At 47.1% G+C, this 71,142-nt stretch overlaps 2 protein-coding genes and 1 pseudogene across 3 annotated transcripts in view; 1 reads left to right on the top strand and 2 right to left on the bottom strand.

Moving 5' to 3' along the window:
* CD84 (CD84 molecule) overlaps positions 1-16,718 on the bottom strand; it is a 24,708-nt gene extending 7,990 nt beyond the window's left edge. Inside the window, exons 1-2 of the mRNA XM_030301862.1 lie at positions 16,554-16,718; positions 4,648-4,995 (exon numbers count right to left, since the gene is read on the bottom strand). Of these exons, the coding sequence (XP_030157722.1) occupies positions 4,648-4,995; positions 16,554-16,620 (415 nt within the window). The 5' untranslated portion in view covers positions 16,621-16,718. The remainder of the gene's footprint in view (positions 1-4,647; positions 4,996-16,553) is intronic.
* A 7,847-nt stretch (positions 16,719-24,565) lies between these two features.
* Positions 24,566-60,077, bottom strand: SLAMF1 (signaling lymphocytic activation molecule family member 1). 2 transcript variants are annotated; one of them, XM_030301863.1, is made up of 7 exons: positions 59,514-60,077; positions 51,453-51,791; positions 49,479-49,760; positions 39,726-39,824; positions 35,741-35,814; positions 28,435-28,527; positions 24,566-27,022 (listed from the first exon to the last, which is right to left on the bottom strand). In XM_030301863.1, exons 1-7 carry the CDS (start codon positions 59,587-59,589, stop codon positions 26,972-26,974), a joined length of 1,014 nt encoding a protein of 337 aa, XP_030157723.1. In that variant the 5' UTR covers positions 59,590-60,077; the 3' UTR covers positions 24,566-26,971. The 2 variants fall into 2 exon arrangements, with proteins under 2 accessions (XP_030157723.1, XP_030157724.1); XM_030301864.1 differs by lacking the exon at positions 39,726-39,824.
* A 2,533-nt stretch (positions 60,078-62,610) lies between these two features.
* On the top strand, positions 62,611-62,795 carry LOC115504721 (annotated as a pseudogene).
* Positions 62,796-71,142: the final 8,347 nt, after the last annotated feature.

The following is a 71,142-nucleotide window of genomic DNA, read 5'->3' as shown; positions in this document are numbered from 1 at the left end:
AACTGAAGAACAATTTATATTTAGTTTGAAGTAAGAACTATCTGGGGCCAGCAGAAGGAAGGGGGAAGATCTTCTCTCTTTTACCAGCAGATAAGAAAACGCCCACATTCAGAGTTGGTAAATTTAGTTCATGCTTGGCCAAGCTGCGGTGCTGGGTTTTTTCCTTCCACCATAGTCACGTGGGAAGGGCTCAGAAGGAACCGGCATGTAGCTTTCTAATTCATGTGGTGTTTCTAAAGTTGTCTGTGCATGTGAGGGAGAATATGGGAAGGCTGTAAAGGCTTCTTACTCCAACCTCACCAGACACCCTGGTCCTAAGCAGAGGGGTCCTCTCAGAGGGGTCTATTCCAGAGCAGAATTAGTGGTGACTTATGAAAAAACTCCCAACAAGTTTGAAGTAACCTTGATGAGCTATAAAGGTGACAGATACAGATGTATACAGCAAAAAAATAAGTGTGTGTGTGTGTGTGTGTGTGTGTGTGTGTGTCTTTAGAAACTTGATTTACAAGAATGTTGAAGTCTCTGCTTGGTATTTACTTATTTTTAGAAAGACCATTTTTTTGGTGGGTGTTGAAGTGGGGAGGACTGGTAATGAATAAGAGCCTATCTCGTTTTTTTCAGCAGGAACAGAGAGGTTACCAGAACCAAGCTGCTGGGCAGAGGTCAGAGCTGTGGTCGCGAGTGGGAAAGCCACTGGAGACCCGTGTCTAACCAGGCTCTACTGCTTTCTAGAGTGAGGACACATGCAGCTTCACTGAACCTTCACTCTGTCATTTACAACACGAGGATGCTTTGTTCCTGCCAGCGTTGTTTGTTGTGAGGACTGAATGAGCTATTGTATATAAAGAACACTCTACTTTTGGGATGAGCACTGGGTGTTGTATGGAAACCAATTTGACAATAAATTTCATATATTGAAAAAAATTAAAAAATTAAAAAATAAAGAAAGAACACTCTAACACCCAAATGTCTGTCTATCTACCTATCTATCATCTATCTATCCATCTACATTAATTATCTATGGGAAAATCAAAATCAACTAGCAACAATGACTGCCTTGGAGAAGGAAGAGTTGCAATGCACTGTATTGTCTTTCTCTCTGTGCATATATTGCCTAAGTATGTGTGATTTCTCTATATTTTTAAAAATTAGGTGGTAGAATGCCAGACACAGAGAGTTCAATAAATGTCAGTTCCCGTCTCTTCATCTGCTCAGCTACCTCCCTAAAAGGTACAGATTTTGGTATGTGGGCAATCTGACTTTCTCCGAGACTTTCCCGTGGTCTGTCCTAACCGCAGGTGGCATAATACCTTCCAAAGATCGAGTGGGTAAAACTAAACAAAGAAAGATGAAAACAAACGTCTTGAAATTGAACACCCTCTTTATTTTCCCAACCAAAGTTCTTGAATGAACCAGATATTTTCTAAAGTGTCCACGGCAGGGTGCGGTTCTTTGACTGTGTTACGCGTGCCCAATCCAGAGCCTCCTCCGTCTAGGAAGCCCTTCGTAATTAGAATTTAAAATAAGGACTAAGGGTTAAAAAGTTAGTAATGACTAGTCATTAGGCATCAACTGGAAGGCATGGGCTATACTATGAGCTCTCTCATTTAATCACACCTGTTATAAGCTACATTCTACAGATGAGCACATGGAAGCCCAGAGAGGGTAAACAACTTGGCTGAAGTCACACAACTGGCAAGAGAGCCAATGTCAGCATTGATGCCCTTTCCACTATGCCTTCCATCCGGATACAACCTGAGTCAATCATGCTGTATGAATTGAGCACTTACAATTGTCCGCCATTGTGTTGGGACCTGGGATTTATTATGCGTCATTCATTCTTTCATTGAACACATATTTCTGAAGCACCCACCATGTGCCTGACAGGGTAGGTGCTAGGGATACAGGGATGGACTTCATATACAAAGTCCCCGCCTTTATGGAACTTGAATTTGGTGGCTTAACTATATACCTGAATGGTATCTATCTATCACAGTGTGGCTTAGCCACATGTCTGTGTTCTTCTGCCGTGAGCAGGTGGATGGTGAAATCCTTGAGACATGGCTCAAGGATGATGCAGGCTAGAAATTACGGCTGCTCAATAGAAACAAAACTATTGTAATTCACTGTAAAAGGGAATCACTTTTGGGGCGCCTGGGTGGCGCAGTCGGTTAAGCATCCGACTTCAGCCAGGTCACGATCTCGCGGTCCGTGAGTTCGAGCCCCGCGTCGGGCTCTGGGCTGATGGCTCGGAGCCTGGAGCCTGTTTCCGATTCTGTGTCTCCCTCTCTCTCTGCCCCTCCCCCGTTCATGCTCTGTCTCTCTCTGTCCCAAAAATAAAATAAACGTTAAAAAAATAAATAAATAAAAAAAGGGAATCACTTTTGTAATTAAAATGTTTCTAACAGTCACATTAATAGTGAAAATGAATTATATTAATTTTAGTAACGTATTTTCCTTAACCTAATATAGCCGAAATGTTGTCTTAACCGCTAACCAACATAAAAATTATTAATGGGGTATCTTAGCTTCTTTTTTTGGTGCTGAGACTTGGAAATCTGGCGTGCATTTTACACTTATAGTACATCTCACTTTGGCTCACCACATTTCAAATACTCAAGAGTCACATGTACCACAAGAGTGAACCCTGATGTAAACTTTGGACTTTGGGTGGCGATGGCGACTTTATGTACGTTTTCACTGTAACAAATGCTGGTGGGGATGCTGATCATGGGGGAGGTCATGTGTGTGTGCCAGGGGTGGGGGGTGGGGAGGTCATGTGTGTGTGCTGGGGGTGGGGGGTGGGGAGGTCGTGTGTGTGTGCCGGGAGGGCAAGGTGCGTATGGGAGCTCCCTGTACTTCCTACTCAGTTCTTCTCTGAACCTTAAACTTCTCTAAAAATAGAGCTATTTAAAAGAGAGAAGAAAGTTCTGGAGACGCTAATGGCGGTGGTTGTACAGCACTGTGAATGTAGGTAATGTTACTGAACAGTACACTTAAAAATGGTTAAAATATTAAATGTTACGTACATTTTATCAGAATAAATTTTTTTAATGTTTATTTATTTTTGAGAACGAGTGAGAGCCAGAGCCAGCGGGGGAAGGGCAGAGAGAGAGGGAGACAGAATCCGAAGCAGGGAGACAGAATCCAAAACGTGAACTCGGGAGCCCTGAGATCACGACCTGAGCCGAAGTCGGACGCTTAACCGACTGAGCCACCCAGGCGCCCCGTGTCACAATAAACATTTTTTAAAGAAAAAAAAAAAAAGAGAAATGGATTTACCATATGTTTTCATTCTTGGGCATTTATCCCGGAGAAACACAAACTTGTTTCATGCAGAAACTTGTACGTGAATGTGCATGGCCGCTGTGTTCGTAATCGCTCCAAAGTGGAATCAACTAAAATGTCCCTTGATCGATGGAATGGTGAACCAACCTAGTACATCCATACAAGGGAATACTATCCGGCAATAAACAGATATAAATTATTGAGGCCTGCAATAATTAGGATGACTCAGAAGTACATTATGCTGAGCGAAAAAACAACCAATCTCAAAAGCACACATGCCACACGAGGTCCATCTCTGTAACATTCGTGAAATAACAGAAGGATAGATGGGAGGAAGGGATGGGCATCTCCCAGGAGTTGGGGAGGGATGACCAGGAAGGACTGAGGGAGTCTTGTCGCCATGGTACAGTTAAGTACCTTCACCGTGATAGTGGTTGCCCGGCGCAAGCTACGCGTACACTCACACGTGAACAGGCTCCATAGATGTACATTGTCAGCTTCCTGGTTTTGATATCGTATCACAATTGCGTCAGATGTTACCACTGGGAGAGGCTGGGTGAAGGGCACACAGAACCTTCTGGTACAGTTCCTTACACCTCGCAATGCATCTACACTTATTTTAAAATAAAAAGTGTGTGTTGTTTTTTTTTTAAAGTACTTTCCAGCATTTGACTTCGGTTCAGGTCACGATCTCACGGCTCATGAGTTCGAGCCTCACATCAGGCTTGCTACCGTCAGCACAGAGCCTACTTAGGATTCTCTGTCCCCCTCTCTCTCTGCCCCTCCCCCACCTCAAAAATAAGCGTTAAAAAGAAGTTACAATGACCTATGAAGACCAAAAGGTGGGGCGCCTGGGTGGCTCAGTCGGTTGAGCGTCCGGCTTCGGCTGAGGTCATGATCTTGCGGTCTGTGAGTTTGAGCGCCGCGTCGGGGTCTGTGCTGATGGCTCGGAGCCTGGAGCCTCCTTCGGATTCTGTGTCTCCTTCTCTCTCTGCACCCACCCCTCCACTCTCTGTCTCTGTCTTTATCTCTCTCAAAAATAAACACTTTTAAAAACGAAAAAAAAGAGTACTTTCCATTCCCTATCTCCCTTGATCCTCTCAGTGACTGTGGGAAGTGAATAGTATGATTAGTCACATTTTATAGGAAAGAAAAATCAGGCCCATGGGACAAACCACTGATTGAAGATTCCGTGGCTAGAAACAAGAAAAGGCACCTCCTCTTTGTTAGCATTGATGTGTTTATACAAGCATGTACAAGGGCAAAAAGATTTAGGGAAGCCAATTGTCAGAAATGAAGGCCTTCTATAGACAGCAAATTTGCAAAACAAAACAAGCCCCCTGGGCTCCCGCAACTTACGATAGACTTGCAGGTTGTAGCGCCTGGTGGTTGTGACCGTCGTTTCAGCCATCTTCAGATTTATGTCAGCCCTGTAGATGCCCGAATCTTCCACCCCCAGATTACTGATCTCCAGGTTGTAGTTCTGGCGGGAGACATTTATTCGGTCATTGTAATGTTGGTGGGTCACAGTGACTTTGGGTGCTGTTCCTGGGTCTCCTGGCGTGACAAAAGCAACAGACGTCTCAGAATTCCAAGCGATGTTGATAACTTGCTGCGATTGTTGGATGTTTAGGGGGAAAGTGACCGACTCCCCCAGGATCCCAGTCACCGGCAGGATGTCTGTGTCACTCCCAGCTGCTTCCGGACCTGGGGACATACAAAGAAAACCATAGCCATCTGACTGTACCTTTGGGAATTCCCTATCTCCCCAGACTTGAGCCTCCCTGAGGATCCGCCCCAGATACAGCTCATCCAGCTTCTGGAAGTTTTTCTTCCTTTTTTTTTTTTTTTTTTAGATATTCTACTCTGCATATAATGTTATGATGGCTAAATTGGCTGAAGGGTTCTCATTCAAAAACTAAGTTTCCAGTGAGTTTCAAGGGATCTATTTCATCAGAAACGTTTGTCTAGACTTACAGACCCACATCTCTAAGAGATCTGAGGGATGACGACCATAAACCTCCAGAAGGTTCGAGAATTAAATGTCTTTCTTTCCCCAGATCATATTGCCAAGGACGGAAGAGGTGACACAAGAGCCTGGCTGCTGTGGTCTCTGCAAAAAGAAAGTTACATTTATGCCTTTATTCTGGGAAGATACTGGCAGAGAGCGCTTTAGAGGCTCTGGAGTAAATATTCCCCAGGCTGGTGATAGGGGGAGGTCTTTTTTGTTCACTTCTAAATCTCCAGTCTCTGGAAGAGTCCATGACATGTAGTGGGTGCTTAGAAAATATTCGTGGAATGAATTAATAAATGGAATTCACCTCTGTGCTGCCTGGAATCTCTGGGAACCACTTCTGAAGTAAGCAAAATTCATTTATTCATTCATACATTTGTGAACGAATGCATGTATTTATTCAAAGTCAGCTTTATTCTAGATATTACAGCAGGTATTCATTAATTACATTTACAATACCCATGTTTGCTGAGCATAATGTAGGGAGCTGGGGGATAGAGTGGCGAGTAAAAATTGATAAAGTTCCTGTTCTTTTTTACAGTTAAAGGAAGAGATCAGTGTTGATCAGAGACCCACAGATGCTCTCATATTTAGTGGGCTCTCGAACAATACAGATTTGAGCTGTGAGGCTCTGCTTATACATCCATTCTTTCCATAAATGCAGTCCAGTCCTGTCGATGTATTTTCTCTTCGTTATGATTTTCCTTGTTGTCTTTTTATTTTAGAGAAAGAGATCATGAGCTGGGGAGAGAGGCAGAGGGAGAGAGAGAGAGAGAATCGGGACTCGATCCCACGACACTGGGATCATGACTTGAGCCGGAATCAAGAGTTGGACGCTCAACCAGTGGGGCTGCCCAGGCGCCCCAACCTTGAAATTCTTAATATGATTTGGACAAGGGCACGGATGTCTCCAGGTTGCACTGGGTTCTGCACTTGGGGCCAGATATCCCATGGCTTTTTTTTTTTTTTTCAACGTTTATTTATTTTTGGGACAGAGAGAGACAGAGCATGAACGGGCGAAGGGCAGAGAGAGAGGGAGACACAGAATCGGAAACAGGCTCCAGGCTCTGAGCCATCAGCCCAGAGCCCGACGCGGGGCTCGAACTCACGGACCGCGAGATCGTGACCTGGCTGAAGTCGGACGCTTAACCGACTGCGCCACCCAGGCGTCCCCCCATGGCTTTTTTAAAGTCAAGCCCTCGCACCCAAGTGCTCGTCTGGTCTGTAGATTCCAGTTACATGTGAGAACAGGATGTGGTTTCTCTCTTCCAACCCCAGGAGTGTGGAGGCAGTTTGTGAAGACGAGCCAGGGCTAGAGTTCATGGTAATTGTGCCACCACAGAGTGGAGGGTGTGTGATGTTGTTTTTCAAACACGATTTCGCCCCCAGAGCAAGTTGCTCCGGAAGTGATGCCGGTGTATCATACGGTGATGAGGCAGGCGCACGGGTAGGTAGGTGGAGCTGGTGAGGATCCCAGGCTCGCTAAGGAAAGGCCCAGGGCTCACACATGCACCCGACGTGGCCTCTGCCACCTTCAGACCCTCCAGCTGTGGTCTCAGAGAGGTGGCCACCGCGCACCGCATGGAGTGGAAAGATAAGGAGGCTGAAGATGTAGGCGCTGGCACTGCAGCTTATCAGCCGGACAACCTTCACAAAGTCACAAAACCTTTCTGGGTCTCGGTTGCTTCATCCGTAAAATGGAAATAATAACCTGTGCTACCTAATTAGCGATCAGCAAACCGGATCACAGACACACAGATACACATAACTCTCCTTTGAAAAATGAGGTAGTAAATGGTAAATTCAAGTGAATGTAGAGACAGTAATTACAGTAGGAATCTAAAGAAGGGAGAGATCACTGAGCTACAGAGGTTAGGGAAAACCTTTTAGAGAAAGCAGAATTTGAGGAGGACCTTGAAAGAGGGAATAGAATTTTACTGCATAAAAAGGGGAAGGGTGGGTGTCTCAGGTCTTTGGGCCCTGAATAAAAGTTCTGAAGCAGAAAAACATGCGTGTGGGTTGCATGAATATGGATTTGCATAACGGAGTAGAAAGAGATAAGGTGGAGATATATATCTGGTTTAGATATGAGGCAGCTTATACCACAGAGGGGAACTATTAAAGTTTTTGAGAATGAAGATTAAAATGATATTTTTGCGTCCTAGTACTACAGTAATGATGTGTAGGAAGAATAAGGGGAAAGAGAAGCTGGGCTTGAGAGACCATCTTGGAGGCCATTGTAGCCATCTGCACATGAACCTGAGAATGAAAATGCGAATGGAAAGGAAGTGCGGAATTTGAGAGATAACGCAAAGAAAGGCAAGGAATAAGGAGGAATCTGAGAGAATTCAACCGCTCAACAATATGTTTGTGGGCATCTACTTTGTGTCAGTGAAAAGTGATAGATACTGGAACGCTAAGTTTATGCTGGAAAAAAGTCCAAAGGAGAAAACAGATTTAGTGTTAGAAGTATTGAATTTGAGATGATGGTGGACCATCTCAGTAAGTAGTTGGAAGGATGGAAGGTAAGGAAGGAGAATGGGCTCAAAGTATTGCCTGGGGACTATGGCAGAATCTGCCCGTCATTTCCAATATGTGTTCTCTCCCTCATTCTTAGCAAGAGAATGCCTAATTTTTAGCAGGGGATATGGTCACTCAGGATAAAGATTACATTGCCCGGTGCTCTGCTAGCTAACTTTGGTCATATGACTAAGTTCAGGTCAAGGGGATGAGAGTGGAAGTGTCGTATATGACTTCTGTGTCTTTAAGAAGAGGGTGTTTTGCTCTCTCCATCTCTTCCTTGCTTCTTACAGGCTGGGATGCTATGACAGCCGGATCTTAGACACACATTTTGTATCAAGAAGAGGAAGCCAAGTGCTGAGGAGAGTGGATCAGGAAGGCTGAAAAAGTACCCCTCACAACTTTGTCAACTATTCAGTCAATGGAACTGCCAGCTCCAGGCTTTTTCAGATGAGCAAGAAATAAACTTCTTTCTTTAAGCCGCCCTTCTTTTTTTTTTTTTTTAATTTTTTTTTCCAAGGTTTATTTATTTTTGGGACAGAGAGAGACAGAGCATGAACGGGGGAGGGGCAGAGAGAGAGGGAGACACAGAATCGGAAACAGGCTCCAGGCTCTGAGCCATCAGCCCAGAGCCCGACGCAGGGCTCGAACTCACGGACCGCGAGATCGTGACCTGGCTGAAGTCGGACGCTTAACCGACTGCGCCACCCAGGCGCCTCATAAGCCGCCCTTCTTTTTGAGAACTGTCACTTGCCATTAAACTGAAATCTATGTGGTTTGGGAATCATCTGCAAAGAGGAAGGGATGGAAGGAGAGGTGAGCCACTCAGGAAGAGTAAGGCTGAAGTCCAAGGTTGCTTTGTGAACAGTGCTCACAGCCATAGAGGAGGCACTACCAAAAAAACCTAAATAGACCAAGTGGCAAGAGAGGCACCAATACTGGACAGTATCATGGAACCCGAGAGGAGAAAGAGTCTCAAGAGCAGATGTTTAGTGATTCAGAGTGTTCAAGTGGAATAAAGACTGAAAATAGACCTTGGCTTTGTCCATTAACAGGTTGTTGATGGCCTTTAAGAATGTAGTGCAAGTAAGATGATTCAACTGGAGGCCAGAGTCTAGAGGACTGAGAATAGAATAAGTGGTAAAAAGTGGAAAACCCTGATCATGAAAGAAAGGGGATAAAATAGAATGGTAGCTACAGAATTAGGTAAAACTAATTTATTTGATTTTGTCTTAAAATAGAAGAGGTGTCTACATGTATATGGTCAATTAATTTCGGACAAAGAAACCAAGGACATATAATGGAGACAGGACAATCTCCTCAATAAATGATGCTGGGAAAACTGAACAGCCACACACAAAAGAATGAAACTGGACCACTATTTTATACCATAAAGATGAACTCAAAATGGATCGAAGACTTGGATGTAAGACCTGAAACCATAAAACCTAGAAGGAAACATACGTGGCAAGTTCCTTGAAATCAGCCTGAGTGATGTATTTGTGAATGCGACACCAAAGGCAAAGGAAACAAAAGGAAAAATAAACAAATGGAACTACCTAGAATTAAAAAGCTGCTGCACAGTGAAGGAAACCATCATCAAAACACAAAGGAAACCCACTAATGCAAGAAGATATTTACAAATCATATATCTCATAGGGGGTTAATATCTAGTATATATAAAGAACTCATACAACTCAACAATGAAAAAAACAAACAACCTGACTAAAAAATGGTCAGAGAATCTGAATAGACACTTTTCCAAAGAAGACATAGATGGCCATAGGTACATGAAAAGATGTTCAACATCACCAATCATCAGGGAAGAGCAAATCAAAACCACATCTATTAGAATGGCTATTATCAAAAAGACAAGAAATAACACGTGCTGAAGAAGAAGAGGAGAGAAGGGAACCCTCATACACTGTTGGTGGGAATGTAGACTGGTGCAGCCTCTATGGAAAACAGTATGGGGATTCCTCAAGAAATTAAGAATGGGAACTACCATACGGTCCAGCTATTCCACTTCTGGGTACTTAGCTGAAGAATACGAAAACACTAATTCAAACAAGATATATGCACCCCTCTGTTCACTGCAGCATTATTTACAATAGCCAAGATAGGGGAATAATCTAATTGTCCATCAATGGATATGAATGGTGATGGATTACTACCCAGCCATAAACAAGAATGAAATCTTGCCGTCTGCAATGGATGGACCTTGAGGGTATTATGCTAAGTGAAGTAAGTCAGAGAATGACCAATACCGTATGGCTGCACTCGTATATTAAATCTAAAAAAAAAAAACCAACAACAACTAAACAAATATTACAAAAACAAACTCATTGATATAGAGAACAGATTGATGGTTCCCATAAAGGGTTGGAGGGTGGGCAAAATGGGTGAAGGTCAACGACACGGTGATGGACAGTAACTAGAGTTCTGGTGGTGATCACTTTGTAGTGTATACGGATGTCAAATCATAGTGTTGTACCCTTGGAACTTATATAATGTTATACACCAATTTTACCTAAAAAAAAAAAAAAGACAGAAGAGAAGAGATTAGTTGGGGTAGGTGGTAGAGAAGAAGATGACAAAGAGTCTTCACATAAAGAAGAAGATTTCCCCGATCGGCCCCACTCTAGGTTGGGTGTTCCTTCCTACTCATGGGCTCTCTGAAGCTCTGTGTTTTCCCTTCACGGTATGTGCCCTGTTATGTGGCAGTCGTGAACCTGTGTGTGTTTCTGGATGCTGTGAATGGCCTGAGTGCAGGGACTTTACCCTCAAATCCCCAGACCCGGGACAGTGCAGAGACACAGACCACTAACACTTGCCGTTGAACAAAAGGTGGAATGGAAATGGTGGGCAGTGGAAACGCAGAGGTTTTCAATCAGAGGAGGGTCATGTCTTAGTGTGGAAAAAGGAGATGATACCTGAAAGGGCGGGGCATTTCGTATATTGTAGGTGTGGGGGTGGAAGAGAGGCCGCTTGGTGGGGTGGAGGGAACACAGGTTTGAGCCAGATGGGGCTGTATTCAAGTTCAATCCCTGACATTTACTGAGACCCTTATCGTTTGCTACAAGATGGGATGTAAAAACACCCACCTCACAGAATTGTTTGGGGGCACCCACAGGTGCTTAATACATAGCAGACATTTTGGAGTAGAAAGGATAAAAGAGAAGATAGCCACGCTCGATAGCCTGCATCTCTTTAGAAATGTAGAAGGTATGGTCACCTGCTAAGAGGAAAGAGGGGAGGGCGGGTCTAGCTAAATGTAAAGATTGGGAGCACGGGTGTTGAATCCAGGTCTATCTGAACCTAGCTGTGCTATGTTGAGAAAATTATTGAAATTCTCTTAGTTTCCTTACCTCTAAAATGTGGATAATTATTTTGAAAAATTTTTTAATGTTTATTTATTTTTGAGAGAGAGAGAGAGACAGAGTGCGAGCAGGGGAGGGGCAGAGAGAGTGGGGGACACAGAATCCAAAGCAGGCTCCGGGCTCCGGGCTGTCAGCACAGAGCCCGGTGCGGGGCTTGAACTCACGAACCGTAAGAGCATGAACTGAGTTGAAGTCGGACCACCCAGGCACCCCTAAAATGTGGATAATTACTAAATGAAATTGCGAAGATGTGTACTCTGCTTAATGCCTGGGACACATAAATGGTAGTTGCCATTATTATTTCGATGAATGTAAAAATGTTGAGGAAGTGTTACTATAAGGAACATCCTAGAGAGTCGGTAACACATTGATTAAAAGGATAAAGGGGTTGCTGACCAGCCTTGGGAGGCCAGTGAAGAAGGGGTGACCTGTATTTACAACATCTCTCGATGAGGGTGACTTCCTGACTTCATACACCAGACCACAGAAGGGAGGGGAGAGCATAGCAATACTACAGGAGAAGCAAAGGCAAGAAAAGGCTGGAACCCTGGGGTGTGGGCTTGGGGGTCCCCTTAGCGAAGAAAAACCAGACTACCTGAGCCTAGAGTCCTGGACAGCCATGAGACCCTGGGAAAGTTAGCAACCTCTCTGTGCCCCAGTTTTATCAGCTTTAAAATGAAGCGACTAGTGGCACTTACCCCGTAGATGTGTCACAAGGGTTAAACGAGTTAATGTTTGGAAATTTCTTAGAACAATGCCTGGCATATAGTAGGCGCTTGTATGCGTTTGTTATATCAAACAAAGAGCTGTGGTTACAGGGATGAAAATAACACCCCAGGCAACTCCAAAGGGACAAGGAGACACGTTGGAGAAGGCCAGCACAGAGCTGCCACCGAGAGCAGCGACGAGGAAGGGTGTGCTGTTGCCTCACGCCCATCTGCGTGCCCTGGCGTCTCCAGGATCCTTCAAATAAGCATTTCTTGGGCTTTTTTGGGCTCTAACTAACCATCCCCTCCTCTCTTCCCACCCACTGCCTCTCCTAGATCAATAAGTCGGGGGAGAACCCCCCCCCGATTTTGCAGCCCCGGGATGGGGGCTGGAGGTGGCTGCGCCCTACAGCCCCCGGAAGAGAGTGCGCTCCAGCAGATTACACTGAGTGAAGGGAAGCAGAGACCAGAGAGGAAGCAAAGGGTTGAGCGGCCAGTTTTGTGTCACTCTCCATGAGGGTGGCAGGTCCTCGGTCACGGGGCTTTAAGAAAAGGAACCGACACCCCCACACGATACTCTACTATTGTCGGCTGGATTCTTTTTACTTTCTGTCATCTTCTTTGAGGTCTGGGTTGACTTGATCCGTTTCTTCGAAACAAGCGACAACAAACACGGACACAAGTTCTCAAACCCGGGTTGGGATCCTGGCCAACCACTGTTCTATCGCCACTTGCCTCTGTGGCGTACAATCAAACGTTGAGTATAATGAAGAAAATATGGGTGCCTCGTGCCACCAACATCTGTCCCCCAACTGATTGCTCATACCTCTTTCTTTTCCAGCTTCCGCATAGATAAGCCTAGTAACCCCAGATTTGCAGGTTCATTTGTCTCCAAGGTTCAGGACAGGAAAGATTTGATTCAGGAAACACCTGAATAGCCTGGGCGGCCTAGCACTGAAGCTTGGAGCTCCCATTGTGAAGGCACGTTGGCTGCTTGGTCAGTCACCATGCTGATCTCCAGGCCTGCCTCAGCGCATCGGGCCGCCTCCTCTTAGTTTCGTGTTGGCACACAGATGCAGCTTCCCAGCCTCTATTTGGAAACTGGATTTTTGAGCTGATATCTTGATATCCAGTTTCCCCCGTACATATTTTTTTCTTTTCTATAACTGGGCTTCTGCTTTGGAAGCCTTTCTGATTGTGGCAACAACCTGCCCAAACCCCTTTCTAGAACAGAGGCTTTATCTTTATCTCAAAAGTCGCTCTCTACAAGGACTCTGGACTAGTGACCAGTGGGATCTCGCCAGAATTCTCCAGCCATGAAGTCCTGTGTCTAACCCCAGGATGATGGTTGGGGCTTATCTGTGGACAGATAGATACCCAGTGGGTCCACTCACCTCTTAGACTTCTAACCATCGACTTCTGGAATGCTCCCACTCACTGTGTTATACGTTCGACAGGACATCAAGACCTTGTTGATATGGGACAGCCATGAGACTTTGGGAAAGTTAGCAGCCTCTCTCTTTATTTACTTTGAAGAAGCTAATTTGAGTCAACTCACATCATATGGATATGACTGGTACTTGAACCATGTCTGGATATGGTCATTTCCTTGGATATTCTGCCTCAGTGGCCTGCCTACACTTCTGTTTGTTGTCAAAGACTTGCCCACCAGCCCCATTCTCTGCCTGAATATTCCTGTCTTTGCGGGAATAAATCACCACTCCCCACTGACAAGTACCAAAACGCAATCACGATCAACAGTGGGGGCAGTATTTTCTTCCGTGTCAGCATCAAAGTGGGCAAAAGCAATCTTGTTCAGTGGTTCAGTCTAAAGACTTCGGCGTTCAAATCCTACTTCCTCCACTCTTTGGCTAAACGATCTCTAGTTTTCTGGGTTTCATCTGCAAAGTTGGGGTATGGATAATACTCGTCTCATATGCTATTGTGGGGATTAAGCTAAATAATACCTATAGACAATGTAGAGCAATGATCCATAAGTGATTAGTTATTACTATTATCGCTGGAGGGCAGGAAAGGCAAGGTGGGTGAGGGGTTGAAGAAACTGAAGCAAGTGTAGAGAAAAGGAAGAATTAAAAGAGCACAAGAAAGAACACAGAGAAGGAAACGGGCACGGAGCAGAAGTGGGGGACTTTTCCGCCTTCTACCCAAGAGGGTGGGTGGCTAGACACGTGCAGAGTCAGTCAGGATCATAGTCACAAGTCATGATGAGAGAGTGGCATTTGAAGCATAAGACTGTGAGTCTTGGTTCTTTGAGAAAAGTTTTCCAACATGGAAGAGTCATGAGTTTGCCTGCCCAGACTTCTTTTATTTCAGTGATTTCAGAGGAATCTTTTGCATATGTCATTTGCGAGCACCTTCTTCCATTCAGTAGGTTGTCTTTTAGTTTTCTCGACGGTTTCCTTCGCTGTGCAAAAGGCTTTTCTTTTCACGCAGTCCACATAGTTTATGTTTGGTTTTTGTTGCCTGTGCCTCAGAAGAGATATCTAGAAAAATGTTGCTATGGCCCATGTTGCAGAATTACAGCCTGTGCTCTCTTCTAGGATTTTTATGGTTTCTTATCACACATTTAGGACTTTAATCCATTTTGAGTTTATTTTTGTATATGATGCTAGAAAGTGGTCCAGTTTCGTTCTTTTGCATGTGGCTGTCCGGTTCCCCCGGTACCATTCGTTGAAGAACATTCTTTTTTTTTAATTGCATATTCTTGCCTTCTTTGTTGAAAATTAATTGACCATATAATCATTGGTTTATTTCTGGGCTCTCTGTCCTGCGCCATTGATCTATGTGTCTATTTTTGTGCCAGTATCATACTGTCTTGATTACTACAGCTTTGTAGGATAACTCAGGGATTGTGATGCCTCCAGTTCTCTTTCTTTTTCAAGATTGCTCTGTCTATTGGGGGTCTTTTGTGGTTCCGTCTGAATTTTCGGATCGTTTATCCCAGTTCTGTGAAACATGCTCTTGGTATTTTGATAGGGATCACAGTAAATCTGCGAGCACTTCAGAGAGCATCAAGAAATTGAAAACTTGAGGCTCCTGGGCAGCTCGGTCGGTTAAGTGTCCGACTTTGGCTCAGGTCGTGATCTCACAGTTTGTGGGTTCAAACCCCACGTCAGACTCTGGGCTGCCAGCTCGGAGCCTGGAGCCCTGCTTAGGAGGCTGTGTCTCCCTCTCTCTCTGCCCTTCCCCGGCTTGCACTCTGTCTCTCTCAAAAATAAATAAACGTTAAAAAAAAATTTTTTTTAAGACGTTGAAAACTTAATGAGAGGAGGCCAGAAAGAGGGTAGCAGAAAGATCTCTGGCTCTGGGATTGGAGGAACCAATGTCCCTTTCAAGCCTTATAAATTTCAGGCTGTGAAACTTTAGGTGCATTGTTTAATCTGATCTTAGCTTTTACTTTTTTTGTATGCAACGGGATTAACAATATCTATTCCTGGTAGTGGCGATCTCCATGGAGCTCAAATGAAAGGAGCCACAGTTTTAAACGGTCAAAGGAACCAGAGAGAGCAAAGTGTATTGATTTCTACCTTTTTAGGAAATCCCAACCCACCAGATTCTCTGTGTTCTAACACATGCCAGGAATTTGCTCGTCCATTTTCCCAAGGGGGTAAGAGAGACTATATGTAGATTTAGAAATGTCATCAGGGGCACCTGGATAGTTCAGTCGGTTAAGTGTCTGACTCTTGATTTTGGCTCAGGTCGTGATCTCAGGGTCGTGACATCGAGTCCCGCATTGGGCTCTGCCTTGGAATTCTCTCTCCCCCTACGCCTGCCCTTCCCCTGCTCACACAGGTACACATGTGCACGTGAGCTCTCTTTCTCTCTCTCTCTCAAAAAAAAAATAGAATAATAGAAATGTCGAACATAGTCAATTTTTATATACAGAAGGCTATTGTTTGAAGTTAATGAGAAAATACAGGCAATGACAAGACACTCCCAGAGCTGTGTTAATGTTACATAGTTTTCTTTGTACTAACAACAACAAATATTCATGTGTCCTTGTAGGTTACTGTTAAGCCGGAGGTAAGAAAAACAGTATTTCGAGTTCTCCATTTCTTTTTTGAGATCTAACTTACTTGCAAAATGGAAATACCAGTCTCTTCCTCATTTATTTTAGAGAGTTTTGGAGGACAGAAGCAGAGTAATAATAGCTCTGAATGTGCTTTGGAAACAAAGGGAGCTAAGAGAGATAAAGTGTCCACGATGATAATTACGAGCAGGCATTACTCTAACCTGGGGGAGCAAGGACGCATCCCCGGGAAGGGCACACCTCTGTCAAAAACCATGCACCAGAATCTAAGGCCAAAAAGAAATGCTTTTAAGTTATTCCAGGTTTTAGATGGCTTCCTGGGTGGGCTTACCAAGTGCTGTCGCTCTGGAGCAGAGGGGTTTGTCTCAAACCGTTGGACACTGGGCACAGATAAAATTCAGAAATATAAACTCTAAAGCTGAAGGACAGTTACGTTTGGATCCTAGGTCTCTCCCCAGCCAGTTGGATACCTTTTGAGACCCAGGGTGTGCGCACTAACATAGACCAAGAGGGCAAGTCAAAGTCTTCCTCAAGGGCGATTTCTCAAACTTAACGGAAGTCTAGGAAGGGCACCAACAAAGGTCAGAACTCACAGGTTTGCAGGCAAAGGAGCAAGGTCCACAGGTAGTGCTGACCCATCTTCTTCCAGCGTGTAATCATATGTGGACAGGAAGGCGTCCCTCCGGCAAAGAGACAGTTTCACGTGAAGTTCCCTTGCTCGGTTTATAGCCCCGACTAAGAAAGGAAGTGTGAGCTAGCGGATTGGGGAAACACTGGCCCATGTATTACGATGATAATTTTTTTCCCATCGTATAACACAAAATGCCTAGCATTAATTAACTACTTATTCAACAAATGCTTATTGGATGCTTGTTACGTGCCAGGCACTCTTCTGGGCGCGGGCAATATAAGGAGCGACAAAGCAGCGGATGTCTCTCCCTTCGTGGAGCTCGAGGTTCTTGCTGGGGAGATCAACCATTAAACACGCAATTCCCACAGAGGATGGTAAGTGTTGCAATAGAGAAAATCCGGGGGACTGGGAGAGCAGCAGGGGTCTCTAACCCAGGCAAGGTGAGTGTGGAGAAGGCTTTCTAGAGGAGCTGAGAGTCCAGCTGGGGCAGACCTGAAAAGCAAGTTCGCATTATTGGGCGAAAGGCGGTAGGGGAAGACGGAATAGGAAGAATGTGTTGACACGATAGGAGTCTAAAAATGGTAACAACTCACATTATGTAATTACAGTTATATGTAATCATATATAATAGGATTATATATAATTCTACTATATATGATTGTTTTGCATATAGTTATGTTGATTATATACATTATATATTATGTACACAATGCATCTACTATATAATATAATGAATATAATTATATTATGATCGAGCCAGATGTAACACAGGACTGACTGTTCTCTGGTAGAGACCTCCCACTCCCTGTTAGAAGAATATCAGGGGCCTCGTAGGGGTGTGGGGTGTCAGGGAGCGGTGGTGGGAATAAATATTGGGGCCCAGAGGCCAAGGAGTTTAAACCCGAACCCAGCAGTTCTGGAGAGTGCTGGGGAAACAGAGGACATGGCCCCTGAGACCTCAGTAAAGCTTTTCCCACGGAGAGGAGTCCTTAGCCCCTTCCTGGGCCTTCAGGGTCATTCATCGACCTATCCTTCTCCTCATTCTTCATACATACTTGGCCAAAATCGAGCAGTCGGTTTCCTTTATCTACATAAAGGTAGCACGTGCTGAGCTAGGCAGCTGTCTGGCACCGAAGAAACATTGACAATAAAAATGAAACTTCCCAAATTGAGTATTTCATTTCACAAGATTGAACCATATTACTTTCATATTTTTCGCAAGAGGTCTTCCTGAAATATGTAATTGCTACACGTGCAAAAACACACATCAATCACATATTCGTGGCACAGAGAAGGAAGAAAGAAGAAAGGGTATGAAGTTGCCAAGAGCTGCTGAAAAGCCGACTTTGTATTCTCTTTCTTCCGCCTTCATTCTCTGTAAGATGCTCAATCTTCCCTTACAGTGCACAGCCCTTGCTTGGTCTCATGTCTATGTCTTCAAAAACCCTAGATTGGTACATTACTCAGGGATTTATCTCCTGTTGGGCGTAGGCCGGTGTCTTATCTCTGTGTTTCAGCCTTATTGCCTGACAACTAGGCTATTTTTATCAAGACGATACTAACTTCTGAGACTTCGTCTCTTGATATGATGCAGAAAGATACACAAGTCCTTCCATCCCATAACAACAACAACAACAACAACAACAACCACAAAATAAAAATCACGATTTTCTACGGGACGTGCAAGGTATGCAAAAAAACCTTGATGGACTGAATTCCGGTGAAAAAATATGCCCTTTGTAGTTGAGCAGAGAGCCAAACAGCTCAAGACTTGGGGCAGGATCTGGTCTGGGGTACAGACCAGCAGAAGAGAGAGTCTGCCAAAAACAGAGACTTTGAGAAGAAGGACAAATGAGATGAAATTTATGTGATGGTGTGGGCTGGCAAGACAGGCTGGAATTTGGAAGCCCCCAGTGCAAGACCAAATTGTCTTGCCCAACAAGTCCCATCCCCTCCGGAATTTTGCTGAGAAAGTGGCACTGAGGAGGGGCTGGAAATCAGAGGCAAGTTGTATGGTATCGCGTATTTCATAATAGTTGGATTCCAGAGTTTTAATACAAAAGAAAACAAAAAAGTATGGAAACTGCAACCCAACATTGTCCCACCTCAAATATCAGCAAGATCTAAAAGGCACGGGTGGCGAAGGAGGTGAGGGGTTAGGTTAATTACAGATGAATCCTATTCCAGCTTAATTTTTGTAAGGTTTATTTATTTTTGAGAGAAAGAGAGAGAGAGAGCACGAGTGGGGAAGGGTCAGAGAGAGAGGCAGACGCAGAATTTGAAGCAGGCTCCAGGCTCTGAGCTGTCAGCACAGAGCCCAATGCGGGGCTCGAACCCACCAACCACGAGATCATGACCTGAGCTGAAGTCAGACGCTTAGTCGATGGGGTCACCCAAGCGCCCCCTATTCCAGCTTAATTTGATTCTAAGTGAAATATTAATGAGCAGCTTCTCCCTCACACTGCCATGCAGAGGGAAGGGGCTACATTCCCAGGAAAAATAAAGAAAGCAAAGCAGAGGGGCGCCTGGGTGGCGCAGTCGGTTAAGCGTCCGACTTCAGCCAGGTCACGATCTCGCGGTCCGTGAGTTCGAGCCCCGCGTCAGGCTCCGGGCTGATGGCTCGGAGCCTGGAGCCTGTTTCCGATTCTGTGTCTCCCTCTCACTCTGCCCCTCCCCCGTTCATGCTCTGTCTCTCTCTGTCCCAAAAATAAATAAACATTGAAAAAAAAAAATTAAAAAAAAAAAAAAAAAAAAAAAAAAAAAAAAAGCAAAGCAGAATAGAGTAAAAAATATTACACCTGAATATACACTATCTTTTGTTTTTAGAGTCCGTTTTGTCCGGGGTGCCTGGGTGGCTCAGTGGGTTGAGCGTCTGATCATTGATTGACTCAGGTCATGATCTCGCGGTCCATGGGTTCGAGTGTTGGACTGTTTGCTGTTAGCGCTGAACCCACATTGGATCCTTCATCGCCCTCTCTCTCTGCACCTCCCCCACTCGTGCTCTCTCTCTCTCTCTCAAAAATGAGTAAACTTTAAAAAAATAAAAACTATTTTGTCTGATATAGGTATAGCTACTTCAGCTTTCTTTTGGTTTCCACCTGCATGGAATATCTTTTTCCATCCCTTCACCTTCCATCTGTGTATGCCTTTACATCTTAAGTTATAGACATCAAATTACATAATGATAAAGAAGACAATCCAGCAAGAGGATATAACATTTATAAAAATGTATGCGTCCAACATAGGAGCACCTAAATACATAAAGCAAATATGAAAAAAAAACCTAAAAGAAAAAATTGACAACAAAACAATAGCAGTAGGAGACTTTAATACCCCATTTACATCAATGCATAGATCCTCCAGACAGAAAATGATGGGGGGGGGCGCGTCTGGGTGGCTCAGTCGGTTAAACGTCCGACTTCACCTCAGGTCATGATGTCATGGTTCTTGAGTTCGAGCCCCGCATTGGGCTCTGTGCTGACAGCTCAGAGCCTGGAATCTGCTTTGGATTCTGTGTCTCCCTCTCTCTCTGCCCCTCCCACTCTGCCACTCACACTCTGTCTCTCAAAAAAATGAATAAACGTTAAAAAAAAAATTTAAAGAAAATGGGCAGAAGATCTGAATAGACATTTTTCTAAAGAAGACACACAGATGGCCAACAGGTACGTGAAAAGATGCTCAACGTCATTAGCCATCGGGGAAATCAAGTCAAACCACAGTAAGGTACTTCTATACATCCTTTAAAATGGGTAAAATGAAAAAAAAAATAAATAAAACAACTCACTGTGCTGGTTAATTTCATGTGTCAACCTGACCGGGCCACAGGATACCCGGAGGGCTGGCAAAACACAATTTCTGAGTGTGTTGGGAGGGTGTTCCTGGGGGAGGTTAGCACGGGCGGGAATCGGTGCACGGAGTAAGGCGGAGTCATCGGCCTCCTGCCCTCTGCCTGGGGATTGCACATCGGTGCTCCTGGACTCTGGAAGGTACAGCACCAATTTTCCCGCCTCTTCGACTGGCAGACAGCAGGCTGCCAAATCCTGCCAAATCACATAAGCCAAATCCTTAGGATAAACCCCATTCTGGCTATACATGTATATATCCAATTGGTTCTGTTTCTCTGGAGAAACCTGACTCGCCATATCACGTATTGGCAGGGATAGGGAAGCACCGAAACTCTTGCAATGCTGCTGGTGTATGTGGACCGAAAATGGCGGCTGTGGATGAATGTTCATGTCCCCCTACCGTCCATATGTTGAAATCTAACCGCCAATGTGATGCTCTCAGGTGGGAAGTTGGGGGGGGGGGGTTTGGAAAGTGATTTGAATGGAGCCCTCATGAGTGGGATTGTGCCCTTATAAAAATGGCCCCAGAGAGCATCCTCCCCCTTCCGCCGTGTGAGGACACGGTGCGAAGACAGCCATTCACACCAGGAATCTGGTCCTCCCCGCACCAAATCTGCTGGCACCGTGATCTGGCACTTTCTTCCTTCCAGAACCACAAGAGAGCAATTTCTGTTGTTTATAAGCCACCTAGTTTACAGTATTTTGTCACAGCAGCCCGAATGGGCTAAGACGATATTAGAAAACAGTGGCGGGGCACCTGGGTGGCTCAGTCGGTTCAGCCTCCGACTTCAGCTCAGGTCATGATCTCACGGTTCGTGAGTTTGAGCCCCGGGTCGGGCTCTGTGCTGACAGCTGGGAGCCTGGAGCCTGCTTCAGATTCGGCGTCTCGCTCTCTCTCTCTGCGCCTCCCCCTCTCTCTCTGTCCCTCCCCATCTTGTGCTCTGTCTCTCTCTTTCTCCAAAAAGAAAAAAAAAAGCACACTGTAGCATGTGGTCTGATAAAAGGCACACACAATCTGCTTAAAAGTGATCAAAAACTTTTAGGCACGTAACAACACAGCACTTGCATTCATGAAACAAAAATCGCTTGAAATACAATTGGAATTTGCCGGAAGGATGGCCAGTGTTTCTTTTTATTCAAATTAACCTGGCCGCTTAACACGGTCATGAGGGTGCATCTGGGCCAGCTCACTGCACTGTTTCCTTCTAGTTTCTTCTTGGAGGAGCTACTTGCTTTACATCCACAAACCGGTCAGCCAGATGTCACTGCTTCTACTGCAAAATTCTTTCTCTTGCCAATACGTTGTATTGCCTTAATAGCGCGGCCTAAATCCTGAAACAAATCGGTTCTGTTAGTGATTACACGTTGCATTTGAAGAAACGTATACAAAGCTGTATTTTTCTATCAGTAATAAGAATTAATTAGTATTGGGGCAACTGGGTGGCTCGGTGGGTTAAGCAGCTGACTCCAGCTCAGGTCATGATGTGGCGGTTTGTGAGTTCGAGACCCCCGTCGGGCTCTGTGCTGACAGCTCAGAGCCTGGAGAGCTGCGTCTCCCTCTCTCTTTCTGCCCCTCCCATGCTCACACTCTGTCTCTCTCTGTCTCTCAATAATAAATAAAAGTTAAAAAAATTAAAAAAAAAGAATTAATTAGTTTTGATATCCCTACTGCCTAACAAAATGAAATAGTAGCATTTATTTCTCTCAGTAGGCTGGGATGATCTCCACACTGTGAACTCTACTGGACAATTCTTGACTCTCCTATTTCTGGAATAATCATATAACTTATCATCTAAGCCAAGGAATGTTTGAGATTTAAAAGGGCACTTAGGGGCGCCTGGGTGGCACAGTCGGTTAAGCGTCCGACTTCAGCCGGGTCACGATCTCGCGGTCCGTGAGTTCGAGCCCCGCGTCAGGCTCTGGGCTGATGGCTCGGAGCCTGGAGCCTGTTTCCGATTCTGTGTCTCCCTCTCTCTCTGCCCCTCCCCCGTTCATGCTCTGTCTCTCTGTCCCCAAAAAAAAAAAAACAAAAACAAAAGGGCACTTAACTGGGGCACGTGGGTGGCTCAGGCAGTTAAGTGTCTGCCTTCAGTTCAGGTCATGATCACGGTTGGTGAGTTCCAGGCCCGCATTGGGCTCTGTGCTGACGGCTCGGAGCCTGGAGCCTGCTTCGGATTCTGTCTCCCTCTCTCCCTGCCCCTCCTCCGCTCACTCTGTGTCTCCCTCTCAAAAATAAACATTAAAAAAAATTTTAAAGGGCACTTAACTAATTAATACCTTGTGATTTTTTGAAATATTAATATGTTGGATGACAAATTGATTTTTATTATAGTGGTGAACTGGAAAAATAGTTTAAAAATGTTTTCAAAGAGGTTATAATCTACAAAGAGACATAAATTCATGTCTAAAAATTAGACATAATTTTAATGAACATTAAAACAACGGTGTTATGGGGCACCTAGATGGCCCAGTTGGTTAAATGTCTGACTCTTTTTTTTTCTAATTTTTTAAAAAGTTTTTTTTTAAGTTCATTTATTTTGAGAGAGAGAGAGAGAGAGAGAGAGAATGAGTGGCAGAGAGAGAAAGAGAGAGAATCCCAAGCAGACTCCTCACCATCAGCACAGAGCCCGACAAGGAGCTTGAACTCACAAACCGTGAGACCATGACCTGAGCCGAGATCAAGAGCCAGAAAACATTTGACTCTTGATTTTGGCTCAGTTCATGATCCCACAGTCATGAGATTGAGTCTCGTGACCTGCTTGGGATTCTCTCTGTCCTCTCTCTCTCTCTCTCTGCCCCTCCCCAACTGTCTTTTGCATACGCACTTTCTCAATATAAATAAACATTGAAAAAAAACCACACCCAACTGTGTTGTATCACATATGTGATTGGCCAAGAAAATCGGCTAATATCAATTGCTATTGAGGAAAGGGAAAGAAGGAACTTTAATGTACTGTCAGCAGGAGTATAAATTTTGCAGAACAATTGCACACATTTAGTGTTGACTATTTGCATAACTATTTGCATAAATTATGCTTTTTTCCCCCCTCTCATCTAATTCTCAACTCTAAAGTGTGACTGTAGTAAAGGTAACTCTGATATCTTGATTCTTTTTTTTTTTTTAATTCTGAGCTGCAGTGTTTCATCTTTGGCTGGAAATTTTCTACATTTTCATTGTTCCTTCAAACTTTTTATCTAAAATAAGCCTACTCTCCTCACTCCTCCCTCTGAGTCTGGCGCACCTCCTATGAGCTTCCTGAGCATCCCTTTCTTGCCCTGTCATTAAGGTGACTAACACATTCTGGTTTGCCCAACCATTGCCCCGTTGTAATTACTAACAGTATCTCCTTTATCGTCCCATGGATCCCAGAGCATCATGTGCTCCTCTACCTATCATGATGCTGCGATTGTCTGTGTCCTTTGTATCTCCCCCTAGATGACAAGTTCTAACACTTAATAGGAACTTAATAACTCTGTTGAATGAGGGAAGCGTTGAATAAAATTAGGAGTCTTCTGTGACAGAAACTAATTGCAGCGAACCTTGACTAGCGCGGGCCGTCAGTTCACAATGGGCTTCCTTATCTCTAACGAAAGGGGTCAACTCTCCCTCCAGCCCACAAGTGCTGGGAACTGATGAGGATTCGGCCACAGCTTCAGCAAATCTGTGACTCAGTCCTGATCCTTTAGACCGGAAGCGGTGTGGGGGATGCTGGTGTGGGGTGGACTGTATTGCTACGTCTCCCCCTTGTGGCTGTTGTGGGGAACTCATCACAAAATCCTTTCTGGTTCTAAGGAGGTGGTTCTGTGGATCTGAACCCAGATTTCGTTTGAGTTTGAGATAGGGTCTGGGCATCAGTATATATTTTTAAAGCTCCCCAGGGAACTCGAATATTTATTTCCCCTTGGGAGTACGAGCAGGTGTGGGCCCACACAGCTCTCGTCTCTGTCGGAGGGTGGCTCCTACCTTGAGCTAAAACCCTTGCCCACACCCTAGGAAAGGGACAGCTTCCCACCTCATCAAACCGAATGAGACACCCTCAGCACTTCATAGCTTTAGAGACACAAGCCTGTGGAACGTGTCTTGCCATACTGCTACGTTATGAATCCTTCAGGTGACACAAGACAAAAGTGCAGGTTCCTTGATGGATTGTCTGAATTTTATTCACTTCCAGGAGGTAGAAACAACAACTCAGGAAGAGACGTAACTTACTGTAATCGTGGTCCTTCAGCCCCCATATGCACCCTTTACCAGCGCATCGGCTCGCGTGGCCAGAGTGAGTGTCCTGGACAGGCCTGGGACCACACCGGCCCGTATTGTAGAGCACCACCAGTCCCTTAAGCCCGAGAATGGTCTGTTCCTCTTGAGTTCTCCAGAATTCAGATACGCTCGGTCAAAAGAAGACACGAGAGAAGAAACACGGGGAAACTGGACTTTTTTCATCTTTAGGCCTGAGGAAAAGGAACGCTCCAGCCCAGCAACAGTGCCTTTCGGGGAAGGGTGTGAGCTGAGGGCTCTCTGCTTTCCGGCTTGAACCCGGAGCCTGGATGGTGCAGAACAGGACGTCAAATGTCATTCGAAGGTCGGCCTGAAAGTCCGCACGGCACAGCCATCCTCCTCAGTGAGGTCTTGAGCCCAGGTCTGGGAATTTTGAGGGGATAGTCTCTTCTTCCCCACTTTGTTTCCTTCCTTCCACCGGCTGGGGTTCGGCCATGGGAAAAACCCAGGTGTTGGGAACCGATCTGCTAGAACAATGTGAGTCGTAGTAAAGGACCGAGTGCTCATAACCTCAGAGTTTACAAATCCTTGATAGTAGCTCCCTTAGTTTTGGAGAATAGACAGCTAACGAGCCTCAGTTTATACCAGGGTGGAGTAGCGAACTTTTTTTTTTTCTTTTTCTGCCTTCCCAGAATTGAATCCCACTGCTTGCGTTTGCAGAATTCCTAACTCCTAAGAGGGAGAGCCCACCAAGCACTACGAAAATGGAACGTTCCAGATACTCAATTCCCAGTCTCCCTTGGAGGTAGGGCATGGGCGAGTGACCTAGAACTGGCCACTCAGGCCCCAACTCTGAACTAGAAACAAGAAAGGAAGAGACAAGGAGGAGGTCACCTTGGTGCAGACGGGGCACCGGCAGTGTTGGGTTGCTGAGTCCAACTGAGGCAGGGGAGGGGGTGGCGGAGTCGGGGTCTAGTCCCATCAGGACGAGAGCAGTGCCCCTGGCACTCAGCGTCCTTGAGCTGAACAGTCGGTGACCCTCGTTACATGGTTGTGAGATTGCTGGTGATTTCCTAACCCACGTTCACTAAGGTCATAGAAGAACCCATCAGAAAAAAAGAGCTTAAACTGAAGAAGGCCTGTCTGAGAGCTAGAAGAGGAAGAAAATAGGACTTTACTGAAAGAGACACTTTCTGTCTCTGGCCTGCAATTGAAGTCAGGAAGCGTGGAATTACTTGTAGCTGTTGGGTCACAATATGTTCATTTCCCACTTCGGGATAAATGTAGCGTGAGGAGGGGTGGGGCACGGGTGCCTGGTAAGGACCCTGTGGGTGTAAAATGGGTTCAGAACGTGGCGAGAGGGTCTCTGCTGAGGCTCGACACTGCTGTTCAATGGAGCCAACAGAGAAATAGGGATTCAAAAATCATTTGGAGAAGTGAAAGATCAGCCTGGGGCCACTTCTGATAATTCTGAATTCCTCCGTGACGGTGTCATCGCAAACTCTCGCCACGTTTCTTTAAACCTAATGCCATCTGCATGGGACATTTTTTCAGAGTTCTTAAATACTTAAATATCACATATATAAGTATATATATATATATGTTCTATAATATTATACTTAAATACCCTGTAGTTTTTTGAGACTCTTGGGTGATTTTCCTTCCATTATTCAAAGCTCAGAGACTTCACAGTCTTGCTGTTGGTTTATTGACCCTTCAGCTTCTGGGTTTTGCAAATAAAGTACTGACCCGATTAGCTTCTTTCATAGAATAATCCCAGAGTGTTCTACCTATAATAAGGAGTTCACCCTTCACTGCCCGTCCAGAGGGGGAAAGTGAGGCACAGGGCCCTGATCGGGGCTGCGTGGGGAGCGGGGTCGGCTCCCAGGACCAGGCATAGGCACGCGAGCTGTCCCAGGCTTCGTGGCTGGTGGGCAGCTGCCTGGGAGGCACTGGGGGCCCCAGCTTCCCGCCTTTGGCTCTTATCGTCCGGTCCGGGCAAGGGGCAAGACTCCTGGAGGACTGAGCTCACGGGACCCACATGACTCATTCCGTCTGCTACACCACAGAGCTGGAAAGCTGCACCAAGTAGTTCTCTGTTCCGGGCCTGAGCCCCGAGGAGCAAGCTGAGCGCTTGGAAAGCCTCGGCCCCTCGTCCATCCCACGGGTGGTTGTGGAAGAAGCATCACCAGGGCGTCGATCTGAGAAGAAGGCAGATGTGCACCGTGTCGCGGGGAGCTTGGGACCTGGGGCCACGCGCGGTGCTTATCCGGGCCCCTCCACGTTGCTGCGGAAAGTCCCTTCACTGAGTCTCTGGGGTCAGCTCTCCGGCAGTGTCACGCTGGCGTAGACTGTGATGGACTTTGGTTCCTGAGGGCAAAACAGAAGTCTGTGGGTTCAGGCACTGGCTTCACAGGCTGCAAACGGAAACCGCGCTGCTTAGTAAAAGGAGAGGGTCTCAGGTATCAGGTGGCGGGGGGGACCTGCCGGGACGCCACTCGGGTCCTCCACTGCCAGCGTCCCCTCCGCCCCGGGGGCTCCAGCTCCCTCCCGGGTGTGCGCACACAATCAACAATCACCACTGGGAAGACCAGGAGAGAGGCGCCCCTTTGCTCTGTGTCCTGCCCCTGCCTTATAAGGAAAGCCATTGGCTCTGCTCTAGGTTGGACGCGGGTCACGGTTTGGGGAAGCCAAGATGTTCTGATTTACTGAGGTTTAGAAAGGGTTAATGAGACCCAAAGGGAGAAGGAAAGATTGCAGCCCACAGGAAGGGAGAGGAGACAAGGACTTGGGGCAAAGACATCTTCTAAGTCAAGTGCACTCAAGAGGTAGAGAAAGAAAGACAAGAATGGAAGAATTCAGGGGGGGTTGCTGTAAAATGTGAAATATAACAGACTGCTTCGATGAACAAAACTTCTTTAAAAATCTGTATTCTTTCTTAAAACTTTTTAAAGCCAGACTCTTGTGTTCACTGTCCCCATTGGATAGGATAGCGTCCTCAGAATAGAGTCCCGATGCAGACGGGGCATCTTCCCAGGCATTTCCGGGTGTCTGTCCGGCTGTGGGAGCTTTGGGGCAGGGGGCGAATGGAAGCTTTTCTGTGGCCTTTTGATCCTCAATTGTCTCAGAAAATGCTTTATTTAATATAGAGCCCCACTAGAGCCAAGATTTCAGCCCAGAATTTCTGTCCATTTAGGAAAAGGCATAATTCTCATCAAGCCAGTTTAATCCATGGTCATTTTGCAGTGGGGGGAGACGGCGAGGCTCAGTCTGGGCCACACGCCACAGGGTCCTCTGGGCTCACGCCAGGCAGAGTGCCACTCTGAGACCTTCTGGTGAGATGGGACTGGATGGAGCCTCGGCCCGAGCCTTTTAACAAAGCCCCCCCCCCCGTGATTCTGTTCTGTAGCCGGACTCCTGGATGCAAGATGCAAATCCCAAATGTCAAAGTGCTCTGGGACCACCTGGGGAGGTTGCTGTTTAATGTAGAGATGCCTGGTTACTCAGCGTGGACATTCTGATTGACCCGGTAGAAAGCCCCAGGAAAATGAATTTTTAGCAAATACATGTATGCTGATGCCGATGGGGTTCTTGGACAACCCTCAGGGAAACACTGGGGAACAGAGAGAGCCGTGTCCCCAAGTGAGCATCCAAGAGGGGTCTCCTGGAAGTCCCGCAGCCACAGAGGCTCCTGGTGAGCCATGTGCCAGGGCCTGCCTTCTCCGCTTCAGGAGACGGCCTCTTCCCTCCCTGCAGAGAGGAGGCCCAGACCGGTTCCTCACCTGGACAGGCTCTGGGACAGGTTCTGTGGCAGCGACATAAATGGTGGTGCAGGGGTCCTGGGCCGACGGGGCATCAGGTTTCTTCTGAATGGACTAGAAGAGAAGCAAAGAAAGCAAGAAATCAGCCGGGCAGTGGATTCCACCAGATCCGCCCCATGGAGAAGCCCAAGGTCCAGAAGCTTGGAGCTAGAAAGCCCCTCAGAGTCCATTGGCCCAGCCACCTTCCCTGGTGGAAAGGTCCCTCCAAATTCCCTGGAATTCAATCTCAGAGTCCATTGGCCCAGCCACCTTCCCTGGTGGAAAGGTCCCTCCAAATTCCCTGGAATTCAGCTCTCAGGGCTTTGCTTTGGACGCCCCAGGCGACACTGCGGAGCTCACAGTCTGGTGAGGCAGCCCACGTCACCATGAGCTCCTCCCAGATGTCTTAAAAGTCTTCCTCATGGTGAACTGGCATCGCCGTGGCTCCCACCAGGGCAGCTGGAGGGAACGGGGTCTTCATAAGATCTGTCTCGCTCCTGTCACCGACAGCACACAGAGCTCATCCCTTCCCACACTGCTGTTCGTACTATTCCTTCCTCTGACACGGTTTCCCGAGACTTCTCTTTCCCGTCCAAGTACTGAACTTAACAATAGGCACACATATCCAGAGGTGCCAGTTTACGAACTTTTCCGCAGATGCCACATCGGGCTCACATCCACTCTGTTAAATCTCGTAGCGACACGTCACCGATGGGGACGCTAAGGATCAGAAAGACTTAACACTTTCCTACGTGCACGTGCAAGAGTATCAAAGCCAGGAGTCCCACCGACTTAGAGGCACGGGGGAGAAGTTAAGAAGTTTGGGAAAGGAGAGGGGCTGCCTGGGTGGCTCAGTTGGTTGAGCGTCCGACATCAGCTCAGATCATGACGTCACGGTTCGTGTGTTTGAGCCTCGCGTCAGGCTTGCTGCTGTCAGCACAGAGCCCATTTCAGACCTTTTTTTTTTTTTTTAATTTTTTTTTAATGTTATTCAGTTTTCAGAGACAGAGAGAAAGGGTGAGCGGGGGAGGGGCAGAGAGACCGGGAAACACAGAATCCGAAGCGGGCTCCAGGCTCCGAGCTGTCGCCCGACACGGGGCTCGAACTCACGAACTGTGAGATCATGACCTGAGCTGAAGTCGGCCGCTTAACCGACTGAGCCACCCAGCCGCCCCCAGATTTTCTGTTCCCCTCTCTCTGCCCCTCCCCCTCTCACGCTCTCACTCTCAAAAATAAATAAAACATTTAAAAATTAAAAAAAAAAAGAAGTTTGGGAAAAGAGAAAGGTATAAAGGAAACCATCTATAGTCTCACCACTTTGACACAACATGGCTATTAGCACGTTGCTAGATTTCCCTTCAGGATTTTAAGCTGGATTTACGGAGTTATTTTAAACATAGTTGTAACGACTTAGTGCATTTTGGTATCTTGGTGTCTTCAGTTAGGGCATGAGGTCAGGAAGCATGATCTACAAGAAACTCCAGGGGTGTTTGAGTCCGGGGAGCATGATCTCCGAGAAACTCCAGGGGTGTTATTCTCACATAGTCTTTGTGAGCAGTGTCCCCCATGAGCTGTGCAAGGTAGCACATAAATCAGAAGGGGAACTTCAAACGAAGATGAAGTCTTGTCCAGGAAGAGAATAAATATTAGACTTTGGTGAGTCAAGGATGTATTTTATCATTTCTAGGGTAGCAACTAAAGAACAGAAAAAAAAATTGCTTCATTACTAAAAGGGGAAGAGAACGGAATAATAAGAATATAATTTAAAAGAACACTTCCTCAAAGGAACTCCTGGCTCAGAGAGCTTCACCCGGGAACCCTGCCGAAAATTTAAGGGGAACGATAATATTTATCCTGCCCAAAGGAAATACACCATGTGGTGGGTTGAACTGTGACCCCCACCCCCCCACCAAAAAAGTCAGGTCCATCCAGAATCTCTAAATGTCACCTTATTCGGCATAGGGTCCTTGCAGAGGTAATTAAAGTAAGGATTTCAAACTCAGGTCAAGCTGGATTAGGATGGTCCTAAATCCAGTGAGGAGCGTCCTCTGAAGAGACAGGGACGGAGAAAACCCAGAGACACAGAGAGGGAGGCAGAAATTAGAGTTCCAGGGGCGCCTGGGTGGCGCAGTCGGTTAAGCAGCCGACTTCAGCCAGGTCACGATCTCGCGGTCCGTGAGTTCGAGCCCCGCGTCAGGCTCTGGGCGGATGGCTCGGAGCCTGGAGCCTGTTTCCGATTCTGTGTCTCCCTCTCTCTCTGCCCCTCCCCCGTTCATGCTCTGTCTCTCTCTGTCCCAAAAATAAATAAACGTTGAAAAAAAAAAAAAAAAAAAAAAAGAAATTAGAGTTCTGTAGCTACAAGCCAACCAGTGCCAAAGATGCCCAGGGTCACCAGAAGCTAGAAGAGGAAAAGCAAGTTTCAGACGGAGCGTGGCCCTGTCAGCACCTTCAACTTGGACTTCTGGCCTCCACGACTGGAGAATAGCTTTTTCTGGTTTAAGCCTCCAAGTCCGTAGACATTTCTTACAGCGACACTAGGAAACTAACATGCAGCTCCCACTCATAATCTTGGTGTCAAAACCTCACCAGGCAGTTACAAGAAAGGAAAATTGCAGGCCAATTCCCCTCGGAAACCTAAACAGGACAACGACAGCACCCTCTTAAGAAAATATTAACAAAATAAAACCCAGAAGTATTTTAAAAGGAGCAGACTACATTGCTTCTATTCCGGGACTGCAAAAGTGGGATAGTCTTTACAAATCAGTGTGGCTCGTGAGATAAATAGAGCGACCCTACAACCCGGCAACTGCACTAGTAGGTATTTATCCAAAGGCTACAAAAATGCTGATTTGAAGGGGCACATGCCCCCCAATGTTTATGGCAGCGCTATCAACAATAGCCAAATTGTGGAAAGAGCCCAAATGTCCCTTGACTGATGAATGGAGAAAGAAGACGTGATATATATATATATATATATATATATATATATATATATATATCTCCACAATGGAATATTACTTGGTGATCAAAAAGAATGAAATCTTGCCATTTGCAACAACATGGATGGAACTAGAATGTATTATGTTAAGTGAAATAAGTCAGAGAAAGACAAATATCATATGATTTCAGTCATATGTGGAATTCAAGAAATGAAACAGAAGAACATTGGGGAAGGGAAGGAAAAATAAGATAAAAACAGAAGGAGAGGCAACCCATAAGAGATTCTTAAATACAGAGAACAAACTGAAGGCTGCTGGCAGGGTGTTGGGTGGGGGGATGGGCTAGATGGGGGATGGGCATTAAAGGAGGGCACTTGCTGGGATGAGCACTGGGTGTTGAATGTAAGTGACGAATCACTAACTTCTGCTCCTGAAACTATTATTAGATTATATGTTAACTAACTTGGATTTAAATAAAATTTTAAAAATAAAATAAAATAATTAAAAACGCTTAAGAAATAAAAATTAAAAAATCCATAAGATCATATCAATAGATGCAGAATGTTGATAAAATCCAACATCGATTCCTTAGCCAACCAGCAGTAGAAGAAAACATTCTCAATTAGATAGAACGGCAGCTATAAGAACCTTCGGCAAAAACCATATTTAATGGTCAGATATTGAAAGTGTCCCTTGTGAGGTTGGGACCATCCAAGGACCCTTCTATTAACACTTCCATTCCATACTGGACAAGGCACCTCAGCCGGTAAAACAAGAAGGAAGAGAAGTTATGTGATTTGAAAATGAAATAAACTGTATTTTTTTTTTTCACAGATGGTACAGTTGTGTACAAAGGAAACCCAAGTCATCTAGAGACAAATGACTAGAATTTTAAGTAAGGTTAGCAATGCTGCAAATATAAGGTTAAAATATAAAAATGAATTGTATTTCTATGTACCAATAATATACAGAAACTAACGATTTTTAAAAAGATGACAATATTCAAAATATCAACTGTTCCAACGCCAAGTAATAAACTCTGATGGAAAAGTCCTCTTACAAAACCTACAACACTCCGTTTAGAGAAATTAAAAAAGATTGACGCAATGGAAAGGATATATTATTTTGCGAATGGAAAGATTCAATGCTATAAACACGTATGGTCTCCTCAAGTGATCAGTGCAGTTCTGATTAAAATTCCAGCCGGATTTCTAGATGGAACTTGACAAACTGAATCTAAAGTATCTATGAAAATGCCGAGGACCAAAAATGGCCCAGAACCTCTTGAGGGAGAACAAGAACAAGGGAGAAGACATTTTACCAGATATCAAACTTAGAATGAATCTGTAATGACCGGTCTATAAAGACAGCATGGTCCAGCCACAGGCACAAATGAACAAGCCAATGGAGCAAAAAGAGAATAAAAAAGAAAAAAAATTGATCCTCACTATGTGGAGCCTCGATTTGTGATGAAGGTAGCACTGAGGGGGGGGGGGAGGGGGCAGTGGTGGGATGGGGACAAGGCCAATCTTTTCAAAACATGGTTGATAGGATATCCATTTGGAGAAAAATGAAACCTGACCCATTTCACTCCATACTTCAAAACTCATTTTCAGGTACATAACAGATAGAATGTGAAAGATGAGCCGTAGGGTCTTTAGAATGACAGAGAATATCTTCCTTACCCGGGAGGAGAGAAAAAAATTTCTCCAACAGGACACAAAGCTCCATCTATGAAGGAAGAGGCTACTGAATTGTTCTACGCTAAAGTTAACAACTTTTCTTTATCAGAAGGTATCACCGAGAAATTGCAAAGGCAAGCCACAGAATGGGCGAAGGTATCTGCTAACATGTAACTGCCAAAAAGCTAAAAATATTTAAAGAACTTATACGAATCCATTCTAAAAAGCCTGAAGTTCAAAGGAAAGTGGGTAAGAGATTTAACAGGCACTTCAAGAAAGAGGATATTAATATGGCCAATAAACATAAGAAGTGTTGTTCAGCTTCCTTAATAATTAGGGAAATTTAAAATAAAGCTATAAAAAGACACATCCAATGACCAAAATTTAAAAGGCCAGGGGCGCCTGGGTGGCTCGGCCAGTTAAGCGTTTGACTTCGGCTCCGGTCGTGATCTCACAGTTCGTGAGTTCGAGCCCCACACTGGGTTCTGGGCTGACAGTTCAGAGCCTGGAGCCTGCTTCGGATTCTGTGTCTCCCTCTCTCTCTGCCCCTCCCCTGCTCGTGCTCTGTGCCTCTCTCTCTCAAAAATGAATAAACATGAAAGCAATTTTTTTGAAGGCCAATAACACCCAGTTTTGATTAGAAGGCAGAGCTGGCCTAAAAGAAAATCGGTCGCTCACTTTGAAAAAAAAGTTTGGCCTTATGCAGCCAATTTGAGGATATGCATCCCCTATGATTCAGCAATTCTACTTCTAGGTGCATACCAAACACAAATATCTGCACGTATCTACCAAGAGACACACATAGGAATGTTCATGGTTGGAATTTTTATAATAGTCTCAAACTGGAAATAACCCAAATGTCCATCAATCGTCAACTAGGTAAACTCTAGTATATCCGTACGCTGATATTCTATAAATGAAGCGATGAAAACGAACGTATTACATACCAAGCACAAAGACATACGAATCTCGTGAAAGTAATACCGAGCAAAAAACCCAAAAAGCCCAGAACAAAACCAAAACCAGGCCCAAGAGGAAAAATACGGCAGGACTCCATTTTTATAAAGTTAAAGGAAGAGAGAGAGCGCTAAAGTATATTTTTAGAAGTCAGGATAGCGGTATGTTTGGCGAGGGGAGGGAGACTAGAGACGAGGGGGTGGGCACTAGGAGGTCTTGTGGGCGTTGCTGGCAATGTTCTGTTCCCTGATCTGGGTGGTAGTTATTATGGTATTATAGCACTCGATACTGAAAGACGTAATTTCTCCTCAAATGGATGTGTAGATTCAATGCAATCCTAATGGGTTTTTCCCCCCTTTTGTGATACTTGAGAAGCTGATTCTGAAATACACGTGTCAGTACAAAGGGTCGGGAAGAGTCAAAAAATTGTTGGAGAAAAGCAAGGCGGGAAGGTTTGCTTTACTAGATTCCACAATGGGGTAATTCGTTGAGCCGACAGTCACACTTCGTATATGTGTCATACCTGACAGTAAGAAGACAGACGCCAGCATGGGCAGGGAAGGCTAAAGTTGAAGCCAGCCATCTAAGCATGTAAATGCAAGGGAGAGGTTGCTCTTGGGACTCTCCTATACATATATACATATACATATATATACACACACACATATTTTCAGTTTATTTATTTATTCGGAGAGAAAGAGAGAGCAAGCAGGGGAGGGGCAGAGAGAGAGAAGGAAACACAGAATCCCAAGCAGGCTCCAGGCTCTGAGCTGTCAGCACAGAGCCCAACGCTAGGGCTCGAACTCATGAACAATGAGATCATGACCTGAGCCAAAGTAGGACGCCCAACCGACTGAGCCACCCAGGTGCCCCAGGTCTCCCATTGCCAAATGGAACTTGGCTGTCAGACATAGTGATGGCCTATGTATTAAACCCTCCAGGCCACCAGGGGGCAGCAGAAATAAGAGCTTCGGCCAAGAATCCATCCCTGGGTATCAGAAATGCCTTCCCATCTGATGCAATTTTCCAAGGTGTTAATCAAAGCTGTCTTCACCTTCATGCCCTTTACTCCAGAATTTGCTTCCTCTGCATGACCAGATTCTGCCTTGTACATCACCTAGCATTGCCTTCACGTCTGAAAAACTAGAATATCTTCCTGGCTAACTGTATTCCGTTAGCCTCCCTCTAACTTCTAACATAGTTGCATCCTGACTTTATCATGACTAGCTGTCTGTCCAGCCAGAATCCTCAAATCCTCCTTCCTGTCTCTATGGTGCTTTGCAGACTCCTACACTTGCGTCAGACCAACACATCATACCACAGCCTCTCTAAACCTTCCCTCTGTCCTCAGGCCTGCCCCCCTCTCTCTTGAGAAGGGCGAGTTAGGTAACAAGGACCCACAGACACCCGGAACACCACAGCTAGAGGAGTCGTCTATCATGGGTTTCTTGCTTCCTCGTTCTCCCCCTATGAAGACACAGATGCCCAGGTTACCCAGTGTTTTCATCATTTCAAATAATAAATAGCCCCATAGGACATTGAAGTTTAATGCCTTTTTGGAGAGCTCTTGTTCTTGACTTCTGCTTCCCTAATTTCCTCTGCTCCAGAACCCATGGAGAACCACGAACGCCAGGCATGCAGGACGGACTGGCCAGGAATCCCACGGAAACACGACAGGCCCACCCCGGACAAAGAAAGTCTAGAACTTACACCTGATTTCTGGACTTGGGCATAGATAGTAAGGCTTTTTGCTCCTGTGGTTGGCTGGTAATGATTTCCTTTACCTGGGGAAAAGAAATCACAGTGGTTATCTCTCTGTAGCCTACCCAGAGAACTCCACTCAGACCTATGTGGTCTTTACCCCCCACCGCATACCCCCCCCTTCCCCAGGAGTACCAAAGGAACAAACACCAAGTCCCAAACCCCCTGTATATGTGTCACTTGACATGAGGTTGGTTACTTGATCTCTCTGTTTCTATTTCTCTGAGAAATGGGACTGAAGTATCTTCCCCCACAGGGCTGTTGTGATGGTCCCATGAGATGTTATCTGTCAAGTATTTAGAACGGTGCCTGGTCCATAGAAAATTCCCAGTATGTGTTACATGGAATTGGAATGCCATTCAATTATTTTAATCTCTATTGTTTAATGTGCATATCTGGTCTCCTCCCAGGATTCTAAGTGCTTTGAGGACGGGGCTTATGATGCTTGCATACTCTCCCACTTGTAGCACGGCGTTTGGTTCAGCTTTCTCACTCAACCCTCTGTTTCTGGGACACTTTGTGCGTGTGTAGGGGAAGGGGGTACAAGACGGATGATCCCCCAGGACTGATCGAAAAATAAAGGGACAGCGTCATTCGAACACCCACCACCCGGAAACTTTGCTCAGAGCCTAGGGTCTCCGGAATTTAATTCATTGCAGGACACTTTAACAGTTAACCAGTTTTTGAATTTCGTCTTTTTAAATTATAAAAATAATTCATTCTCATTAGAAAAATTAAAATTGCATAAGGTCAAAAGTACATCCCTCGTCCCCCACCCCAACCAAGGCAATTTCATGTCCAGAAACGATCGCTTTTAAGCTCGACATATATCCTTCCAGACCGACCCTGTGCAATTACAGGAATGTCGCATACCTGCAGTCTGAGAGACAGAGCATGAGCATGGGAGGGGCAGAGAGAAGGGGGGGCGGGGACACAGAATCCGAAGCAAGCTCCAGGCTCCGAGCTGTTAGCACAGAGCCCGACACGGGGCTCAAACTCACAAACCGGGAAGTCCTGAGCTGAGCCGAGGACGCTCAACCGACTGAGCCACCCAGGCGCCTCTGTTCTCTGGAGTTCTTTATGCGCTTCGTGCAGTGGTGAGAAGCGTGGTGAAAGTACCAGACTAAAGCATGGAGGCTAATTGGGGACTCTTGTCAAGTCCAGGCAGAAGCAATGGAGGCTTGACCCAGAGGAAATCACACAGGGTCTTTAGGTTGGACTTATTTTAACGCCAATCAATTGATCCTCTTAAAAAAATGAGGAGCCAGTCCCTGAGGGAATAGCACCGAGGAGCGGTACGCTTTTATTTGGAAGGGGAAGGCCAAAAATGTATGTATGCGGTGAAGGTGCTAGAAGGTGCCGCATGAGAATATATGATCGTTGGAGTGGAAGGGGAAGCTCAAAGCTCTCAAAGAACGTCCGCGTAGGATGTGCTTGTGTCCGGGGGTGGGGGGTGTGCATGGAGTGCCTGGTGGTTCCGGCTTTACTTTTTGGCCGGGATGGATACTGGCTGCCGAGTGTGCAGAACGGAGGCTGGGGCTTGGGGGTGACAGACGGGGTAACGAGAGGGGGGCACAGGTTGGGTCTGTGAGAGTGTTTGCAAAGTTAGCCGCGCCCGCCCTGGCCTGTGCTCAGTCTGTAGGGGAACAAACAGTGGAGAACAGACACCCGTCTTGAGGGACTTCGACTCTCGGGTCAGCTTCAGGCCGAAACGGGTGATTGTGGGGACGGCCCCGAATGCTCAGACAGATGGAAGAAGGGAGGCTGAAACGCCGCGTCCGAGAGAAACACTGATCGTTCAAGATCGTTCGGTCGCACAGTGTCCTTCCTAGCTCCAGAGCAGGTTTTGGGAGTCAGCTCAACTCAGCTCAGTCAGTGAGGCCCTGGGGCCGGATGGAAATGTTCATCGTGGCCTTAGAGTGAGGGTAGCTACTCCCTAGTCCTCACTGGCTGAGTGGCATTGGACAGAGCCTGCCACCGAATTGGGTCTCTTCTCTTACTTTAACCGTAAAATTCAGATGGAGAATGTCTAACGTCCTTTCCAACCGTGGCCTGAAGGACAAAGTTGTCCTTTGTTACCCAGGCTTCATGGGCTTGTCCTGAGTGCCATTCCCAGATGCGGCCACATCTGCTGGTGATAGGACTTAAACCATTGGTGTTTGAATTCACTCCCTTATGAGATTTGTCTAGCGTGTATGTATCTGTCCATCTGTCGTGCATCTGTCCGTGTCCCACCATCTCTCCGTGGACACCCCCGTATTCGGTGTTTTGGGCGTATGGACTCCTGGATCCCCACAACACCGCACCTTATATAACTTCACCCCTGTTTTGCAGGGGAGACCTCACTGATTCAGTTACCCAGCCCGTCAGTGGCCGAGTCTGCGTGTGAATGTAAGTTTGGCCAGTGCCCGACCCCGTGTGTTGGAGCAGTGTATTCTGGGCATGAAATTGCTAGGGAGACCCTTTGCAGAGCTTCAGAGTCAGGTGGCATCTCGGAGGTGACGGCATTCGTGTTAATCTCAGGGTCCTCAATCCTGGTATCTCGCCGTTTCCTTCTTATCTAGGCCAAATGTGGGTGCCTTGCCCCATCCCCTTAGGCTCTCATCACGGTTTCTGTCTGAATCACCCCCCCCAACCCCCCCCCAGCTAACTCTTAGATGGAGGAAATGAGACAAAAGTAGGCGGCTGGGCTGTGATCTTGACTTTTTTCATGCAAGCCAACCCGACTCAGGGTGCTGCGGTAAGGGCTTTTTTGAGAAGGTCGCACGTGACCGATCCACTTGGCAAATAAGATCAGCCATCAGCTTCGTGGCATGAAAATCAAGTCCCGTCCTCACCACGGGAAGGCCAGCCCGGGAAACTGGACCTGTGGGACTGTGGTATGGGCGGGTGAGGCGAGTGGGGCCGAGCGCATTGCTCCTTGATGTGGAATCAGGGGACGACTTGGAGGGGAGGCCAAGAGACCCTACCTCTAGGTACTTAACCTGCAAGGAAGTAATGGGGCCTTCAGAGCTATCCCGGGTGACCTTCCGTATCATTTGGTCTGGCCTTAAGCAACTCGCAAATGGTACCGTTTTCCAAGGTGAGGCAGAATTTGTGCACAAATCTTTAGTAAAGAGCATTCCCTCCGCTGCCTTCCGGTGACCCGTGGCACGCGCCCTGGGGGGTGGGTGTCAGTTCTGGTCTCTCATTAACAGGCTGGGTGAACTCGCACGAGTCACGTAGCCTCTCTCTGCGTCCGTTACCCCGTCGCTGAGTCACGTAGAAACGATTTGCAGAGGATATTGCGGGAATAAAAAGAAATTATAGAAAGGTTTCAACCCTTGGATGAGTGTCTTTTTATTAGTCAGTAATTCTGACGTTTCTTGAATGAAATCCAGGAGTCCCCTGGATTCTGCGTCTGGTGAACATTGTTAAGCCTCTGGACCCCTTCAGCATCCTGTATATACGTCTACACCAGAGCGAGGCATACGGAATGAGAACGATCTGCGTAAGGCCTCCCGCGTGAGACACCTGTGGCTCATCCCTCTTTCCATTCCCACAGCCCAACACAGGGGATCAAGACATGTGTTGAATCACGGGGCACCCGGGAGGCTCAGTGCGTCCGACTCTTGATTTCGGCTCAGGTCGTGATACCCGGGTCATGGGATCAGGCCCCAAGCTGGGCTCTGTGCTGACGGCACTGGGGCTGCTGGGAATTCTCTCTCTCCCTCTCTCTCGGCCCCGCCCCCCAAATAAATAAATAAACATAAAAAAAAAAAAAGACATGCTGATTTCGACCGAACTGAGCAAGGCCCCAGGATATGTGTATTTAGTTATCGCAAAGGTGCTTTGTGGAGAAAAGCGTGCTAAGGGGTGCAAGCAGGTCTTTGCTTGTGGGGAGCCGTCCCTGCTTACCGCAGAATCTGATATGAGTCTCTTCACTGACACCTACCTCTTCTTCTCAACAGCAGCACTGCTACTTTGAGCGTCAAGATGACACCAATGACGGCCCCTGAGGACAGCCCGACATACAGTCCCCAGGGTCTTAGTTCTGAAAAAAAAGGTCAAAGGGCAATCTCAACAGTACTGCGAGTTTAAAAACATCCTTCCCGGAAGTGGGGAGACCAAGCCTCATGTTCTCGTTCTCTATTCTCGGGGGAGACATCCACTCTGATGGTTTCAGATAGCGGCTTCAGATCACTGAAGATTCCCCACCTGTTCTCTTATCCTTATTCCTCTCTCCACACTCCATTTTCCTAATTTCCGTAAAGATTTTTCCGCTCAAATGCCTGATGGGCACCTTGATGGCCACATGGCTCAAATCAGACTCATCTTTGTCCCAAGTCAACCTCTCTTCCCGTTTCCCTAGTGTTAAATCTCATGCGTCCTGCATCCATTTTGGTTGAATGAACACATGGGTACTGCCCACTGTCCCCACACCCCGACACCCCCACACCATTGTCATGAGATGCTGGGAGGAAGAACGACCAATTTCTGTCTCTTAAAAATGAACACGATGGCGCTATGATCGTCCTTCCATGCAAATAACTTTACTGAGGCCACTGGACCCGAACTGAAAGAAAAGCATGTACGTTTTCCTCTCAGCGATCTCCAGGCTTAACATGAGCCCTTGAGTGGCAGTCAGCAGGCTCAAAGTCACAGAGCACCCCCCCTTTTTTTTTATAATGCTTTCTCTCCTTTACCCACTTCACCAAATTCTTCTGAGCCAGGAGCGGTACCTTGGAAAAGAGCGAAAGAGACCTGAGTCCCAGCAAACAAGACATTTAGCTTACTGAGGTAGTAACGGACGATGAGCCAGGCTTTATTTTTAGGGCATCATGTGTATTAATAGATACAGCCCTCACAACAGCCCTGGGAGGTTCTCATTACTCCCCTTTTGTGCGCAAGGAACCAGGCATGGAGACCCTCGAATACTAGAGATGGGTCTAGGGGTACAAATGTGGCTGAGTGTTGAAGACAGACTTCGGGGAGAGTCAGAGAGGCTTATGGGCTCGGGGTGAGTTACCCCAGGGTAATGAACAGTGGGTTCATTACCTGAAGCACCAGGATCTTAAGTAAAGTAACAGCATTAAGGCTCTAAACACAGTTGACCCTTGAACAGCCTGGGGGGTTAGGAGTACCGGCCCCCTGACACAGTTGAAAATCCATGTGTGACTTTTGATTCCCCCAAAACTTAACTGTTAACCAGTTAAGTTCCCCAAAAACTTAGTTGATTCCCCCAAAACTACTGTTAAACAGAAACCTTCCTGGTAACACAGAGAGTTGATGTATTATATGTATTAGATGCCGTTCTCTTACAGTAAAGAAAGGTGAAGAAAATGTTGAGACAACCGTAAGGAAGAGAAGATCTATTTCCAATACCGTATTGTATTTGTAAAAAAAATAAAAATAAATTTGTATATAAGTGGATCCATCCAGTTCAAACCCGTGGGATTGAAGGGCCAGCTATGGCATAAGGGCAGGTGTTGGCATTAATGTGTCAGGGTAGTTTATAAGGATGATTGTAGAATCGGCCTGCTTGTTGTTGAACTTGGGGTGGATTGCGGGGGGGTTGGGGGGAGATGTTGAGATGAAGGGATAGGTGGGTTGTAGAGGAGCAGAGTCCCTGCAAGCGCCACTCACACAGTTGACCTGTGACATTCACAGAGTTGGCCAAAGCTACAGGCTAAAGTCTCAGGGCATCGATAAAAGGCAAGATCCAAGTGGGCCTTCGGCCCAATGGCTCACCAGAGGTTGCCTCCTGGGTTTGAAAAGATTCCTCCTTTTGCTTCCTAGGCCTTTCACACATCAAGGCATCCCAAGGAACCTCACTGAACTGGCTTTGTAAGCAGTTGACCCTCTCGATTATTGACCCTCTCCCCCAGACTGAAGAAGCTTTCACCCTACCAGTTACCAACTCCAGCGGACAGGCGTGCCATGTGACCTGATCAAAGAGCCGGGGAGCAAGCAGAGCGTGGCTGTAAGGCTCCTGGATTAATATCAAGCCTAAGACTTAAGCATGGAGACACCACTGTGGTTGGAACTTCCTGCGAGCGGTCCCCCTCTGAATGGCTTGTGGTCACTGAGAACCCTCTTCGCAGGTGGGGCGTGTGTGTGTGGGTGCATGTGTGCCTGAGACAGCACAAAGAAAGAATGATTACTCAGGGCTTATGTTGCCAACCCCAGGGGCATGGAGAAGTGCCCCAAATCCTAAGCTAAGAAGCAGAGACAGCAGCCAAGCGCCACCATTTCCGGGGGTCCATGGAGGCGACCCAGAAAATCGTGACAGCGAGTCTGACTATCGTGAGACGACTTCCTTTCCCTTCTTCCCTTGTGTATGTTGGGGACCTGCTAAAACAACAGTTACTCGAAGAACAAATGACTGGGCCAGAGCACGTAACAACGCCAGCCCTGTTTCTTTTCCAGGGAGCCGTGAGGATGAACGTCACCTGCTGTCCTTGTCCCATGACATAACCAACCAGCTTCTGCCCATCCAGCCAGATCTGAGAGGCAAGCTGGCCGTCATCCTGAGCTTTCACAGCCCGGATTCTTCTCCTAGTCTTTGAAGGCAAAGTAATGTGAACCTGTTCGAGGATTTAAGCGACCGCTCCGTAGAGGTTTTGAATATTAGAGGAGCTGGAGACTCACTAATTTTTACGTTGAGGGAACTGCGATTCAGACAGGTGTGCCCAGAGCCACAGAGAGGTTGATGGCGGAGCTGGGCAGGATGAGAACTGTGGACTTCACAGTCTTGTGTTTTCTCCTGTGGCGGTGGGACCCCGCGAGGAAAGCCCTGGGAGGTGCCCATGCCCTCAACACCCTCCCTCCAACACCCGCCCCGTCTTGTGCCCTGTGGTGTGCCCTCTCCCCTTCCTCCCGCCGCACCTTCGGCTGCCCAGTGTTGACGCCCAGGCCAGTGCTACCTCCTCTGTGTCAGTTTCCCTGACCTGTCCCAGCTCTCCTTGTTCCCTGCCCCGCGACTCTGGGGCACCTTGGCTTATGCCGTGTGTCTTAGAACCTGAGTTGTGCCATTATCTTTGCGGTGCAGATCACTTTCAGTGAGGTCATTTGGAACCAGACAGGGGGATTCGAATTCTGGACCTACCACCTGATAGCTCTGTGATCTCGGAGAGGCTGTTCATAACTTCTGGGGCCTCAGTCTCCGCGACTGCAAAGCGAGCACGACAATATCCAGTTGGCACAGTCGCTCTGACGAGCCAAGGAAATCTTTGTAGGAGGTGCCCAGAGCAGTTCCTGGAGCACAGCACGAGGTGCACAGCTGTCGCCTCCTTCCGCCAGCCTCCACTCCCCCGCCAGCTGCTAGCCTCTCAGAGGCCACTTCGTTCCCTCTTTTGCTGGTGTCCTAGGACCCGGCACACAGTACGTTCTCGGTAGATTCCTGCTGGTGGATTGGAAGGACAAGACGATGGGTTTGATCTCACATCCACCGGAGTCCCTTCGCTGGCCACCGACACTTCAGCCCCATCCTGTTGTCAGCTTATGACGTCGTTTCTCTCTCTGTCTAGCAGGCGTCCTTGCACGTGGTGCTCCTCTGTTTGGTACTATTCTCTCGTGATACGGATGCTTGTATGGAAACTAAATGTCAGGTACTCCCTGCCCTTAGCAGTTTGGATCGATACGGACAGAACGCTGTCCGGCTGCCCGTGATTCCTTCAATGTCAGGTGTAACTTCCTCGTACAACGAAAGACTTGCTGTCCTGGGTGCAAGGCTCAATGCCTTCAGCAGTTTCCACACACACACACACACACACACACACAGCCAAAAACCTACACCAAGATTTTGTGGGTGTGAATCCTCTGCTGAAGATCTGAAAGGTCACAGGGAACGGATTCCATCATGAACCAGGTGGGTTTTTCCACCATCTGACAGGCTCAGACCTTCTTTTCCTCTTCCTCTGTCTGCACAAGCCACATCTGTCCCCTTTCCTGCACAGAATCCTCTAACCCACAGCTGAATTCTTTGGGGGAGGGGTGTCACCTCCTGCCCGCTAACATTAAAAAAAATTTTTTTTTAATGTTTATTTATTTTTGAGAGAGAGAGAGAGCCAGAGCATGAGTGGGGAAGAGGCAGAGAGGGAGACGGAGACACGGAGTCCAAAGCAGGCTCCAGGCTCCGAGCTGTCAGCACAGAGCCCAGCGTGGGGCTCAGACCCACGAGCTGTGACATCATGACCCGAGCAGAAGTCGGACGCTTAACCTACCGAGCCACCCAGGCGCCCCTGCCCGCTAACATTTAAACTAAGGTACAATTCTAAACAAACCCTGTTCCTTTCCAGAGAGGGATTTTAGTCAAAGTTTCTTAATACGATAATATTTTTCTACCTGGTAAGGTAGAGAAGTCCCACCTAGATTGTAAAGTCTTGAAGGTAAACGCTGTGTTAAGCTTTATTCGCACCCCCTCCCCCCACCACCTGATACAATGTAGGGTGGGGGGGCACTTACTGAGCACAAGATAAAGGAAGTTAAATTAAATTAAAAGCCATAGGAAGAAGACTGGCATGTATCCTTTGGTTAAGAATTATTAGAGCCCTTGGGGCGCCTGGGTGGCGCAGTCGGTTAAGCGTCCGACTTCAGCCAGGTCACGATCTCGCGGTCCGTGGGTTCGAGCCCCGCGTCAGGCTCTGGGCTGATGGCTCGGAGCCTGGAGCCTGTTTCCGATTCTGTGTCTCCCTCTCTCTCTGCCCCTCCCCCGTTCATGCTCTGTCTCTCTCTGTCCCAAAAATAAATAAACATTGAAAAAAAAAATTAAAAAAAAAAAAGAATTATTAGAGCCCTAAATATAAGAAGGTCTCAGAAGGAAGGCAGGGTCCCTTTTGAATGGCTCCAAGTGGAATCAAAGGGACCGAGCGCTGACCTACTTAGCATGTGCTTCATAATAATGAAATGGAATCAGGAAGAGACTGGGTGCCTGCGGCCTCCGCACCACCTGTGTTCCCATTTTCAAACCACCGTTTCCTGTGACAGAAAACTCCAGCTCTCCCTCTTCTTCCTCAGTCCTGTGGTGAGTGAGGCCTCTCAGAACGAAATCAGAGCAACGTGGTCCTGGGGCCCGTTGGCCCCATTGTTCATTCACAAAGAAATCCCATCTGAACGTTTCTAAATAGGAGGTGGGGCCTTTTTCCACCCCTGGAGCCTCTTCGAAGCCGCTGAGGAGGCTGGTCGAGAACCCCGGCACAATTTGTGAGCCCTCACCTTTGGTCCTCTCCCCTGCGGGTTGTGGTTTAAACCTGACAACTTGGCCCGGAGCCACGCCTCCAAGGCAAAGGATGGGGGGCCTTTTTTTTTTTTTTAACCTCTAAAAGTCCATTGCCACAGACACACAAAAGCTGTCCCTCCTCAAGTCCGCCGAACCTCATTCTTCAAGGAGAGAGAGAAGAAAACGAAAAAGAATCTGAGAAACAAACGTAGTCTCCCCCAGGACGTAGTGAGATGCTACCATAACGGTCTGAGAACAGATCTCCTTCCTGCCTTTCATGTGGTTCTGTCTGCAAGGCCGTCTGCAAAAGCGCACAGCGACTTGAAGAAGTCAGCCAGCCTTCAAAAAACACCTTCTCGTCGACGGTGGCTTCCACTCAGAATCGGGGATGCTCACAACCCATACCCTGATTTGAGGTCCGGGACCACCCAAGGGAACAGTTTCACAGAGTTTCCGGGTTCCAGAAAAGCCCCTCATGCCCGCCTATCCACCCCACACTGTGTTGCAGAGGCTACCGGTTGTGCCCACGCTTTTCCCCATCCATCCACGGAAGCACGGGTGTTGTCCAGTCCCAGGGCCGGCCAGCCTCCCTTGCGGCAGTGGTGGCCATGTGACAAGGCTCCAGCCCATGAGGTACCTTCCAGGCTCCACCCTTCGGCCACCGTTGTCACGCCGGCCGGACTGGGTGCACGATGAAGAGGGACGTGCCTCTGCCCTCGGTAGCAGTGGGTGCTCCCTGGCCTTGTTAGAAAGGGGGAGCCCCTGGGGCTCACTGGCAGGTGTCACCTGTCTCTTCCTCTGCGCTAACCCAGGCTCGCTGAGCCAACTTGTTGGCGATCTACGGAAAAGTAGCTTCTTTCCAAGAGGGGCTCCCAGGGACATTCCCTTTTAGCTGAATTGCTTAAGGTTTTGTATTATTCATTCTAGCATAGATGTAACTCTTTCCGAAGACGGTCACGAAGGACAACAGCAAGGCCCACACCGTTGACCCACATCAACATGCTCTGGGGGACCTCGCGAGAGTGCTCTGTAGCACCCTAAGATTTGGACTTGGCAATAAAGGTGCTTCCTAGCAAGAGACATTAAGATGTTTCTTACCGTGCTCACTGGGAATCAGCAGAAACAAACAAACAAACAAACAAAGACGTTTCTTACTGTAAAATAATGAAGTGGCCATTGGAAGAAGGATGAGTATACCACTGGGAGCCTGGACAAATGTCATCAGAAAAATGGCACAGTGAAGAGATCTCCAATAAACCCTCAGACTCCACCACTCAGTCCCAAGGCTGGAATTTCCCTTGTATGAAGTCTTTGTTAAACTAACAGCCACTCCTCATCATCTCTTGATGGGTCACTGCAAGGGTGGCCCTTCCCCATAACTAGTGTCTCTTTCTGCTGCCTCTTCCCTGCCCCCACCTATTCTCCACACCACTGAAATTTCTCTCCGAAATGCAAAGCCGATCGTGTTACTCCTCTATCGATTATCGCTTCCGATTGCCTGTAGGGTAACACAGGACAAGACCCAGCTGCCTCTGCTCTTCCCTCTGCCTGGAATGTCTTTCTTTGACCTGCTTGGGTAATTTGTATTTACTCTCCAAAACCCACTTGGTGTCGCATCCTCTGCGATGGTCTCTCTGATTCCTTCAGATAGCCTCAATCATTCCTTCTTCTTTGTTACTTCTGTTCTGCCCGTACCACTACACGATCTAGGATTAGCTACTTCCAGAATGATCTCTTTCCTTAAGGGCAAGGATCAGGTCTTTTTTTTTTGTCTTTGTGCACTCAGCACCTAGCACAATGTTGGAACGTAGTAGAATCTCAACAGAGGTTGTCAAACTAAGCACAGTATTTTAAGGATTAGTAATACTCATTAAACACAAGTCAATAAGCTAATAGAACTCTGTTTTCTGTCTTTAGGCAGCCTGATGTACTGGGAATGGCATGCCACAGCCCAGCTATGTGAATTTGTTCTGATGCGCCATTGTTTCCCACCCCCAGAGGCAGGAGGGAGGGATCTCTATGTGTGTTATGGATTGAACTGTGCTTCCCCCAAAATTCACATGTTGAAGTCTTTAGAATGTGACCTTATTTGGAAACAGTGTCTTTACAGAGGTGAGCAAGTTGAAATGAGATCATTCGGGTGGCGTTATGAGCTGAACTGTGTCCCTCCCAAACTCATATTTTGAAGCCTTAACCCTTAGTACCTCAGAATGCAAATGTATTTGGAGATGGGGTCTTAAAATGGGCAATTAAGTTAAATGAGGCCATTAGGATGGGCTCCAATCCAATCTTACAGGAAATCCGGACACACGAAGAGATGTGTGCACACACAGGGGAAAGACCATAGGGAAGCACGGCAAGAAGGTGGCCATCTGCAAGCCAAGGAAAGAGGCCTCAGCAAAAAAGCCCAGCCCTGTCAACACTTTGATCTTGGACTTCCAGCCTCCAGAGTTGTGAGAAAATAAATTCCTGTCACTCAAACACCCAGTCCGTGGTCTTCTCTTATGGCAACACCAGAAAACCGATTACAGGGGAGCCCTGATCCAACATGACTGGTGTCCTTATGAGATGAGGGAATCTGAACGGAGATAGGCTCTGAGGGAAGAGAGTGTGAAGAGACACGAGGAGAAGGCAGCCACCTGTCAGCCACGGAGAGGGGCCTCCACAGACCTCTTCCTCACAGGTTCAGAAACAACCAGCCTTACCGACCATGTGATTCTGGACTTCTAGTCTCCAGAACTGTGAGGCAATACATTCTGGTGGTTGAAACCACCCCGTTGCTGGAACTCGGTCACAGCAGCCCTAGCAGCAAATATCCCTTGTTAACTTTGGTTAGCCTTCTTCCCACTGTACGTGCAAAGCGAATCATAGAATATTGACTCTGGACAGAGCTTCGTGACCTATGAAGACTTTGGAAAGCACTAATTAAATTCTTCTTGAACCACAGAGAAAAGCGCAAAGAGAGTCCTTCCTTTTTTTGAGGTAGGCCAGGGTAAAACTCTTCATGCCCTGTCTTTGCTCTAGGAGGTTTGCCATGACCACAGAAGGCTCAAGAAAAAACCTTGCATTTTTACAATTATTTACGAGGCGTTTAAAGCGTGTTATGTTTTCCACGACTACTTAGGAGGATTCCAGGATCAGACAGCTCAGCCCTGCTACGTGCTCTGTGTGTGACCTTCCTACGTCTTTGCTTCCTCGTCTGTGAAGTGGGGGTGTACTGATGCTCTTTGGTGGCTGTGAGAATTGAGTGCGAGGCCACACAAGTGGCATATAGGAAACAGTTAAGACCTGTCAGTGGTTACGATTTTAGATAAAGAATCTAAGTCTCAGACAGGTTAAGAGGCCTTACGCTGGCAAGTAAGCAGAGTGGCATTGGGTCCAGAGCCGCTGGGGACACCTTCCGCAAACCCTAGAACGCCTCCCTCATAGACACACCAAGTCTACAGCGGGCTGAAGTCCCCTTGGAATGGCTCTTGTTCCCCACAGTGGATGCAGAAAGGAGAATGTCAGGGCATCAGTAATGCTCGGAGGGCCAGCAGCCAGGTCCTTCTGTCCCTGAACCCACCTGAGGCATGGACACAGGATCTGTTATTCAAAAGGGCCAGCGGTCTGTCTAGCTAGCTTCCACCCTCAGATGGTCACTTAATCGGCCCTCCCTTCCTTTTGATAGCAGAATAATGATGCTGTGCTTCCTGGAGAATGAGCAGTCAGAAGGTGGAGGCTTAGGTGCTAAACCTCGAGGAAGCATGGGGAGGGTACTTAAATGCTACGAGCTTCACCTTCCTCGTCTGTAAAACGAGGACGGCGAGAACACTTAACTGGTAGGGTCATTGTGAGGACAAAACAGATGAGACCTCTGAAAGCGCTCTGCCAATAACAAAGTACTGTGTGGTTTGTCATCATTCCCGAACGCCACAATCCAGGTCTTGGTCAGAGAGCTAACCCCCCCGGGACATCTGACCTGCTATGAGGTTCATGGTCCATACCGTTAACGGGTGGCCCTTCATTATACCCTGCTTTCCATTACTGAGCAAATGCTTCACGTCTTGTCATCACACTATGCTGCTGGAGAGCACAGGTCAGGTCTCCTAGCCGTGCCCAATTTGCTGCACGGAGGGGGTCGACAAGTCTTATCGATGGTGCAGACCTGTCCCACCATGAGCAGACCGTGCAGTGGGGAGTCGAGACCTGCCACCCTTGCGGGTTAGAGCCAAGACAGGAGGGGAAAGGAAGAATCACAACGGGGAGGCCCGTGCTCTGGGTCTGACTCCGTTTCCTCCCGGTGTCCTCGGCTGGGAACTGAGCAGAATGCCCTCCTGGCGATTACGAGCGGCAGGCACCCACTGAACGCACCCGAGGAAGCTTTTATCAACCGTAGAGAAAAATGTAAAGTGTCGTTACCAGGGTGGAGGCGGGAACCATTGGTTCCGGTTGGGGACTGAGCCCCTATCGTCAATGTGCCACACCGGCCCCCACCAGGGCACTCACCTGGAGGATCCGGCATGCACATGGACCCCGGGGTGAAGGTCTGCGAGTGGTTGCTGATGGGGTTGCTCACGGTGCAGACGTAGACGTTGTGGACGTGCTGAGGGCCCAGGCTGAGGTGCAGGTGGGAGCTGTTGGCTGAGATCGGTGGGTCGGCGCCCGTCTCCTCCCTCCAGCTGTAAGCCACATGGTCCCCCTTCTCCACTTCGCAGGCCAGCGTCAAGCTGCAGTTTCCGTTCTCCTGGGTCCAGTTCAACACCTTTATTTCCGGAGTGGAGACCTGTTCTGTCAGGAGGGGGAGGAAAGAAGGCCTCACTCAAGTGAACCCCCTGGGATTCTGACTGGACCTTTCCGTCAGAAGAAAATGCGACCTGATGGTGTTTTTCCTTCCCTGTGGGTCTGCAGTGCGATTTATTCTAGTGGGGACTTACTGGTTCCCCAAATCCCTCTCTCTCCACTACGCTCCCTTCCGGTGCGAGCTCGGGACAAAATAGAGAAAAGTAATCTGTCGCTTAGTCCCCTCCTCCCACTACTGTTAGGAACCTACCTCCTCTTGCTAATACTCCTGATCTGATACTTGAGTATGACCTCCTAGATCTGAAAGAATGACTGGGTGGTGGGGTTTTTATCTAGAGTGTGTGTTGGGAAGGGGTGCTCACTCTAATGCCAGGAAACAGCCGAGGCCAGGGAGCAAGTTGTATTTATTTAGCGATTACTGTAGGACAGACACGGTTCTGGCACTGCACATTCATCATGGCCTTTAATCTTCTCAACAACTTTCTCAACAATCGTAGCCTTAGTGCTAAGTATTCCCATCTTACAGGTGAAGACACTAAGTCCCGCAGGGATGGCAGGGGTCACATATTATGTGAGCTCGGAACCTAGGTCTGTCCGACTCAGAAATCCAGCTTCTTCCTTGGACTCGAGAAGACTCTCGTGGTTGCATAGACCGCACTTTCCAAGGTAAGAATTTAGGTGACAAGACGTGACAAAGGCAATGAACTGTTCTGGAAAATGCATGATGGGTCATCCCTGGGGGGCACTACTGGAGTGGCCAGAACTCCCTGGTACCCGTCAGGGGGCTGAAGGGAGTCTGCATACACTGTGTGGAGGAGGGGGAAGCACTCTCCTGATGTCCTCCTGTAGGCATCTGGGGATTTCAAAGAAATGCTGGGTAGGTGAGGCCCTCTATCCCATCTCAGAGATAAGTCTCTCTATAAAGGAGCCTCTGGGCTGGAAAGACACAAACTCTGGGTGCATTCAAGAGGGGCTGGCAGTTAAAGAGGCTCAAAAAAAGCACTGGCCTTGGACTCAGATGGACCTAGGTTCTAGTTTAAGTTCTGCAACTACGCGACTTTATAACCAGAGTCTCTGTTGCGATGCCAAAAGAAAAAAAAAAAAAAAAAAGAGCCCTTCTAGCAGGTGGATGTGGTCCTGTTCCTGGGCATGGGGCGTGGGAGTGGTGCATGGGCTGAGACTCAGCTCTCCTTTGCCCAGGCCCCTAGTGCAGGGGACCAGCCACGAGGTCATGACATGTGGTGCACACGTGGTCAAGCACATGACAGTCCTGCGGATTTCAATGTCTTCATCTGTGGAAAAGAGGTCGGACTTGATCCGCGGCATTCAAACATTTTAAAAATCGGGGGAAACACAAAACCCTTTTTCAAGCCAAGTCTTATTTGCAAATTGAGACTCTCAGGCTCCTAGGCCCTGTAGTCCGTGAGCAGCTAGGCTCCTCGTCTTTGGCAAATGGGGGTAGTAATTAGTGCTCTCAGCTACCACCAATGGGCCATTTGGACAAAAAAGATTTGTGAATCTCTAAAACCTCTTCCTAAACCACAGTTTAAGCACCCTGGACTTGCTGATCTTTAAAAGTCACTCCCAATCTTGGAACCCTCGCTAAATTCTCAGGCAAGGGACTATCGCTGCCCACCCCCCACCCCCGCCTGGTGGGGACTGGGGAAACCCTGTCATTACCAAAGAGCTTCAGCTGCAGGCAAAAATGGCGAACTGAAAAGTTCTCCTCCAGGGTCGTGAAGTACCAGCCCTCATTTTCCTTCTTGCTTTGCAGGATCTCCAGCTTCAGGTTTTCCGGATGGAATTTATAGCCATTTTCCAGAAAGCGTGGAGAGGCCCTTTCCGGCAGACTCAGAGACACTATTTTCGTCTTGACATTTTTTTGCGGTGATTCTGACTTTGTGACCAGGATGTGGATGCTCTTGTTCATGCTCTTACTTATGCCTTCAGATGCCAGGGGCAGCAGCAAATTTCTTCCCAACTGCTCGGTGACCTCTTGACAAGTCATCAAGCTCTCACCTGCGGGAGGAGGAAGAAGAAAGTCCCTTACTGTGGAAGTTGGTGAGAATCACATCCTCTCTGTGGATCAGGAATGACAGACTATAGGTGCTCCTTCTTCTTCCCGGCCTCTCCCTGGCATTGCCAGGTGCTCAGCAGCCAATGAGGGCAGTCACGATAGTCCCGCTGTATTCTCAATGTTTCAAACATCCCAATGGAAATCTTAAATTTTTTTTTTCATTAAATGTCATTTATTGTCACATTGGTTTCCATACAACACCCAGTGCTCATCCCAACAGGTGCCCTCCTCAGTGCCCATCGCCCACCTTCCCCTCTCAGTTTGTTCTCAGTATTCAAGGGTCGCTGATGGGTCGCCTCCTTCCCTCTCTGTAACTTTTTCCCCCCTTCCTCTCCCCCATGGTCTTCTGTTCAGTTTCTCAGGATCCACATATGAGTGAAAACATGGTATCTGTCTTTCTCTGCCTGACTTATTTCACTCAGCATAATACCCTCCGGTTCCATCCACGTTGCTACGAATGGCCAGATTTCATTCTTTCTCACTGCCAAGTAGTATCCCATTGTATATATGAACCACATCTTCTTTTTTTTTTTTATAATGGAGGTGTGCAGACTAACTGGGACACTGGATTTCTTTGATCTAGGAGTGAATTCTCTCAACTCAGATTTATAGTGAAGGCACAGAGAAGCGAAGATGTGGAAAAATTAAATGACATCCCGAAAGTCTGCTAATTCCTTGACCAGACTTCTCACCACCACTGGGTACATAATATGAAGGGTGGAGAGCAACCAAAGCTGATTCTGAGCTTGTGAGCCCAGGACACCAAGGCTACAGAACGTCGTTTTTCAGATGACAAAGAAAGAGAAAAGTCTGAGGGGTGTGGAGCCAGGCAGGTAGTAAGCCCAGGGTTCAAACTCTGGAATTCTTGCTCTCCAAAAAAACTGTTAAATAGTTCCCAATATCAAGGGTGAGAAATTATTTTACTTCTCTTTTTCAAAAGAGCTGAGCCAACAACAACAACCAAAAAAAGAAAGAAAAAGAAAGAAGAAAAAAGGAAAGAAAGAAAGAAAGAAAGAAAGAAAGAAAGAAAGAAAGAAAGAAAGAGAGAGAGAAAGAGAGAAAAAGAAAAAGAAACCCAAAACCAAACCTTTCAAATCACTGTAAGGGATCCTACTGCTGACTATTTAACACCTCCTCTCCTCTTCTCAAACTGATGACCTCAGCTGATGACTCTCATTCTCATTTCACTGAAAAAGTAGTCGAAACAAGGGGAGAATTTCCATTTGTAGCCAACACCAGGAAACCTACCTACTTAGATGGGTAGTCTGTGCTCCCCTTAGGTCTAGCCTCTTCCTTCACGGAGCACTCACCCATTTCAAGAATTTGCTCTTGCAATTGCCCTCATCCCTTGCATCATCAGCTCCGTTATTGGCATAGAATGTTGTGGGTTATTTCCATCAATACACAATAAACCCACTTGTAACTTCCCTCATTTACAAACCCCTCCCCTGACCCCAGGTTCATCCCTAGCCGCTGCCTCATATCTCTCTTTCCCTTTATTGCAAAGCCCTTTAATGTGTGTTGATATTTTCTGTTTCCATTTCCTAACCCATTTTCCTGTGCCTGCTCCTGGCAGGTGCTGTTCCTTACTACTCACTGGAAGGTCACTCGTCGAGGTCATTGTATGCACCGTGGTGCCGAGTCCATTCTCCATTCTCATCTTGCTTTCTCAGGAGCACTTGACATGGTTCCCCACTCCCTCTTTGAGACAGTCTTCATTCAGTCCCCTGGAGCATCACGCTCCCCTGGTTTTCTTCCTCTTTCATTGGCTGTCCCTTGTCAGTTTCCTTGACTGGAACCTGCTGCTCTTAACCTCTAAATATTGGAGCATGCCAGGACTCAGTACTCAGACCTCCTCTCTCCCAGCCACGATCACCCAGCTGCATGGGTTGCATACTTCTGGAATGCTTGCAGAGTTAGATCTCCCTCCCAAACTGCCTACACAGATCAGCACTTGGAGGTCTGAAGGGCATTGCAAACGCAGCAGATGAACTCTTGGTTCTATAGCCCCTTCTACCAACGGCATTACAACTCTCCTGAATTCTCAGACCGAAGCCTTTGGAATCATCCTTGACTCCTTTCCTTCTCTCATACTCTGCATTCAGTCTATCAGCAAATCCTGTTGGCTCTACCTTCAGAAAAGATCTGCAATCCTGGCACTTAGAACCTCCCTCATTTCTACCACCATCATCATAGCCTGGCATGGCCATTGGCTTCCAACTCATCCCCCGGCATCCGTACAGCGGGCAGAGTCATCTTTTAAACCTATGTCAGCTTTTGTCTCTCTCTTGCTTTTAAACTTCCAGGGCTTTCTAGCACCCATGCAAAAAATATCCGAAGGCTTTATTATGGCTTCAAAGATGGCGAGTAACCCCGCCCCTGACCCCTCTCCTGCCCTCTCTCTCCACTCACTGCACTCCGGTCGCACCGGCTCACACACCTCACCAAGATCATTCCCATCTCCAAGCTTTGGCTTTTGCTGTTCTCTGGAAATCTCTTCCCTTCCATATCTAGGTAGCTCAGTCCTCCACTTCATTTTAGGTTTCTGCTCAAAAAAAGTATTTCCTCTGAGAAACTGGCTCTGACCATTTTATATATAAAATAGCACTCCTACCCATTGCACACTTACCACTGTCTGGTGATACATTGCATATTTGCTTATCTTACTTCTGTGTCCCTGGCTAGGATGCAAGTCTTTAAGAGGAAGAATTTCATTCTGTTCAATTGTTTTGTCTCTAACACCGACAGCAGTAGTTGGTACATGGTAAGCTTTTCGCAAATATCTGTTTGATCTACGACTGCAAAAAATGACATTACCTGACTAAAATCTCTTTTATTGAGCTGTGCCCAATATATAACTGAACTCAACCATAAGTTAATTCTCATAAAAGAAGGAGCCCATGACTCAGAGAGCATAGATTGTTCTAGTTGATAAGGAAGCCAGAAAAGTAACACAAAACCACCTGGTTAAGTAACGCAGGCACTTAGAAAGGACACAACTGACTTGTGACTAAGATTGGCTGTTGGAGAATTGGACAGACCAAATCCTCTCCACACCAAAAATGCCCTGAAATCCCAGCACTGGCCCGTAAAGGGCCCAGGTGGCGTTGGGCTAGAGATTCCGAGGTGGGGGGAAGCACGAGGCAGTCCACGTGGGCTGAAACAAGGGCGACATTGGGGGAGACTCATAACAATGAAGGAAAAGGAGTTTATAGGACGAGACAGGGGGAGCCCCTCACCAAAGGAATCAAAGAAAGCAAGTAGGAAGGGAAAGAGGACAAGAAGAGAAGGAGCAGATTCGAGAAGGGCAGGCTGAGTGATGTGTGCACGCTCACTCACGGGGAGTGGCATTGAAACTTGGTCAGGAAGAGACCCTCACACCCTGCAACCCACACGAAGAATGATGACCTACCAACTGACTCCGTGTCAGTGGCTGGGGCGGGAGGGGGGACTAGAAACCAGCACCACCTAAACACAAGTGGAAAAAAATAGGGGGACTTTAAAGTGGTTCACAAAACCCTTCAAGTGGAGTCCCTGCTCCTGAAACTTCCTACCGTCTGATGAGTGTTTTCCAGTGGGTCTGTGATTCAGTCAGCCCCTGTTTACTAAAGCGTCTGGAGGAAACACCAACTCACTTTCTTCAAGGGTAATTCTACTTAGAAAGTAGAGTGATTCACGTGGACCCATGGATATTTTCCTGAAATCAGCAGCGTTTAGCCAACCCTTCACGAGATGGGATTCTACCTAATGATAGCCACCCCCCGCCCTCCATTTTTCTGCCGCCATGACGCTTTCACATCTCCCTATAGCGTTTCTTTCGAGTGGAGGAGGGGGCGGCTCTTAACAGCTCTCACTTCTTACGGCAGATCTAGGCCCACGGAGAAAAGATAACTTGTCCAAGCCTGCTTTGTAAGCTGCAGTCCCATGAACCATCCTCTTTTCCCTTGCTCCTTGATGTTGCTGGGTCTTTCTGTCTCAGAGTATTTGCATTTACCCCAGCCTGAATGCCTGTTGCCCCCCTGTATTTCCCTGGCTGCCTCCTTCTGTCTTTCAGGTCTCTGCCTCTGACCCCTGGCTTAGTCTAGGCCTCCCTGCCAGTGCCTCCCGTGCCTTTGGTTTGTTTTTTTTTTTTAGCGTTTATTTATTTTTGAGACAGAGAGAGACAGAGCATGAACAGGGGAGGGGCAGAGAGAGAGGGAGACACAGAATCTGAAACAGGCTCCAGGCTCTGAGCTGTCAGGACAGAGCCCGACGCCAGGCTCGAACTCAGGGACCGTGAGATCATGACCTGAGCCGAAGTCGGACGCTTCACTGACCAAGCCACCCAGGCGGCCCATCCCGTGCCTTTGTATCACACCTGCGTCTCACCCATCACGCTTTTAACCCTGATCTGTGCCTGTCATCATGACTTAAGAATAAGCTTCCAGGAGTAGTCACTGGGTCTGTTTTGTCCACTTGGAGTCCTAACGCCCAGCTGGAACATAGCAGAAACTCAGTTGCTCAAGAGAACAAAACACTGAATGAGATGAATAAGTGAATGAACAGAGAGGCTAAGTTCTCCTCTCTCCCAAATCAGGACATTTTACCTTGACACCACCCCTCAGGAGTATAGGATGGGGGCAAACGGTGGGGACCTTTGTCCCCGCTTGCCAGGTGAGGACACGGAAAAGCCGTGGCTATAGACCCGGGGCTTTAGCTCAACAGACCACTTGCCATTTCCCCGTGAACACTCAGAACCCTTCACCTCTGCATTGGTGCCTTCATCTGGAATATTCTCTTCAAGTCCTATAAAAACCCAACCTACCAGATGTATGTATTTGGGAAGACACACGAGGCAGAAGGGGGATTTGTCTCCACTGTATACCCTTTTGTACTGAGGAAGTTTTATAGACGTATGCAAGATACCCTTCCAATAAACAAACTAGCTCACACAAAACATTAAACGAAAACTTACTTGAAGAAAGCAGTTCCTATCCACTTTCCAAACTCCAGACCAAATACTTCCAGACGCCCTCTACTTCCTTCTATGATCTTATCACCTTCTCTCATCTTTTGAATACTCCCCGTACTTCCATTCAATTAAAAGCACCTTACATGCTCCAATTATAGGTAACGTATTCTGATATTCACCATGGGACCTGGATACGGATTTTAGCATCCCCTCCCCCACCGAGCAGAAGTTTATCTAGTGTCATTTATCGAGGCTTCTGAAGTCAGGCTGTGTGACTGCAGAGAAACTGTTAAACTACTCTGTGCCTCTCATTCCTTTTTGGGTAAAACTGTAACGTAACAACAATAACACGTATCTCATAGGGTTGGTGTGAGAATTCAATGAATGATACACATAAAGCACTTAGAACCCACAGTGCCTTGTATAAAGCAAGCAGGCTGTGCTTACTATTATTATCCATTCAACAAACATTTGTGGAAGGGCTCTCCTTGACCAGACAGCATGTCAGGTGCTGGGCAGAAGCTGCGGTTGATGTTTCCTCCACGCTTCGCACAACGCCTGCCCCATCGTGTGTCTTAATAGATGGTTGCTGAACGGGATTGTCCAAAGTCAGTCTATGGATAAAACCAAATAGCCCCGGCGTTCCCCTTTCCAGTCTGGTGCCAGAGACGTGAAGGTGATGGCTTTATTAAAGCTTTTGAGAAATAGAAGGTGCTGAGGCCTCCGTCTCGGGATGGAACAGGCAGGTGAACAAAGTTGGGCCAAGTCTGGAACCCACACTCTTGCCCTTCATGTGTGAGAAGGAGGTGGGGTGGACCCCCACGGAGGAATACAAAATCCCCTTGGGGCAATTCATCAGTTGCAATAGACGCATCCTTCTGGTGGGGGATGCTGGTAATAGGGAGGCTGTGCATGTGTGGGAGTAGGGGGAAATCTTGGTACCTTCTGCTCATTTGTGCTGTGAACCCCAAACTGCTCTAAAAATAAAGTCTACTTTAAAAAAAATACCATTGAGGGAATGGAAAATTCACTTTATTAGGGGAAGGGACACGTGGACTTTTTGATTTTTACAATTCTGACTCGGAATGGGAGGCAAGCCGAGTAGAGACGGGAGGGAGACTGGGTCCTGATATTACAAGAATCACGCTTCTTGGTTGAATAACTGTCATGGTTGACCTGTCCCACTTGCAAAGCACTTCCGTCTGTATTTAACTGGGGTTTCACAAAAGCGGGTGTATTTAAAAATAAAAACACCAAAAATTGTGCGTGTGTTTCAGAGAAGACAGCTGCTGCCTATTGGGTAGACACGCCCCACGGGGCTGGGCTGCTTCTCGGTAACCAGGGAGCCCCAAGCCTCCGATGGAGCACCTGGTGGACACCGTGGGGACACCGTGGGCCAGGCTGGCCGGCAGACAAGCAAGCCCAGAGATTTAAAACTACCATCCCACTGTTCAACCCCATCCCTCCTGACGGTCACTCAGAAATAGCCCCAGATGCTAGAGTCACACATGGGACGCACCTGGAAGGGCTTGAAGCAGATCCGTTTGGCTTTCTGAGCCCTGAGCCCTGAGCCCTCAGAGAGCAGGAGCCATGGGTCTGCCTGATTCTGAGGGAACCGGGGGTCAAGGAAGGGCCTCTTTATCTGGAAATCTAACAAAAGAGAGACCCCATGTGCAGCCTCTCCGACATCCCTAGCGTATCTCTGGGCTTTTCCTGGAAAAGTCCTTAATGGATTTGCGGTCTTGAAAACCCCAAGGGCAAAACACCGGAGCCTCAGGATTTCCCCCCACCTTCCCTAAAGCTGCTTCCACGCCAAGCTGCCTCCCCAAGTCTGATCCAACTCAAGACGCTTAAACACTCCTCAGGGAGCCCAAAGTCCCTTCTCGCGGGGCCTTTCTAGTCTCAAATCCCTTTTCTCGTAGCCCTGAGACTACTAACAGAACACCGGCGCGCCTTCGGAGGAACACAAGCCAGAAAGGCAGGAGCAGAGCCCAGGCGCAAAGGCTCTCTGGTGCGTCTGGCGCTGTGGCTGGAGATGCCCTGACCCTTGAGAGTTCCCAATTCGCATTTCCCACTTCCTGTAACCAGCCCTGGACACCAAAAATCCTGGCCTCTCCCCCGCTTGCTGCCGTGGAAGGTTCCCTTCCAGGAAAGTAGCCACCGGTACGACCACACTGTGGCCACTGCCTGTTCTCAGCTGATGCCTGGGGTTTTCACTTCTAACTTCTTTTCGCACGGCGGCGGCCCCTCTTTGTTGTTGGACCATGTTTCTGGCTTGTCTGCTCGCGTGTGTGAGGATCCCCTCCGAGGGCAGGGACGTAGGAGTCTCCTCCCAGAGCTCAGCCCGTCCATCTCAGCCCCACAACCTGGGTCTTCGCCAGATGCAAAACCAACCGCCCAACCAGAACCTTGACCACGCAGCTTCTCGCCCTGAGAGGCTGGTCTGGAACGTGGCCAGTGCCTTTGGCTTAGGGCTCCTGGTCTCCCAGCATTGGTAAGACTGAGCCTTAAAATCCAGGCTCCAGGGACTCATGATATTCCTTCCTCTTTGAAAGAGTCAGGAGAAACTCAGAACCAGTCCCCGAGGAGGAGGCAGCCAAGCCACAGCCCCCAGCCCCTGCTGACTTCTCTCTCTCTCTCTCTCTCTCCTTGGGCTGGCTGAGTCCTGGCAGGTAATGGTGGGACTCAGACCCTCAAACAGATGAGCACTTACCTGTTCCACAGCTCAGCTCAAAAGCCAGGGAGAGAAACAGCAGGAAGTTCAAGGAGAGGAGCCCCTTGAGATCCATCAGCCAGTGAAGAAAGAGAAGGGAGCCCGGTGAGGAGCCCAGCAGCTGCTCGAAGATGCCACGGCAGAGCGAGGTCAGTGTCAGACAGAGCTGACACTCCCGACTAGTTATGCATCAGGAACCAGATGGCTTCCTGTGTCGCTGGGACTTTTTCTGCCTGAGTCTCGAGGATTGCTCATCTCCTTTCGGGCTTTAAATCACTTGGCTGTTCCCAAGAAGTCCGAGTCAAGTGCGCGGACTGCTGAAGCCGGGAAAGCAGCTCAGCAAGCCCAGCCTTGAGCAGAAACGGCCCCCCTCCCCTCTTTAGCTCCCTCTGCGAGTTCTGCCCCGCTAAGTCCTCTTAGAGCACAAAGAGGAGGCGGGGCTCTGGCAGACCACCCCGAAATCTGGTCACTCAGTTCAAGGCTGAACTTGGATGACTGAGCTTTAAAAGGTTCTTGCGTCTCACATCTGATTTGTTCCGTAACTTCAGAGAACACCTCCACATGCCGTGGGGTCCTGCTGACAAAGCCACAGAGACATGGGGGGGGGGGGGGAAGGGCGTATCAACTGGCAGAAACCCAATTTCCCGGCTGCGTGCATTGTGGTAGAACCCAGTGAGCCCTGGGTTGTGTGTGGGGGGAGGGGAGCCTTCATCTCAGGGCTTGTGTCTAACTTTCTGTGGAAGAGAAGGGGCTAGAATTGGCAGAAGAAACACAGACGCTTTTCCGAGAGTTAAGCCATAGGGAATGAAACAGTGGAAAGATGATTTTACTGGTGTGTGGGAAGAGACTTTGCAAGGCCAGCCCCTTGCGTTTTGAAATCCATTTTAACAGGTCACAGGCACTCTCCAATGGGCTTCCCTAAGGGAGTCAGGGCAGCAAGGGCTGGCGATCTAGGTGAACTTGCCCTTTCTTCTCGCTGCTTTTCCCCCCTCCTTCACCGGACACCGTCCTCCCCACAATACTACCCGGCGGCATGCTGGAGTCAGCACGGACCAACTCCTGAGAGCCGATGGTTAAATTTTCAGGCACCCTGCGAGCTGGGTGGTTGATCAGCATTGCCGTTATTAACAAGGTGAATGATGTGAAATTACGATTAAATGCATTGTATTAAAACTAAGGGAATAAAAACCCCAAACGCATTACTTCCTAAATAGTTCACAACATTTGACTGTTATCTGTGCCCTTGAGGACGCTTCCATCTACTGTATCTTTACGGTCGAACTAAAATCCCAGATCACATGGGCTGCTGTGGTGCTCTCGCAGCCCTGCATTTGATGACACCACCTTGGTAGCTTGAAATCAGCCAGCGTGGGAGTCTATGTACCATGGAAACTGGCAAACGATAGAATCAGAGCTTTGGCTCAATGTTTTGTTGATTTTCTAGATGTAAGAAAGTGATAGAGAAAAAAGCAATGATTCAGTTTGAACTTAAAAGCATGTCGTGACGGCAGCTTTGATGTCGTATTCAATAACTGTCGTCTCATTCAGCAAAGTCACAAGGGTCACTGATGAGCAAACGGGTTTGCAATGTATGTCTTTAACGTTGCACCTGTCTTCAGCTTAAAAAAAAAAAAAAAAAAAACCCTGACTGTCAGCAAGAAGACAACAGAGCGAAGTATTCAGAGAGTTGAGAGGAAAAAGAATGCCAGTCTGGACTTCTGAATCCTGAGAAATGAGTCCTTCAAAAGCGAAGGAGAAACCAAGACTTCCTTGGACAAACAAAAGTTGAGGGACTTTGTTGCCAGTGGTTCTGCCTCGCAAGAAATGTTCACAGAAGTTCTTTAGGGAGAAAGAAATGCTATAGGTCAGAAACACAGAGGGGCGCCTGGGTGGCTCAGTTGGTTAAGCGTCCAACTTCGGCTCAGGTCATGATCTCTCAGTCCGAGTTTGAGCCCCGCCGTCGGGCTCTGTTTCGGATTCTGTGTCTCATTCTCTCTCTGCCCCTCCCCCACTTGTGCTCTGCCTCTCTGTCTCTCAAAAATAAATAAACGTTAATTAAAAAAAAAAAACAGGGGCGCCTGGGTGGCGCAGTCGGTTAAGCGTCCGACTTCAGCCAGGTCACGATCTTGCGGTCCGTGAGTTCGAGCCCCGCGTCGGGCTCTGGGCTGATGGCTCAGAGCCTGGAGCCTGTTTCCGATTCTGTGTCTCCCTCTCTCTCTGCCCCTCCCCCGTTCATGCTCTGTCTCTCTCTGTCCCAAAAATAAATAAACGCTAAAAAAAAAAAAAAAAAAAAAAAAAAAAAAAAACAGATCTACATAAGGAGAGGAAGAACATCAGAGAAGGAGTAAGTGAAGGTAAAATGAAAACTTATTTTTCCTACTCATAACTGACCTAACAGATAACACTCTGTTCAAAATAATAATAATAATAATAATTAAATTAAAAATAATAAAAATAATAATAGCAGCAATGTATTCAATTATGGGGGCTTGCGTATATCCCTTATGTGTATCTATGCTTATGAATGCTTATATATAAGTGAAATGAATGACAAGGATACAAGGGCCAGGAGAGAGGAATTAGGATTAGTTTGTTATATAAGGTACTCACACTCCCCAGAAAGCAGTGTAGTGTTATTTGGAAGTGTGCTTGGATGAGTTGTAAGTGTATATTGCAGAATCCAGGGCAACCAGTAAGAAAGAGAAAATGAAGTGCTTAATGAAACTACAAAAGACAGAGGAAGAGTGGAAGGCAATAATAGTAACAAAGAACAAGGGAACCAGACAGAAAACAGTAACAAATATGATTAAATATTATCCTAACTATATCAAGAATCACTTTGAGTGTCAATGGTCTAACGAGCCAATGAAAAGACAGAGATTGTCAGAGTGGCTCAAAAAAACGAGACCTGATTGGCTCCTGGTGGGCGGCAGGGGCCATTCGGGAGGTGGAGCAGGGCAAGAGGCGGCAGGATTGGCTGGTGTAGGGCCCTGCCCCTTCTGCTTCTCCGGCCTGACTTCCTGTAGCTGGGCTGCCCGCCAGGCCGGCGATAACACATCCTTGCGATTTGGTCAAAGGTGCTCACTCTTGAGACATCATGGTGGCGTACTGGTGACAAGCTGGGCTCAGCTACATCGGATACTTCCAGATCTCTGCAAAAGCAGTGAGAGATGCACTGACAACAGAATTCAAAACAGATGCCAAGAAGACTTCCGGCAGCAGCCTAAAAATTGTGAAAGTGAAAAAGGAATAGTCTACTCTTACTAAAGCTTGAAAAGCTACATTTTCAAGTTGAAGATGTGTGGGCACGTGTTACAGCAGATTGAAAAGGATCTCCCTTCATGGGAAAAAGACATACTTGTTCACAGATCGACAATGACAATACATTGAAGTATGATTCAAAACAACAAAGACAAAGACAAAACCCAACTCTGTGTAGTCTATAAGAAACCCATTTTAAGTATAAAGACACACATAGATTAAAAGTAAATAGAGAGGGGCCCCTGGGTGGCTCAGTCAGGGAAGCCTCCGACTCTTGGTTTCTGCTCAGGTCATGATCTCATGGTTCCTGAGTTCAGACCCTGCTTTGGGCTCTGTGCTGGCAGGGTGGAGCCTGCTTGGGATTCTCTGTCTCCCTCTCTCTCTGCCTCTCTCCTGCTCACACTGCCTCTGTCTCTCTCAAAAATAAATAAATTTTAAAATAAAAGTAAACAGAGAAAGAGGAAACATGCTAACCCGATAACAGCAGAATACACATTCTTCTCAAGCTCACATGGAACGTTCACCAAAATAGACTACCTTCTGGGTCATAAGACACCCTGTAACAAATTTAGAATAATAGAAATCATACATTGTCTGTTCTCAGGCCACACTGGAAATAAACTGGAAATCAACAACAAAAAGCATCTGGAAAATCCCCAAATATGTAGAGATTAAACAATACATTTCTAAATAATACACAGGTCAAAGAATCTCTAGAGAAATATTTCAATATTTTGAGCAAAATTAAAATGAAAACACAATTTATCAAAATTTGTGGGATTCAGCAAAAGTAGTGCTTAAAGGGAAATTGATAACATTGAATGCATATAACAGAAAAGATGAAAGACCTAAAATCAAGAATATAAGCTTTCACTTTAGGGAACTAGAAAACGAAGACCAAATTCATTCCAAAGTAAGCAAAAGAGAAGAAATAATAAAAACTAGAGTAGAAAGCAAAGAAATTGAAAACAGGAAATTAATAGAGAAAATCAATGAAAGCAAAGGCTGGTTCTTGGCAAAGATCAACAAAATTGGTAAACCTCTAGCCAGGCTAAATACATTTAAATAAAAAAAGATACAGGACACAAATTACTAATATCAGAAATGTAAGAGGGGACATCACTAGCAAACTCATGGACACTAAAAGGACAGTAAAGGGGCGCCTGGGTGGCTCAGTCGGCTAAGCGTCCGACTTCAGCTCAGGTCACGATCTCGCGGCCAGTGAGTTCGAGCCCCGTGTCGGGCTCTGTGCTGACAGCTCAGAGCCTGGAGCCTGTTTCAGATTCTGTGTCTCCCTCTCTCTCTGACCCACCCCGTTCATGCTCTATCTCTCTCTGTCTCAAAAATAAATAAACGTTAAAAAAATTTAATAAAAAAGAAAAAAAATAAAAGGACAGTAAAGGAATACTATGAACAACTCTATGCCTACAAATGTGATAACCTCAATGAAATGGAACAATTCCTTGATAAGACATAATCTGCCAGAACTCACACATGAAATAGACAATCTAAACAAGTTATTGATAACCTTCCAAACCAGAAAGCATACTGATTCACTGGTTCTGTTCTGTCGTCCTAACTCATTCTATTACATACCGTTTTCGTGTTTGTTTGTTTTTGTTTTGTTTTGTTTTGTTTTGTTTTGTTTTGAGAGAGAGAAAGCTTGCAAGCAGGGGTTTGGGGGGAGGCAGAGAGAGAGGATTTTTTTTTGTTTATTTAATGTTTATTAATTTTTGAGAAAGAGAGACAGAGTGAGAGTGGGGAGGGGCAGGGGGGTGGAGACACAGAATCTGAAGGGGCTCAAGCTCGTGAGCCACGAGATCATGATCTGAGCCTAAGTTGGATGCTTAACCGACAGAGCCCCCCAGGCTCCCTGAGAGAGGGGATCTCAAGGAGGCTCCACATTCAGCATGGAGCCTGACACAGCACTTGATCCCATCACCGGGGATCATGACCTGAGCCAGATTTAAGAATCTGATGCTTAACCAACTCAGCCACCCAGGCACTCTTATTCCATATTCTAACTCCCTCTAATATCAAAAACAGGCAAAAACATTACAAGAAAAGAAACCACAGGCCAATATCTCTCTTGGACATAGGTACACAAATCCTCAACAAAATATTAGCCAATGAAGTCCAACAATGTATAAAGTGGGATGTTTTTGACCACGTGGAATTTATCCCAGGCGTGCAAGGCTGGCTCAACATTTGAAAATCAGTTAATCTATCCTATCAACAGGATAAAGAAGAAGAATCACAAGATCATATCGACACATGTGAAGAAAGCAGGTGACAAAATTGGTAGTAAGAATTTTTGGCCAACTAGGCGTAGAGAGAAACTTCCTCAACCTGATAAAGAACATCTACAAAAACCTACAGTTAAGCCATCAAGTTTGTGGTAATTTGCTATAACAGCTACAGAAAACCAAGATAGGGGTAAGGTGACTACCATGAAGTTTATAATTACTGTATCTGGTACGGCAAGCTATTTCTATCAGCTGTAAAGAGGAGACTTGGACTTGGAGTGCCTGGGTGGCTCAGTCAGTTAAGCGCCCAACTTCAGCTCAGGTCATAATCTCATGGTTCATAGGTTTGAGTCCTACGTCGGGCTCTGTGCTGACAGCTCAGAGCCTGGAGCCTGCTTCAGGTTCTGTGTCTTCCTTTCTCTCTGCTCCTTCCCCACTCATGCTCTATCTCTCTCTGTCTCTCAAAAATAAATAAACGTTAAAAAATTAAAAAAAAAAAGAGAGCAGACTTGGACAAACAATTAAAGATACACAAATGATAAAGCCTTGTTTTTATGAATCCATTTTCAAAAACCTTCATATTCACTCCCTTATTTGATCTTTACAGCCCTATGAAGGAGGCAGAGCTGGTGGTGGTGGAAGGCAGGGACTACACCAAACTTGGGAACACCGACTCCAAGTCAAAACCTTTCTCTTTCCCTGGAGTGTACTCATTATCCCCCATGAATACTTAAGAAGGCAAGGAGGAAGCAAATCCTAATTGAACCCCCTGGATGTCTGGGGCTTCCACATACATTATTTAATTCATTAATTTTCTAAAACATTTATTTACTTGGGGCCCCTGGGTGGCTCAGTCGGTTGAGCATCCGACTTTGGCTCAGGTCATGATCTCGCAGTTGACGAGTTCGAGTCCCGCATCGGGCTCTGTGCTGACAGCTCGGAGCCTGGAGCCTGCTTCGGATTCTGTGTCTCCCTCTCTCTCTGCCCCTCCCCCGCTCACGCTCTGTCTCTCTCTGTCTCAAAAATAAAATATAAACATTAAAAAAAATTAAAAATTAAATAAAACATTTATTTATTTTTGGGGAGAGCACATGCAGGGGAGGGGCAGAGAGAGGGGGACAGAGGATCTGAAGCAGGCTCTGTGCTGACAGGCTGATAGCAGTGAGCCAGATGTGGGGCTCGAACTCACAAACCGCGAGATCATGACCTGAGCCAAAATCAGACGCTCAACCAACTGATCCACCCAGGTGCCCTTCGTTAATTTTTATAACAGGGAAAAGTAGGCATAATCATCACTATTTTACAGCTTAAGGTACAGAGCTGCTAAACAATTTGTCTAATGGCCCAGAGTCCCCAAAATGGAAGAATTGCATTCAAATGTATTCCTGTGTTATCTGACTCCAGAGTCTGTGCTCCGTCCGCTCACCACCTCATTTCCATCACAATGGGCAAGGACCTTAGCCAATCTTCAGGCTCCTGTTGGCCAATGGCCTGTTATCCATGGAACATTCCCTCTGGCACGGGTGAAGTTCTGGGCAACAGGAGAACCCTGTGGGAGCAACATTTGCTACCTCTGACTTCCTTTGGCTCTGTGGGATCCTTTGGCCAAATGGAGCCCCACTCTGAGAGTGAGGAGGACCACATATCTGTGGAAAAGAGCCCTCCCCAAACAATCTCCTGTAACAATGAGGTTGTCTCTTATCCTTAAACAGGAGGATGGAACATCCCCCTAAGATTTGCTTCTCTCTCTCCTAACACTTTATGGCCACAGCGGCAAAGTGACCTGGCTAAAGGTGCCTGGGGCTGGGCTGCCCCTGCGAATCCTGGCTTCCCAGCCGACGACCATGCCCATCGTGGCCTCTGACCAGAGAGGCCTCGATACCATGAGCCAGCACCACAGGGAAGGATCCCTGAGGAGCCAACCAGACTACCTGGCTGCTTGGCGTTCATGATAAGCACATTTATCCGAATAAGCAAAATTAACACAACAACAACAACAAAAAGCAACAAAAACCCCACAAAAACAAAACGAAAATACAAAATTCCCCCAAACTCTGAAACATCTCCTAGGAGACCTGATTGCAGAGTCTAAAATCGGCCTGGGGAAATCACTGGAAAAAACACCCTGGCTCAGCCCTGCTGGGTGAGAGGAGGAAGCCCACGGGACAGGTGTCTGATACGGGGACTGAACAGACCAGTGGAGCAGACAGCCCTCCAGTGGGTCGGGGTTGCAGGGCCTCAGGGACATGGGAGGAAACCATGGTATGAGGTGGCTCTCACCCAGACTGAGGCCCCGGTTTTGCCCAACGTCTTCATCCTCGGTGTTCACACCAGTAGCCACCCTCCTGAACAGATGGACGCGCTGACTGACCCAGCCTCAGAAAGGGGAGCTGGGGACATGGCCCAGGATGGCCTGTGAAGATACTACTGACAGTACCTTCTGGTCTTTACTTGGTCTGTGATACTGAAATCGCTCCCTCCAAGACCTTCCCACATCAATGCCTCCTCCAGGGTTCAGATCCGGGTCAGAACACTGGAATCTAGAGATTGAGGAGAGATAGCCATAGGCACCCCTAATCTGAGGGTTACCTCCCCAAACTCTTGTCACTTCCACTGATGCTCCTGCCCTCCCTCCAGACCCCAGAGCCAATAGGTGGAGATCCCTCCCTTTGGGGCCTTCCCTGGACTGACTCTCCATGTCTCTTGTCCCTACAGTCTCCACGGCGATTTGAGAAGCATTGTTGGTAGGGTTGGGGGTGCTTCCTAGTATCCCCCATATTACCTTACGTGGCAGGCATGTAGTTTACTAGCCTGTTTTCTACTGGCATAAACTGCTAGAGAGAGGGAAATGCCCACGCCATTCCACTCCTTCTAGGAAGGAACAGAGTTTAGGAACCAGTGACAGTGGCTGTTGAGTCACCGACCTCAAATTCTTTCTGTGCACCAAAAAGTGCCTCCCATAACACTGATCCACCTTCTCCGACAGAGTAATAAATATAAAATCATTTGCAAAGCACCCTAGAAACCCCGGATAGCCATGGCCAACCTTGTTCTTCCCTTCACGCAAAGCTCAAACTGAGGCTTCCTCTTCAGCAGTTCTAGAAGACTCTTTGGCAAGTCCACGGATCACTCTTCCTGCAGAGTCAGGCAAAGAGGAAGATTCATTCCTTTCTGGATAGTCCCAGTCCCTAACCAGTGTTCACCCTCTGCGAGACAAAGACAGCTGGGGAGGAAGGACTGAGTGCTCCGTGAGGTCACTAAATGACCTTCTGAGATGCTCACAGGCCACGTATGGAGTGACATTCCTGCACCACCGTGCCAGTGACGTACGTTGACCTGAAAGTGAGTCCAGGGAAAAAGGAAGAGTTAGAGCTCTAGCTGGGATCACTGGAGAGAGCGATGAAGTGTGGGAAATACAGTAAGAAAGTCTAGTAGCTTCCCCTTCTCCGTCCACCTGCCTGCCCCAGCCCTAACCACAGGGAAAACACTGTATCCGATTGAAATATAATGACCTTCAACATCCTTTAATGATGTAATCATACAAGAACTTACACACCTAATTATCAACCCCTCGAATGACTTTACCAAATAACATTTCTAGTTCAGAGCAAGCTACGCGGGAAATGGGATGTTGAAATGTTAGGCTCTGTCTCCTCTTTTTCAAATTGCAAATGTCATACAGTATTGAAGAACATTTTCAAAGAAGAGATAAAGTAAAATCTCCCGTAGTCTTCTAACCTTGTCACCACAGTTTTCACACTTGCAGATCTCCAAATCTTTGTTTACAAGGCACTAAAGCAGACTGGCTCAGAACCCTGGCTCTGTGGTCAGAGACACCTGGCTTCAAGTCCCCAGCCTGTTTATTTATAAATCATGCGACCCTGGGCAAGTTGAATGATCTTTCTGAGCCTTTCTTTCCTCCTCAACAACAAAAAAAATATAAGGAAATGCTTCACAGGGTTGCGGGACACTAAATGACATCAGTGCGAGTGGGGTGCTCAGCGCGGAGCCTGGCACGCAGTAACCATTTTGTACTTGGCGGCTCTCGTTTTCATTGCTTCCTGAAAGTGGCCACGAGCGATTAGATGATGAACCGCATGTAGCTGCAGCAGGTGATGCACAGGAAATACTACCTTGTGGTCAAGATCGGGGACGATCCTCGGAGACCTGGACCAGAATGCTATAGGCACCCTGGCAATGAATGTCGTTCCCGGGCTTCCCCGCCAGAGGCCAACAGTAACTTTGCAGCATCCCTTAGAGGTAAAGCACGTGACGGGGCCGTAAAGAACCGTTAGCAATTTCAGACAGAGAGGTGAATTTTCTGCCACAAGTGTTTGAAAGCCCTGGTGTTAAGGAGTTGGACATCGCGGTGTCGAAAACCACATTTCATTGAGAAAAATATCGATGGGTGTTTTATTTTTTTTTTTTAATTTTTTTTTCAACGTTTATTTATTTTTGGGACAGAGAGAGTCGATGAGTGTTTTAAAACGTTAACAGGCACGATACAATTAAATGTAAATCGGCACCGAAAACGTGGAACAGAATGAAAATGTGAACCGAGCCCTTGGCCACACCTGACTCAGTTTCGCAGAATCCACGTGCGGAGGGATTGGAAGTCCAAAGCATGCAGCATAATAATTATGGTTATCGTGTAATGTAAATCCCGTGACTATATGAAATGCCTGTCGAGCTCTCGCTCTGTAGGATGGCTCTGGCCACCTCAGTGTATTCTTTTGCTGTATTATGAAATTTCAAGTAAAAAACGCCTCTGGGTATGATCACAAGCGAACAGCGGATAGTTGAACTAGTTCTAAGTAATGGCTGAAGTCCAGACGCTGGTGCCCAGCGTGGAGGCTGTGAAAGCGACCGACCCTCCTTCCTGAGCTGTGGCTTAAGTGCAGTTTCTTCTTGCCTCAGTCGTCCACTCACTCCATGAGCACGTCTGTAATTGCAACAACCGCTGTGCGCACGCTTCTGTGTTCTTTTTTAATTTACGAAAGACACAAGGATGTATTCTTAGAGGCTGCTGCCTGGTTTCGTGACCCATGATTTCTTAGAGAGTTTTGTATTAATTATCTCGCCTTGAAAGGAGAGCCAAAGAAGATCATGAGGTTGTTCAAAATGTTAAGCTGTAGGGGCGCCTGGGTGGCTCAGTCGGTTGAGCGTCCGACTTCAGCTCAGGTCAGGATCTCGTGAGTTCGTGGGTTCGAGCCCCTCGTGGGGCTCTGTGCGCACAGCCTGGAGCCTGCTTCGGATTCTGTGTCTCCCTCTCTCTGCCCCTCCCCCACTCACACTCTGTCTCTCTCTCTCTCAAAAATAAATAATAAAACATTAAAAAAAATGTTAAGCTGTAGAAGGCGTTCTGTGGGGCGAGAGTGTAGACCGTATCTGGAGACGGAGGCTTCCTTCTCCAGTTTTACCTGTTTCCTTTGTTGATAACAGAGTTAAAACAACAAGGAGCGGGTCCCATCCCGTGGCCTTGTATTGCCCTTAGGAAGGATGGCTCCCAGCTCCCTGTTCTGACGATAGAACCAGGGTAAAGGCCATTAAAATGCTAATCCTTGGCCTTGTCTGGACCCTACGCGGCTGGGATATTAGCGTGTGCTCAGATGGCACCCTGAGACCTAGCCGTCCTTTCTCCAGCTTTCCTTCTGGACAGCGCGTCTCACAGAGACTTCCCCACATCCTGTAGGGTCCACCATTCTACACTGGGATGGAAGGCTGGGAGAAAGAGGGGCAATCACATTGCTTCCTACGTTGCTTACTGAATTCTTCAAAATACAAGAGTCTACTTGAAGAGTCTGGGTTCTAAATTCAGCTTGTTCACACAGGAATGCCAGGTCACGGGTGTGGAGAATCCCATCACATAAACAGCTTATCTTTCCCACGAGCTCTGTAGCGGGTCTAGATCTTCCTATTACTATCCCCAATTCACAGATGAGGAAACTGAGGCTTAGGAGCTAAAAAGTTGCCTGAGGCCACGCAATGAATAAGAAACAGGGAAAGCACTGGAACTTTTTTTTTTAATTTTTTTTTTTAACATTTATTTATTTTTGAGACAGAGACAAAGCATGAACGGGGGAGGGGCAGAGAGAGAGGGAGACACAGAATCGGAAGCAGGC

This window comes from Lynx canadensis, chromosome F1, assembly GCF_007474595.2.
Source record: "Lynx canadensis isolate LIC74 chromosome F1, mLynCan4.pri.v2, whole genome shotgun sequence".
NCBI lineage: Eukaryota > Metazoa > Chordata > Mammalia > Carnivora > Felidae > Lynx > Lynx canadensis.
This window is presented reverse-complemented; position numbering and strand designations above follow the sequence as displayed.

Coding starts and splice junctions, on each gene's coding strand:
- SLAMF1 (XM_030301863.1), bottom strand. CDS start 59,589: ATGGATCTCAAGGGGCTCCTCTCCTTGAACTTCCTGCTGTTTCTCTCC. Junction 49,761..51,452: donor CCTGCAGCTGAAGCTCTTTG/GTAATGACAGGG, acceptor CCCTCCTGACAG/AACAGGTCTCCACTCCGGAA. Junction 28,528..35,740: donor CCCAAGTCCAGAAATCAGGT/GTAAGTTCTAGA, acceptor CTTCTCTTCTAG/TCCATTCAGAAGAAACCTGA.